This window comes from Aquila chrysaetos, chromosome 3 (genome assembly GCF_900496995.4).
Source record: "Aquila chrysaetos chrysaetos chromosome 3, bAquChr1.4, whole genome shotgun sequence".
NCBI lineage: Eukaryota > Metazoa > Chordata > Aves > Accipitriformes > Accipitridae > Aquila > Aquila chrysaetos.
In genome coordinates, this window is record NC_044006.1 from 44,428,217 (window position 1) to 44,496,588 (window position 68,372).

The 68,372-nt window shown below is 40.4% G+C and overlaps 1 protein-coding gene across 6 annotated transcripts; it reads right to left on the reverse strand.

Annotated features, from left to right (window-relative positions):
* Positions 1 to 2,030: 2,030 nt before the first annotated feature.
* On the reverse strand, positions 2,031 to 60,704 carry ABCB5 (ATP binding cassette subfamily B member 5). 6 transcript variants are annotated; one of them, XM_030007610.2, is made up of 30 exons: positions 60,578 to 60,704; positions 55,642 to 55,701; positions 36,525 to 36,622; positions 35,373 to 35,460; positions 35,207 to 35,255; positions 34,026 to 34,179; positions 33,513 to 33,579; positions 33,088 to 33,279; positions 31,786 to 31,957; positions 30,634 to 30,758; positions 28,032 to 28,206; positions 26,941 to 27,054; positions 25,974 to 26,108; positions 23,478 to 23,603; positions 21,998 to 22,201; positions 20,586 to 20,756; positions 17,856 to 18,017; positions 17,126 to 17,365; positions 14,974 to 15,120; positions 14,447 to 14,551; positions 13,581 to 13,658; positions 12,495 to 12,578; positions 10,338 to 10,541; positions 9,385 to 9,485; positions 7,914 to 8,054; positions 7,274 to 7,430; positions 5,379 to 5,576; positions 4,257 to 4,463; positions 3,096 to 3,242; positions 2,031 to 2,563 (listed from the first exon to the last, which is right to left on the reverse strand). In XM_030007610.2, exons 3-30 carry the CDS (start codon positions 36,589 to 36,591, stop codon positions 2,366 to 2,368), a joined length of 4,008 nt encoding a protein of 1,335 aa, XP_029863470.1. In that variant the 5' UTR covers positions 36,592 to 36,622; positions 55,642 to 55,701; positions 60,578 to 60,704; the 3' UTR covers positions 2,031 to 2,365. The 6 variants fall into 6 exon arrangements, with proteins under 6 accessions (XP_029863470.1, XP_029863472.1, XP_029863471.1 ...); XM_030007612.2 differs by lacking the exon at positions 55,642 to 55,701 and having other exon boundaries at positions 60,584 to 60,704; XM_030007611.2 differs by lacking the exon at positions 55,642 to 55,701.
* Between the last annotated feature and the right edge of the window lie 7,668 nt (positions 60,705 to 68,372).

The following is a 68,372-nucleotide window of genomic DNA, read 5'->3' on the forward strand; positions in this document are numbered from 1 at the left end:
GAGATAAATCAGTAAAATATATTCGTACATTACAAAACATCTCACTTGTGAACTTAAGTAAATCAACACTGTTTACTTCAACTGTGTTTTCCATTTCCCCTTTTTAATCACGTACGAGCAGAGAATGTTCCGGAGGCACAGCTGTCAGGTACCGCTCTTTCCCTGCTTGGCTGCCACAGCCCAGAGCAGAGCACACACGCTGCCACTATCATGACATTGGCACCTGTACCTTCTGGCTGCAAGCAAAACCCACACCTACCTTTCCAAAAGGAACGATCTTTAACATATGTAGCTGGTACTGAGTCTGTCCAGCTATTGCATTATATGAGAATGCTCTGTGTAAGCAAGGGTGAGGAACATGCCAAAAGGGATGCAAGTGTAATCACTTTTCTTTCCATGGTAGGTAATGTTGACCTCTGAAAGGTCAAATAAGGGGAAACACAAGTCACAGAACTTATTTTTCTAGGCTGACCATGCTGCAGCTCTTTCAGCACCTTCCAGGTCAAATAGTGCCTATTTCCTCACTTCACTTGCCCCTACGCTTGTAAATAATTCCAAACTGGTGGGAAGGAAGCATGTTTTGGATTCTTTGTTATCTGCATGGATGTGGCTGCAGTATTTTCCACAAAGATGGTCCATTAATTAGCCCCAGATGTTACATGATTCATTATGTTACAGAGCCTTAGCTTAGTGACTTATCTCTTCTATTTATATATTTAAATTAATTGCCCATTTTTACTTCATCTTACTTAATTATTGCTGCAATAGATCGTAATGGATTGTAATATTACAAAAATTTGTTATTCATCACAATGGTAATGAAAAACACATAGGCATCTAACCCAAAAGTACAAAACAACTTTCTTTCCCCCAAAGATGTCTGGATTAAGAAGGAAGACATTTTATTTTCAAAACTGAGAATCGAACTCTACTGTTTGTAATTTTAACTCCAGTGCAGAAACATAAAACGGAAAAGGGAATTCATTGGAGCCCACATTGGATAATTGGGAATGTAATAAGGGCAGCAGCTCCTGCAGTGTCTGCACATCACGAGAAAGCGAAGAGGTCACACGAGGGGTGCCTGAATGAATGATAACTCCTCTTGTAACAGTCCCTGAGAAAAACTGTGTGAGGGAGAGTGACTGTATTTATTTTGGCAAAGCTGAGACTAGAATTTGTTTTCTTTTGTGTTTTTTATTCCCCTCATGGATCCTGATGCCGGAAAACAATTGAAATGAGCAAAGGAGATAGTCATTACTGTAAGTTTTGTCTGCTGCAATTGAGCAGAGTTATGTGGAAATTATAAAGTACTGCAGGTTGCTCCAGGCCATAAATCCTAACCCAAAGCCACGTGCAAAGCCTTGGAAAATTAAAATGCTGCAATTTAACCAGCCAAAAAAACCCAGCTGCTGAGTCACTCTGACTACACAGTACATATTCTTCAACTGTTGAAGGATGTATTGCAGCACCCTGAGGAATATATCAGAGGAATAAACAATTATTAAAGCACATGTGTAAATGAGTTTTGCCAACACTTCAAACAATGTTTAAAGTTATCCATAGAATCATAGAATCATCTAGTTTGGAAAAGACCCTTAAGGTCATTAAGTCCAACCATTAACCTGACACTACCAAGTCCACCACCAAACCATGTCCCTAAGTATCATGCCTATTCAAAATAATGGATCTCATATTGAACACCACTTTTTAATTTTTTTTTTTTAAAGAGAAGTTATTTACATGGCTGACATGAGTCCACTCCAAAAGAAGCAAGCCTAGCTCCTCTTCAAGACTTTTGAAATTACCCTGATGGATGCAAAGAGTGATTAAACTCTGTTAGGTCAGCAACTGAAAAATACTAAATGAAACAATGGTATCTTTTATGTCAGTTTATCTCTATATGGAAAGCTTGTAACTATTACAATTATTGTCTGAAATAGAATATTGAATCTCCAAGAAATATGTGAAGCACAGTAATAGTAGAAATGTGGCGTAAAGTGGGGAAAAAACCCTGACAAACCCACACATCCAACCTTTTCTCTCTGAATTTAATACAAATGCCTTCATTTGGAATCTCAGCAGTCAGTAAGAATTGATGGTCATCTTTAATTAAGAAGACTTTATAGCTGCATCTGGCTGGTGAAGAAACCCAAGGGGCAAGCAAGCACAGGCACCAGCTTACTGGTGGTAAAGCATCCATGATGCTTAACCACCGTGATACTCTGGTACTGCTACTGGGTACAGCAACCAGGCTGCAACACATGGTCCCTGCTCCACCAGCACAGACGCAGCCAACATTAATTCTCAGTAAGCTTTTCATGACTTCGCAGAGAAAGAAAAAAAAAAAAAATATCTGCAAACAGTACTAATTAGAGACTTGTGCATTTACGAGGGCATAGTAGTGTCCTTCCTTTGCCAGTAACTGGCTGTGGGTGCCCTGCTCAACCACCCTGCCATTCTGGATCACTGCAATGATGTCTGCAGTCTGTACAGTCGTCAGGCGGTGAGCAATGACGATACAGGTTCGACCTTGCCGGGCATTATCCAGAGCTTTCTGGACGATCTGCACACAGATGTGAAAATGCTGTTAGCACCTGGAAAGCCTTCACTTGTCACAGGAACCACATTTGATTTCTTACTCTTTGTTATCACCTGACTGTATCTCACACAGATATACAAGTCACTGCATACATGAGACCCTTACTCAACTCAGGGTTTCTCACCGAGGTCAACGAGACTGATCGAATGAGGATGAGACATTGAGAAGGGGGTTCGTGGGCATCCAGTTTGGTTCAGAACACAAATTCAGTATTTACCATCAAATACAGCTAATAGGAAGACAGCTGAAGAGTATCAGCTCCCCGTGGTGTTTTCCACTTAAAGTTTTGGGGTTTTCTACTTGTTTATTTAGTAGATATGCACAGCTTCCTAGTGTTGTTCAATTCACAGCTTGCAGCTGGAAAAGCTACTGGGATGCACCTGCCCTGTTGTTTCACAGCTAAGCATTTGCAACATGTTTGCATTGATTTTATTCTACAGAAATCAGCTAGCCAGGTACATAGACATATATATTTCACATAATAATCATTACCCACCTTTTCACTTTCTGTGTCAAGAGCAGAGGTAGCTTCATCCAGAAGCAGAATGGCAGGATTACGAACCAGAGCACGGGCAATTGCTATTCTTTGTTTTTGACCCCCGGAAAGTTGTGTTCCTTTCTCACCCACCCGGGTATTATATTTCTGGATGTTAAAAATTAAAAAAGAAGGCCTGTGAATACTCTTAGAGGCAGAAGATTAGAAAAGTAAAGTTTTATGCATGGCTATAAAAATGATTAGGTATTTCCATCTTGAAAGAAAAGAATGGTGCAAGTGTTTTTAATAAAGCTAAGGTTTTATAAAGACCTCTAGTATAAACAGTTATATATACAGCCACACATATTTACACCTGGTCTGAAAATTTACTTCCCAAAGGCTGGAATAGGTCTTGAATGGTACCACCAGTGATACAGCGGTAGGGTGTCCACAGATATCTGCTCATGAGCATATAATCATAAGAGTAACTAGAGATTTAATGCTTACTGACATGCACAAAGAACTTGATCCTGCATTACTTGTGACTGAAGAATCCCAAATGTCATTAGCAGTAATGAAGATGAAATATTTTTCAGCATCATTACATCATTTTCAAGTTACACAGAACTACAGTGAAAAACCATTAAAGCATTTTTCCTTGTTAGAACTAAATTCTTGGCAGGCATGAAGGTCAAATGCCATGTCATTCACTTTTGATTTATTGCCCCTTCGTATTTGTTAAGAAACACTCCCTGTGCATGCCCATCCAATTAGAAATAGAGCATTTAGTTTTACTGAATTATTTTAGGAAAAAAAAAAAAACCCAAACAAAAACCCTCTCACTGAGAGTAACTTGAGAAGTTTCTGCTGTCAAACAAAGAAACTGTCAAAAAAATTATGAGGACTTATTTGTACAGAGTGTCCTCTTATTCCCCCCGCCTCATATTCTGCTTTGTCTACCACTATATTAATTGGAACATTGGGTTTTTTTGAACAAACTAAGAAGGATTTTAAGCTTGAAACACACTGACATTTTTAGACATAAATTCTATACCTTTTCTTATTAAGGCCAACAAAAATGTTTGTTTTTAATTTGATCTGTGTAAGCAAGCATTACCTAGATTTCTCCATATCATTCCAAACATCTAATTTCACTGTGAAGAGAAGATCACTGTCTCTTACCTCTGGCAGTTTTTCAATGAAGGTATGAATATTTGCTGCTTTAGCTGCTTCTTCAATTTCCTCCTGACTAACCACCCTACTGTTGTCTCCATATCGAATATTTTCAGCAATGCTGCAGTCAAACAAAATGGGCTCCTGTGACACCAGGCCCAGTCTGGACCTCAGCCATTGTAAATGCAGAGATCTGGTATCAAATCCATCTGCTAACTAGAAAAGGCAGCAGAAAATGATGTCAGGTTGACTACAGAGCTCATCCACAGATACACACTGCAAACAGGAAATGCGAATTGTAAGAGGAAGCCTGTTACGTGTTAGATTCCCAGCTGAAATCAAGTAAATGTTGCATGCAAAATGGAAAAGAACCAGTAGTATAGATGAAATATTTCCTTTCATTAGTTTTTTATGTTGTGTGTGTTTTTGCTTCCATTTCCCAGCAGACAGAGTGCAGATCACAGGCTGTTCCTGCAATCCTTCCAGCCCTACTGACCACAAGAAGCAGCACCAGGACCCTCACGGGAAAGCCTATCCCTAAGAAACTGAACACAACAACAAATATTCTCAGCCGTAGTCCTCTAACTCAATCTTAAAACCTCCAAGGAGGTTTCTCTGGACTTTCTATACCCATTAACGGGGATGGCATCAAAAAGCCCATTGCCACCTTCTGATGGTGACGCAGTAGCATCCCTGCGGGATTACACTGTATTATCTGAAGCATGTATCTACGTCCCTCACGTGTGAATTTGTATCGGCAAGATGACTAACACACTGACAAGCGACATGAACGTTATGCCCCTGTGTGACCAGGCTGTGAGCGGCTTTGGGGAGGCAACGCAGTCTGACACGGTCATTCTTTTCCCTGGTGACATCTGTGCCCTGAGCCAGCACACTGTGCCAACACGGGTGCCAGCGCTGGTCCGTGTGGGAAATGGACAGGGCAGGCAATGAGAGGGGTCTTGACGTTGTCTACAGCTCCACTGGAACCACAGCCTCAGTAACCCACACTTCTGAAAAAGGCATCTCACCAGAGGTATTGCTAGGATTGTTTAAAGCCGCTGAAACCTTGGAAGATAAAGAGTTCTGTAGACTTAATTGTTATTAATAGCCACACAAGTCTATTTTTACCACTTGTCCTTCCACAGGGTCATAAAATCTCTCCAAGAGCTGAATGGATGTGCTTTTGCCACAGCCGCTGCTTCCTACTAATGCCAGAGTCTGTCCTTTGTTAACCTTCACGTTGAGTCCTTGCAAAACTTGAACTTCTGGCCTTGTTGGATATACAAAATGGACGTTTCTGAATTCAATGCTGCCTTCAAAATCGCTCTAAAAAGTAATAGAGAGTTCACGTGCTCGTATTAGCATTTATTAGGTTTAACTATAATAACACTTGTAAGACTTGGTTATTAAAGTGAGAGAACTGACAAGAAAGTTTGGGAGGGTGTTTTCAAAACTGCTTTTGAAATTCTTCTTTTAAATAACACATTGGATTGAGTGCAGTATCATTATGGGATGACTTGCAGATGTAAGTTACTAGATCCTTCTGGAGAAGGAGTTGTCTGCATCTCTTGTATCTGTTTCTCACTTCACCTTTGAAAAGAATATCTTTAGACAAATAGACAGACTTAATATTTTTCATTTCTGACACATGTAATTGAGGCACTTCTACTCTTGATATAAACTACAGCATTTGCTTTCCTGATCTCACACTGCAGGTAGCACAATTTAAATGAATGTAACACAAGGTCAAGATCAGCTGTTAAGATACCAGAGCTAAATTCTTTGGTAGGTAATTTACAGGCATGGAGGACAAGCTGTGTTTTAAAAAGCAATGATATTTGTTAATTAGCCATTCTAGCCAGGTCAATTTTTAAGCACAAGCGGAAGAAAGGGGGCACACACTAATGCTATTGTCTCTCCTGTTTGGGGTAGGAGCCAGCCCTGCGTACACACTAGCAGCACAACTAGTACAGTGCTCTTGCAGCAGCTGATGATCTAATTTAATGGGCTCAAAGCTTTGCTTTGCTGATGTCACAGGCATCACCGGTATTCAAGTCTAGTCTATACTAGAAATATTTTCATTTAAGTTTTATTTTACTAGGGACCTTCTGCCAAATCTTTCAACGTCTGCACTGGAGGACCTGGTTCAAGAAGATATGTAAGTGTGCTCATAACTTTAAAGGCTGAAAATCCTGTGTATAAGCTTAAAGGTATAGAAACTGGATTATGGCTTCCTGAGTAGGGGCTACCATCTAAAACCTATGCGGGAAGTTCATTTTAAACTTAGATGGATGTGCAAATGTAATCCTTCCAGACCACGTAATCTGAAAGCATTTCATGCAGAAATTTGACAAGTGCTGAGATCAGTTTCCTTAATGACAATTTTGGTTTAGAGGCAAGTTTTTGGGGATTTTTTGAGTGTGGGTTTTTTTTTTTTTTCTTTTTCTTATTGTTGTTTTTTTCCTTGTTGTTCCCTGCCCACCCCCGTCCCTTAGAGCAAAACAGATTATTCATTAAGTTAGTTTTGACCTCACAAGAGCACATTTTTTCTTGTAAGAGTTTCCACAGTTGTAAGAGGATGGCTTTTGGCAAAACTGTTCTGTCTCTGAAAGAACTAGTCTCATCTACAAAAAAAGTAGCAAAATGCATTTGTATTTTAGTTCTCCTGTAAACCCTTACAAAGACAATGCAACTGTTAGTGGAACTGACATCGTCAGTGTTTTCCTGAAATCATTTAAGATGTGGGTCGTAGAATGGAAAGTATTTTTTTTAGCTCATTCAAAGCAAAACTACATTCAAGGCTATACACTTCTGACTGAAAACAAGAAATAATACGGTCCATTAAAAAAAAAATCAATGAGTTAGTACCACTGTTTAATACAATGTCTGTCTTTTGTAACACCCTAAAAAAAAAAAATGAAGCTATGAATACAGTTGCAGACAATAAAACATTACTAATTTAGTTTGTTTCAGTATTTTTCTGCCCCCCCCACCAAACTAAAAAATCCCCCAAACCCCCTTACCAATTTTTCACCTTCTTCACTGTAACTGTCAATTTGAGGTTTTCTGTCCAAAAGCTGAAAGATTCTTTGTGCTGACATTCTAGCTTTGCCAAAATCTGGTGCCAGTGAAGCAGACTGACCAACATTCATAGCTGCAAACATGATGGAAGAGAAGACTCTAAAAATAAAAGACAAAGCATCATTCATTTCAGGTAGAACAATGCCTTGTTTTTCTTGTGTAAAACAAACCTTCAGAATAGAGTTTTTTAGCATCTTTAGATTATGACATTTCTGAAGCGCCTCACCTCCCAAGATGTCACCCAGTATTAGGAAATTCTATTTGTTCCTATAACTACTTTACAGATGAGCAGTGGTGTTACATCACTTCTCTAGGTAATACCCTCTGCCTGGAAGGAACGTCAAACAGCAAAGACTTCTCCAGAGTAGGTGTGCTGAGCATGGCCACCCACTTGCTGCTTCACTGACTGAATATGCACCTTTCCACAAAACAGCCCTTCTGCCCAAACTGCACTCCCAACCAGACTGAATTCCTGAATAGCTCTATACCCCATTACCTCCATAATTTGATGAAATAATGTGCATGCATTGAAAACACTCTCTCGTGTATAATTTTTTTTTCCATTTTATAAAGTATACTCACATAAATACATTTTCAAAGTTGCTCAGACAATGGGCAATGAGCCATGCCCCAAATCTGAAGACTGCCGCATTAATAAAGTAGTTTGCACACTGAGCTACTCCGTAGGTAAATCCATAGAAAGGGGCTTTTGTCAGAGAATCTCTGATAAAGGAAGAGACTTTCCATAAATAACTTGTAAAAGAGAAACACAGCAGATACTGGCTGGGGGATGGCCAGATTTCTGGGTTAAAGTATTCAAGCAATACAGCTCACCCCCTGAAAACAAAACAAATCAGCCCAGAACACATACACACACACAAACAACCCGTGCCAGACCCTAAAAGCACCCCGCATCGTGACATGGAACTGTCCTTAGGACAGAAAGCAATGAGATCCCTCATCCTCAGTTATGCTATCCTGAATCTCTCCCTTTGCTTTTCTATAGCAGGGCAGGCCACTAGAGCAGTTAAAAAAAAAAACAAACCAAAAAAACCTACCACATATGACCCATTTTATTAAGAAAACAAGTAGGCTCCAGCCCAGCCTAAGAGCCGCCTGTGGGCTTCCACCAGGTTTTCCCATCCGAGCAGAGACCTCTCATCCTGATTCGGAGCAGGGACGTATTGCTGGGTATCCCTGCAGGGATTCCGACTAAGCCTCTATTTCTCAATCCGTCCCTCTGAAGAAGTTTCATTTTGTGTAGCTAATTGAATGCACACTGAATCAGAGTCTGGAGGACTCTCTGCCTTCATGGTTTAGGATGCCCTCTGAGGAAATGGAGATCTCCTTTCTAGTCTGAGCTGTAAATCAGAGACCTTTGACAGTCCAGGTGAGCATCCTGCCCATATCTGGGGTATTACCAGTTCACCAGACACTGAATTTTAACACGGTTTTGGCTGAGGACAGATTATACAATACATCATTTTCAATTCCTTCTTTTATATTAGTTACCTTGAAGGAAGAAAGAAACAAATTAGATTTGGGACTATTTTGTTTAAACAAAATGCAGCTAGAAAAATCTGGCATCCCTGATGATGTGAATGCATTTCAGTGGAGGTCAAACAAGAGAAACATATGAAGTTCATTTCAAGGTTTCAAAGTCATATGAGGGGAATAAAACTGGTTTATGTTATAAAGGGTGTGGTATGGGAGTTAACTAGTATCAATGCAATACACTGAAATGGAGTGAACATATATCCTACGTTTTAGGCACACACAGGCAAACACAATATTCTGTAACACATATGCAGAGCATGCAGTTTATAAAGTGTTTGCATAATGAAAAGGGAAATCCTGCAAATGTTTTTTTCACTCTGCGTTTAAGAATGTATATTAAAATCTAGCAAGTGAACAAATTTCAAAACTATGTAAATGGCTATTGATATCCTTCCCAATCTTTTGGGTGTTGGACACGACAGCGAGAAATGTATTTACAATAAATCTGAAAGACTAAAATGTACAAGGAAAGAATTATTAAAGAAAAAAATCCCACCTATATGGACCATTCAAACTAGTAATGTATCTTGCATAAAATGCTTCTTCCCTGGTCAGTGAAGCTACAGTTCTTATGTTTTCAACTGATTCTGTTGAAATCTAAATTGGGAGATAAAACAAATAAGAGGTAATCCCTTACAACTGCAATCTACAACATATCTCCTAAACACTCGATCTCTTCTCTAGCATTTATTATTTTAGATCAGAAAGTGCTTGCTTAAGAGAGGAGATCAAGGTCTATTACCAGGTGATGGAAAGCCCAGAGCAATGAGATTATTCACCCCACGGTCACAAGACAAGGTGGGGCTGAAGCCAACAACATATTTGAGTTCAGAACATTGGGCCAGCACACAGGAAGCGTCAGCAGACCCTGCCCTAACCTGTGTGTTGTGATCCTGATGAATTACACCCTGTTTAATAAAACAGGAACAAACCCCAGTCACCCGGACACAGATTGCGCTTTTGCACAGACTACTTCTGTCTCCTGGAAGAGCGCTATCAGGTGAATGAAGGCAGCATCCTCAAGCTCTTGAGCTCATGAGTGGCTTGCATTTGGGAATGGAATAAAAAAGTAGCAATATCAGGGCTCGGTAGCTCAGCCTTGCGACGCTTCTGGCCACAGCACAGAGCAGTGCAGAGCTACGCAGCTCGCCCTAGGCACAAGGCACACCAGTGCTGGGGCTGCTGCTGTTACAGCTGTCCCTGCCCAGAAATCCGCTATGGAGGCTTTCAAATGCATTTTTATAGTCTAATTTACAGATGTTTTGTGTTATCTATGTTTTGCTTTTCTTGGGGATATATAAACATTCCCTTCATCCCCCACCCTGTCCTGTCCTGTCCTCTCCCCCCTTCATTTATCTTGGATAATTGAGTCAGCTGTAATATAGTTACAGTGTTGTCCTTAAAAGTGATCTCACGCCATAACCCTGTAGTTAAAATTGGAGAACTTACTCTTCCAGCCTCTTCCAAAGCTTTTTGATCTTTTGCGGCATGACCAGACACAGAGCTAACTCTCGCAGCATTTGTAGCAATAACAAAAGGAATGCAGGCCAGGATAAGCAAAGTCAACTGCCAGCCGTACACAAAAGCAATAACGATGGCAGTCAGAAGGGTAAAGACAGTCATAGTCATCAGTCCAAGTCGGCTTCCAGTTGCCTAAGAAAACCCCCAAATATCCATCATTAGATTTTCTTTTTGTTACTTATATCACCACTTCAAATTGCTATATAGTCAAAGCCAGTGGTTCAGCTGGAAAACAAAACCATGCACAGTCACATGCGTAGACGTTATGCACCTACTTAGGTAACTGTTCCTAGGCTTTCCTTGTACCTGCCAGCCTTCAGGCCTTCAAGCGAGGTTAAAGTAGTCTAAACAGTTGGTCACGATAGTTGTTAAATGAAATACGTACCTGGGATGTCCCACACTACCTGAGGCACAGAAGACTGTGGCCTCTGTCACCATAGGGCAGGCTGGCAGTTGGGTGCCCAGCATTAGGCAAGAGGGCCTTCCTTCTAACAACAGCCATCCATTGAACAGTCCCACTAACAGTGGTGGAAACTACTCATCCTCAAGTTCTCACACTGCTGCACCTGGGGCTGGGTTCTCAGAAAAAAATCAGGATTTGGCCACCCTGCAGAAATGCTTTATCTCAGTGGGATAATGAGCAGGAAAGATGAACTCATACTGAAGAACTCCTGTCTCCTCCCAGCCTGTATAACCTTTTCATCGAGAACTTTTAAAATGAGAGATGATTAGCATCCAGCCTCCGGGTGGGCTCTGATCTGCAGAAAAAAGGTTTGAAAACAGCCCTGTGGAAATAGTTCATCTTCCAAAATTTGGCTTGATGGAAAAAACAAAAATCCTTGGGCGGGAAGCAAAAATTCTTCTCTCTTTTGCCAAAGACTTTCCTGCCCTGAAAAGACTTTTCTTGTTCAATAAAATTTAAAATAGTAATAATTAAACCAATGCCAAGGTGAATTGTTGCCATATGTTCTAGGGGCTGCACATAAAGATGGATTTGGAAACTTCAGCCAGCGCAGCATGAGGCACGGTACGTACTTACTGACACTCTGTAGCACTCCAGAGAACACAATAGCTTTGGAGACCAATTCGTGCCCTCAACTGGCTTTTGTAGTTAGGGGACCCTGTGCATGTCTCCTTTCTACTGCCCTGACAGGGTGATATAGTTCAATGCCACTGAAGGAAACTGGAACTTTAAAAGATGAAAATGACTAAGTTTTGTCAAGGACTATTTTCTCACTACAAGCCCATACGGCAGGAGGACAGGAGAGAGAAACAAAAGTCTACAGAGACTGAAAAATGTAGAGATTAAAGGGTTTTTGATGTACAAATTTGAAGGAAACAAAGACATCTTAAAACAAACCAGTAAACTTTTCCTCCACAAGTGCCGCAGTGATTTCTTTTTTTCAAGAAGGGAAGAAACAGAGAGACATCTGGCAGATGGTCAGGGACTGCTGATGAGGTGAGCAGCAGGAGGAATTGTGCAGAATTTGCCATATTCTCCTGCCAGTGTCCAGTGGCCACCTCTCCCATACCCGTGCCTTGAGTCATTCCCTCCCTTGGCCATCGCCCTCCCTGGTGTTCTTTACTGATGCTGGGCCATTTCTTACTGTTTGGTCTGCTTGTGTGTGAAGCACGTTTGGTGGGGATGGGAACAAGAATTCTCTTCATTAAGGTCAGTAAGGGTTTCTATCATCTGCAGATGCAACCTTTTCACAGCACTCAGGTGACATCCCATCATAGGGTGTAAAAACCTGGGGTCCACTGATTCTGGTCCCCAGCATATATGAAGATTTCACTTTGCATGATAAAGTGGTCTACAGTTATATGTTTAGCTTAAAGACTTCTAGGGAGGGAAATGAAAGGTACATGAACATCTTCTGGATTTTTGATAGTTCTCATAAATTATCAGCTGGGAAGCCATTTCCAAGGCATCAACACCATGCTATGTAAATGCATGTGCCAGTCTGTGGGGTAGATTTACTACCTGTGTTCTGAAATAATCTCAGTGTCCATTGCCAATTGCAATTAATATTTGTAAGGAAAAAAAAATAAATTTAAAAAGCACACAAAAAAGAATCAGCATACCCCTTTGACTTGGGAAGCATCTGTAGCAAGCCGAGTTAGCAGAACACCAACAGCATTTTTCTGATCATCGTACCATCCAACCTCCTGCAAGAAAATACACTATTTTTTGTTTCAAAAAATTACATGTTCTTACCATATTTCAGATCTGTCAGGATTACTAGTAAGATGAACAAACATTTCCAGCTCAGGTAGCATATGGGGAAATGAAAATACAAGTCATGATGGCTAACTGCAAAATTCTTCCTCTGTAGTCAGCATCTTCCAAGTAAACTAAAAGAAAAAGCTTAAAAAGTCTTATTCTGTTCTGAACATCTAGTTGTTCACAATCAAAGTGTTATTAGCTGTGATATTCTTCTGAATGTGCCTATTTAGAAACTTTTATTATAAACCCATTTCACTCAGTCCTTCCTTGGGCCTGAAGAGGTTAACTATTCTCTCCTTACAAGTTACCTATTCCATTAACTATAGAAGAGCAATTGCTCATCTATATTTGTACGTACTGAAAGGAAATGATGCCCTTTTACCTCCAAAGGCTATGGCAGTTTTTTTTTTTTAAATCACTAATTTTCCCTCTCCTAGTCCTTTCAGATGTTTCTATAAACACACAGGTTCTTGTCCCCAATGGGCGTGTGGGGTGCCAAATTATGCCTTCTCAAAACTTCTATGCAAGTAACATGAACTCGCAAAAATTAACAGGAAGGGTTTAATATAAGTAACTTTATTCTTCTCATGGGTAATTCTTGATGCAATAGGGCAATTTGAATTTTTTTCAGCAAAAAATTATCAGATTGCTTATTTGCTACAAATAAACAGCTGCAAACTGTATGCATACTAGCATGCCAGAAATATGCACATTTGCAATGACAGTGCTTCAAAATTAAACTATCTGCAGTAGCAGCACTGAGCCAAATTGCACATGGATTAGGAGATTTTCAGAAAAGTTGTACTTTTTCCTAAGCTAGTGGTAGAAGAGACATATTTTTGTTTTCTTTTCTCCAGACCACACAATTAAAACCCAATGTGTGCCTTGTAATGGTCTGCAAAAGCCATCTGGCTCTTGTGATACCCTAGCTGCATAACTCATACCTGCTGAAGTAATGCTCTGAAGGACAAAGAGCGCAGTCTCATTGTTAGTATTTCCCCAGACTTCCCAAACATGAATCCCTGGGGGAGGAAAGAGAGTCATATTTTCTCATCTGATGTTTTAACTCTGTTTACAAAGCTGCACAACAAAAGCAATGACACCAAAAAGTCTCCTACAACCCCCTGTGTATATATAAGTCTCGGGGAAAGTGCTGTTCACATTCGTGGAACCTGAAACTCTATTTTCCCGCAGAAAGGAAGCAACATGGCAAAGAAGGCAGGAGGTTCGTTGTAATGCCTCATTCGTATGCCCCAGCAGCACTAGGAGATAAATCAACTTATCTAGTCCTTGGCCCCCCTACTCTGACTGCTACCAGAGACATTCACTCACAGCAGTCATACCAATGGATTTTATGATATGGACATCAATCTGCAGTAACTGTTTCCTGCAAGCTGTGGAGCAGTTGTAAGAGGACAGCAAACGATGGAGTTTGCTTGATGGTATGAAAAAGACCATCTGCTATGGAAAGAGACTATTTTATACTTACTTTGGCAAAAGCCTATAGACTGTCAATGAGAAATGTCAGTCTTAACTTTGCCTTTTAAGGCCAGACCCTCAACTTTGATTTCAATCATGCTGAATCCACGTTGCCTTCAGTAGCTTATTTAAACCAACAGCAAATACGGATGTATGTCTTTAAGTAAACACATCCATTAAACCCACATATCTCAGGAAGAACCCTGGCACTTCTGCGTGTTTTTGTAAGTTCTGATTGGTGTTTTGCTTCTCAGACTGCATTGATATGAATTATACCTGCAGCCTGCTGGGGAGTTAAGAACTTCTAACATTTCAGTGTAGTGACACTTACTTGGATTATGTATGCTGCTAAGGTAATCACTCCAAGTAAAAGAAACATTAAAGAAAGCACCAAAGTGTTTTTATTCCTCTTTTCTGGATCTGTTTCTTGAAAAGCCTATGCAAGAAAAAACACACAAAAATGAGTACATAGACAATGAGTGCCAGTTACATAAACCAGCCTTCATCTCAAGAAGCTTGTCTACTTCAATTTCTCTTAGCAAGTATCCTGGATCCTGAAATCAGTCTGCAGTCAACTTTCTGTTGAGGGCCCGAAAACAGTCCAGCTTTCCATTTAACCTACATCTCACTAATTTGTTCCCTCAGCTTCAACTATTGCTCCTCCTTTCCTCTGCTAGTCAGATGCAGTTCCACTGGGCTCTGCCTCTAGAGGGTCACTTCACCAACATTTATCCATTTTTCATTGGATCCATTTATAGCACTGAATCCCACCCTGAGTCTTACATAGAGAGAACTGGCTGAGCATGAGGGAGGCTCAGGACTGCAATGTCCATTTGCAAAAAAACCCCCCTAACTTACCCCAATGATTTTTCCAAATATAACAGCAAATGCAGGATGGACCCCACCTGAGACAGCAGCAGCAATCACTCCCAGCAGTACATACAGCCACTCAGGTTTGTTCAGAGCCAGGATTCTTGAGTAAGGCACAACAGGGAGATTTTCTTCCTACAGGAAAGGGAAAGCTGCAGGTTTTCCTTGGAAAGTTGCAGAATATGAAATTCCCCAGACAGTGGGTGTTCATTAGGCTTTGAGAAGTGAATGGTCTTGGTAAACTACTGAAAGCCCTCTCTACGCACTCAGAGTGAGCCAAGACACAGAATATCTGCAGCTTTGCTGTTTCATGTCCTAGAACTTCAACTGCACTGTAAAAGTTTGGAGGCAAAAAAATTTAACAAAAGGCCAAGTCATGAGTGGAGAAGGGCCAGGACAGTTCATTGAAAGTCAGCTAGGACTGGTCACCATGAATGGCAACTAACATTTGAGTCTTTATAAAGAAGTAAAAGTCTCACTGTTCAGAGCACAGAAAAGATCCCTCTGGTCCAGCTAAATGCTAGCGGGCTGGCACTAATATAATTGGGTAGAGAGGTCATCTTTCTCTTTTGCAAATTATAACTTATGCATCATTACCAAAAGCATGAAAGAGGCATATATAACAGTCAGTTAGCCTGCATCTCCTTTGAAAGTACAAAAAGTGCCCTGTTCTGCTTTACTAATTTATTCAAGTTCCTATGCCTCCACAGAGGGAGTTCTGGAAAAGCAAAAAATGAAAACATTGGAAATGAGACAAAATATTAGGCAGGATTATGAGTAATTTGCTCTTGATTCCTGGTTATTTTATCCCATGTTTTGGATGCTGAACGAGGGTGGCTAAGCCTCAACCATAAAAGTGGGCTGAGCTTTCTGAAATAATTACAACTGCTGGATGCTTGATTTCTTAATTTTTTTGTGAATGTGACAAATACTGAAGTCTTGAGTATGAACACCCACTACTTCCTCTGAGGTCTTAAGCAGTATTAAGACACAGACAAAAAGTATCTTTTGAAGTTGCATGGCTTTTTTGTGATAATAGGAATGGATCCAGCTCCTCCATACTATTTGAAATATGTATGAGTTGGAAGCTATATTTTAGTGAGAAGGAATACTGATAAATACAAATTACACTAAGGCTTCCATAAGTATTTTAAATAATCGGATGCTGTATTACAGATGAGGTCCTAACTTCTATAGATTTAAAAGGATCCATGGTTTTACTTCAGAATTTACATTTTATTTCTTCACTTCAAGGGTCCTGAAGTCAGGTAAAAAAAAAAACCAAAAACCACCCAAACCCCAAAACCACCAAACAACTTTTCCAATACATTTCATGCAAAAAAACCAATTTGCTGTGGTTCAAGCTGTACAAAATAGGAAAAAACAAAATCAAGTTTCTATTGAGTTGCCCACCTAAACTCTGATCGAGTCCACTAGAAGTCTGCTCCTATTGATTGCCATGAGCAAGTTTTACTCAACTTTGACAAAACAAAGTTCTTGTTCTAAAACCTGATCTTCTTATATGTTTTTATTTCTATATGACATTTGTCAACTGAAGTGTTTTATCTGATTAAAACCCTCCAGAACTGGATGTTTTAAAGGATATACTAAGATTGAGAGAGACAGAATAATGGTTCATTTATTTACAATACACTTCAAAATGTTAGGGTTTTGATATATTTTTGTTCTTTTGACATAAATGTAATATGATATTCCAAAGTGCTTTAAAACTTGGTATGCACACCCCAGGGATTACATTACCCACCAGTATTTCCAACAGTGAGTACCAGGAAGTAAGGAATCCTGCAAATGAAATCTCTCAACTCATTTTAATTAGATAGAATTAAAACATCAGTAACACTGAAATAATACACGTAATTTTATGAAGCATGACGAATGAACAGCACAAGTTTTTTCCAGCTCCACACTAAGTCAACAGTATTAAAATGAAGTTTTTTGGTAAGATGTACGTGATCGCATATTCCTAAGACAAATACTCAGCCTGGTGAGTATTGATGGTAATAGCACTAGACTAAAGGTTGCATGGCAGCCAACTATCTAAAAGTAATCAAAATTATGGGCTTTGTGTTTATGCTTACGTGTTATTACTAAAATTCTAAACTAAAGTTTTAATACCAACCTCCAGCTCTTTTTTTTTCTTTTTGCCAGAGGACTGTTTCTTAGAAGAGCACCTCTTGCTCTTGTATCTGCTGGATCTTCTTCGAATGCTGCCTCTCCCAGAGATCACCGATTCTTCAAAACGATCTTGAAGAGTCAGCTCCTCCACAAGATCATTTCCATCATTTTCCTCATATTCCTCATCCCCTGTGTCTTCATTTTCTTCTGATGTCCCATCATCTTGAACATTATTACTACAACCCTAGTGAGAATTCAGGATATATAATCACAAGGTATTTTGAGCAGGGAGAAGGAAGAGTAAACTTTTTTTCTCATGAGTACTGTTGTTTCAGTCATGTGATCTCTATTGCCTATAGGCCACATATATTTCAGTCTGTAATGGCAGAGCAGTAGACTATTTGGTCCTGATGTGTTGTTTGTTTCCGCCCCTCCCCCCTTTTCTCTTTTTCTTTAAGCAGTCTATGGAATCCACCTGGAATCTAATAGTTTTGTGGTTATGCCATAATTATGAAGTCTGTGCCTTCAACTCACTTATGTTTTTGACATATTGGATTGTGTAAATGTGAAACACTTTTATGGGTAAAACCCCCAAGAATTCCAAGCCTATGTCTGTGCCCAGACTAGAGTGACTGAGCTGCCAGCTGGACATCATGCAGGAACTACAGAGAGAAAATGGCTCCACATACCAACTTTGTGAAATGGAGAAAGAAAATAAATAAATTTGCCCTTACTTGCTGCATTACAAGAGAATAGTAGACTCCCTTCTGCAACATGAGTTCACTGTGTGTTCCTTGTTCAACCACGATGCCTTTCTCAAATCCAGCAATAGTGTCAGCAGTCCTGATGGTAGACAGTCTGTGAGCAATCACAATGGTGGTACGTCCAGTCCGAGCCTTACAGAAAAACAACAAAAGCAATTTACATTAAAACGTGCAAGAAAACAGCAGAGAAATAAAACAAAGTTATTTTCAGCATTTATAATATAGAAGAAATCCAAACTTCAAAAAGAATTCTTTCTTCTAAAATCAAAGATTTTTTTGCCTGGTTTCATGTCCCTTGTTTAACAGTCTAAGGACACTTTCACTCGCCTAATTCAGGCAGAGGAAACAACATTAACCTTATTAGACAGGCAATGCAGGTATTAAAGGCTATAATTAAGGTTATTTGACTTTTTACCAAACTGGAACTGTTTGAGCTGAAGTTGCCCATAAAGTGTTTTGATGTGTATGCACACATGGGAGGGAAATGCAGTGAGAATAGTTAGATCTTTCTCAAAATAAAGCTAGGACAGCTAGTATATAAAGAAAGGATGTTTTCTTTATATACTGTCCCCGCATATTTTTGGAAGTATAACATTAGCAGGACTTCTGACAAGACTTAGCAGGAAAGCATAGAGAAGTGGAGCACATCTGGGGTCAGAAATGGGGTTTAGCCACTCCCTAAAGCTCTCTCCCAGTCTTTTGAAATAAGCTACACCTCAAATCAGGGACCTGCTGGGATTTGGCAGGGAGAGCTGCTGAAGCCTCAATCTGCTGGTTACATGTTCCATCCCTCTCCAGCTCCCACATGCAGACCAGTGGCGTGCACAGTCCTCGTGCAGCAAATGAGCACAGGCCAGCTTGCAGCTGCTGGAGAGAGCGGCTTCCCTCCTCGCTGACGCCTGCAGCAGACGGTGGCTTGGGGGCAGGAGGAGAAACCCAAGGGGACGTCACACAACAAATACATTCTGCAGTCAAGGAGTCTGCTGGAAGTTACTTGCTACAGAAGTTGTACGTCATGTGGGCACAGGAACAGGAGCGTGGAGAAGATGAGGACAGTTTCAGTAGATGAATGCTTCCATGGAGATTTGGAGTCTTCCCTACACCTCCCACCAAGTTCTCATGGATCTGACCAAGTCACTCAAAGCCTGTCACAGGAGGTCTACCTCTGTGCAGTTTTCATGCCTGTGCCCTAAACCTCAGAGGCGTGGAGCCTTCACCACTGCAGCTGGGAGCTGTGATCAGAACAAGCAATATTCTCTAAAAGATGCAAAGTTATCTGAAAGACAGAAAACTACAAGCATCTGCATATGACTGCTCAGAAACAGTGTGCGTTTGTGAGGTTAATATCTCTGCTCCTCAGCTGGAAAAATAACGAACAATATTAGCACCACTTTTTCCACTCAGGGATGTTCAGAAGAAATTTGTAAATCCCATTTGGGGACTACACTGATGGACTTCAAAAAGCCACGAAAAGATGAGTAAGTTATGATTCAGGGCTCATTTTGGTGTGTTCTGGGAACGTGCTGAGGATGAGGAAGAGTATATAGAACAGTCCCCTTAACTGAGTGATCTCCCTCTATGTTATGCACTAAATGAAGCAATAAGCTTCTGGAAAACATTAGTATTTGATCATTGAATTAAAGAACATGCAGAAGAAAGCTAAATTATGGCTGAAGCTGCAATATTTTAGTGCTTAACTTTGCAACAATAACATAATTTATATACAAATTAGATTAATATTATTTTTGCATCCACATGTTACCTCAATATTGATAATAACAGTATAGTCATGTGAATATAACCAACAGCTACATTTTACCTCAGATTTAAACTGACTGGCAATGAAGGTGGTAAATTCTGGATTTCCCTTGAGCCATACTTGTAAGTCATATCTCTCTGTGCATAATTACTGAAATGAAAGTCAGGACTTTTCACTCAGCTTTTAAAAATACATTAAAATAAATATTAGATAAAAGAAAAAACATTTCAGCCCAACCATGAATTTCGTTTTTAACCAAAGCCTTTAGGCTCCACTACATCTTGGTGGAAACTGTTGATGAAGGAGGACTGCGAGGAAGGGACCCTGAGCTGATGGGACAGAGGCACAGGGTACAAGCTCTGAAAGCTCTGCTCCACAGTAGCACACACCCTAGAGCTGTGGGGTTGATAAAAAACATGAGCGGGGCAGAGACTCAGTATTTGTAACTGGCTCTGTTTTTGTTCTGTGATTTGTATTCAGTCTCTGTGAAGAAAGAAAATGGCTAAATCCCAAGAGCTTTCTGAAAATTATGAAGCAACTGTTCAATGAAGAACAAATACTGGAAATACTATAATATACATTTCTATAATCTACCTGAAAAAGGCCATTCAGTCCTCACACCTTGCCTTGATAAGATGTCATCCATATTTCACCAGCAAATGAACAACCATGATTTGAGGAAGGGAGTGCAGGAGACCTAAGTTACAGTTACACATGACTGTAAGTGTGCTAAAAAACCCCAAATAGACATGATTCCGAAGTAAAATTTTGATTGTATAAACTCCCTGTTAAAAAACTGAAATTGAAACATCTGTCCAAATTCCATTTTCCAGTGTTCTTGATTCCAATGGAAACCTGCACTGAAAACTGTACGTTAATTTTTCTTAAGTGCTGCTGGACATTTTCATGGTGACTGGTAGCTTCAATAACATTACACCTACCTTGTCGAGAGCTGCTTGCACTACTGATTCACTCTGAGTATCTAGTGCGGATGTAGCTTCATCCAGAAGAAGAATCTTGGGATTTCTTGCTAGGGCACGGGCAATAGCTATTCGCTGCTTCTGTCCTCCACTCAGCTGAGCCCCTCTTTCCCCTACCATGGTGTTAAATTTCTGAGAAAGGAGAAAAGAAAACAAAAGTTGTGGGACATCTCAAATGAAATCCTCACTTCTCTGTGCCATCATAGGTACTCAGTTTCTAGACAAGACGTAGCTTTATCTGGCTGACTTGAGCATGGGCAGAGCAGACATGCTACTACATCCATCCATCTAGCCCTTAGCCAAGCCCTCCTACCCCCATCACATACTTTACATGTCTAACTTTGAACTTACGCTTCTTTAAAGTCTTGATATTCACTGCTTGCTCAGAGAGTGCTCCAAACCCCAGGTTTTCTCAAGACAAGTCTGTAAAAGGCATCTCTGTGTTTACTGAGCACTGCCTACCTTTCCAACAGGGCTGGGATCATAAGGACCCACCAGGACCTGTGATGTTGCCTGCTCTGAATCTGAGACACCCCCTTGGAGCCATGGCTTGGTTCCTGCTCACTGTCACTCACTCCAAAGTGGCAAGTCTCAAAGTCCACTGCAGTGTTTTATTATATAGCTGTTTAAGAGTAAATATGATCAAATAACTCTTCCTGAGAAGAAGAAACCTTGGAACAGACTGACATGCTAGAAATGGCACATGCTTGAGAGATGGGGGCCAAGCTCTCTAAGGTAGCAGAAGAATTTTACATCAAATCCCAGGTGGGTACTTTTTCCGCATCTTTTTAACTGCAGTACCAAAAGAAGAACATGTGACCATCCGTTCCTGAGGATGTGTTTTGAATGACTGATCTCACTTCCCACCCCCACCCTGAAAGGAGTAAGGCACCTACTGCTAGGAGAGGGCTCAAAGCTGTGAATCTCAGGCAGAGGGAGAGCTCAAGATCCCAGCTGCTAAAAATGGCCTTGGTTCAAGGCATACTTATTTACTTCTACCCCCCATTTCCTACCGAATGTGCAGACAGCTCCTGACAAAGGGTTTTGGATTTCTGGATCTTCTCTTTAGAAGCCCAGCTCTTCCCATGCCTTGTGAGATGGGTAGGGATGGTAATAGAGCTGCAAAGCTTCCCTTCTCCTGAGTTAAGCCATTGACCTTTTTTCCAGATTTAGGCACAAATCCTTTGATGGCAGCCAAACACAGGCATGATTTCTAGTCTAGAAAGTCCCTGAACTGAAAGCTGCTGGAGGCTGTAAGTATATTTTGGGAAGTTATACTACAACTTGAATTCCCATACTCTCCCTCTCAGAAACAGGACACCGGCCTAAATAGACCTTTCATTCTTACACTCAAAAGAAGTTCATGAACTCACATCAGGCAGTCTAGATATAAAGTCAAAAGCATTGGCTTCCTTGGCTGCTTGCTCAATTTCAGCATCAGAAATATCTTCTCGGCCGTAGCGAATGTTCTCAGCTATAGTTGTTGCAAACAAAACAGGCTCCTGGCTCACAATACCAATATTTTCTCGTAGCCACTTTACATTAAGCGTCCGAATATCCTGACCATCTAGAGTAATCTGAGAGGAAAAGCGTATGTCAAAGTTGTTGAGGAAATGCATTCTGTTCATAATAAATCAATTAATTACTATTACTTGACTTAAGTATCATCTACAAGGACAAAAAAGAAGAAAAATATTGTCTTTAGTAGAAAACTATGTTGGAGGAGAAGTTACAACTGTAGTTTTTCCATCCACTGCACAAGCTAGAAAATGGTGAGGAACAGCATAAACAGAGAAGACATCAGGGTTTTTTTGTTGTTCCTCTGCCCCTGCCCCATAACCAAGCTGTCCAAGCTGGCTTAAGAGTTTTCCAGCTTCCCTACATATTTTTTACCCTTTTCTCATGCCCCTGTGCCAGTTTGCTGCCCTCGCAGTTGCGGCTACACAATTGACTCTGTGGCTGTGCTTTACATCAGATCAAAGAAATAATCCAAGTTGACTAAAAAGGAAGGGAAAGTTATTTTTAACCTAGATCATTTGCAATGTGGTCCTACGAACATTGACATTAGCACAGGGAGGAACAGCAAACTGAGGCATGGGGGCAGGAATGAACAACCACAAAACCACTAAATTTAAGAAACAACTGTGTTGATAATAGATAACTGCTTTGATACATTATGTAATGATAGTTCGGCATTTAATATTTGAAATGCTTACCTAGTTCCAACTAGCAGTAACAACTACTAAGTAGCATTCTTCAAATATTAAGTATAAAAAGAACATTTTCCTTAAAAATATATTGTTTATTTTTATCCTTTTTTCCTTTGGAAGTTTCTTATGAGAAACATTATCATTTACTGACCAGATCTAGTGTTTAGTGGTAGAGCAGACATACAATGTGTAATGATGGAAACTTTTGCTGTGGGTTAGCAGATAGAGAAAAAGAGCCAAGAAAACAACCATTTAAAATAGGAAAAGTCTCTTCAGGTTTTAGTTTACATTCAGTGAAAAGGAAGCAAAATACAGTAGAGCACTGTTTGCTTAAAAAAGTTTACAGAACCTTAAAAGCCAATTGTTTATGAAAATAATTTTAAGTTCAGATCTTGCATCTCTTCAAACATTTGTGGTATTTACTACTTCTGGCATAGTACTGCAAGAAGGAGGAGAATAATGAAGTCAAGCCAACAGTAGAAGATAGTTAATTTGAAATTTAAGTTGTGGAAATGCTGAACTATGCAGAGATATGCTCAAATTTGATTAAAAAAAAAAATAGAAATCAAGGTTCAATCAATATGGGAGACTCGTGCTTATCCCAATAGCTCTCAGTTTTTACAGTTCACTTTCAGGCACTCACTTCTCCCTGGACAGGATCATAGAACCTCTGCAGCAAGTGAACAGTAGTGCTTTTTCCACAGCCACTGGCACCAACTAAAGCAATGGTCTTCCCGGTTTGAACTTTCAAGTTCAGACCTTTGAGGATCTGGGAGGGAAAAAAAAAAAAAATTATATCTTAGTTTTGCAAGTTTGATTAAAGAACAGTCTATCAAGGTAACTGTAGCAATAATCAAGGCAGTAGTAAGAGGTGCAGTCTGTAGGTATGGCAATATTAGTAAGTTAATTGTACCTGGGAATATTCTGGGGCACCGATATGGAAGAGCCTGCATCTATGCTTGTGAAGTGTATTAGCCTTTGAAACAGGATGACTACACGCAACCTGCCTTTTGGGGATGGTCCCTGGATCCTTCTAGCTACCAAACTAAGCCTGGGAATTATTTGAGAAGATTGATAACTGGAACAGGCCAAGTTTATGCCAAGAAACATTTTAAGAGTTCCCTTGCATAGACCATTGCATTCCAGTGCCTGGGAAAATTCCCCAGAACACTCAACTAGCATAGACACAGCCACAGTACTCTAAACTTGGTAGTTCATTTTCTCCAATTTGTGTGATCTGGTAGCAGGCTCAGGGTCTTAGGTTCTCATGCTGTCCTCCATTTTCCAATGCTTAGACAATGGCATAACACTTAGTTATGAATATCACACAAAAATATTTCTAAGGTGCTAAACATTAATGCTGAGAAACAAGCCTGCTTTATTCTATTTTTAGAATATAAATGGTTATTTTGACAAGGTAACTGCTGGAAAGTCCTTAATAAATCCCAATCTTCACTGTTATCAGCCTCAGCAACCTGGGGAGTAGTTACAGATTAATATCTTTGTTGCCGTTTTCACATTTAGGAACATTTTACCTCAAAAGATGTCCATGTCATATATGAGTAATGCTGTGTAGTTGCCAAAATATTTGGCTGCTATGGGAACTCTTCTTGTTTATACCAGGCTGATTTATAATTTTGCCTACACATGTTTTTGCAATGAGAGATTAAAATAGTTGCAATATTGCTCTTCTCTCCCTGTGTTGCATCCAGCACGGTTTGTATCTCCAAGAAGCTGACACCCTGGTGCCTGCATTATCACGCAGGCATTATATTCTGGATACTATACTTTCTCCAGATGCAAGTAGTCACAACCACCTGATAGGCTATTTCTAACTCACTTTCATCAGGTAAGGTGTTGTCAAGATTAAAACTGACAATAACTAGACCCCTTAGATCTTTTTGCTTTGGTTTAGCCTGCACAGGGGAGATTACACAGTGTTGCATCAATTGCTTGAGAGATTGTGGATAACTTCTACACATCTTTGCTGATTCCTTCTGGTTCTATTAAATAACATTGATATTCTTAGTAGGGAGAGCTGCTGACTCAGTAGATTTGGGAAGGATGACAAAATATTTCTTATTTCCCTCCCATTTGTCTTGCAGACCCATAAAGTTGTTCAGCTAAAAAGGGTTTTTAGGAAGGATGAAGAGTCTGCCCTGTCACTTCTGGTTTCTCAGCCGAGAGTGACAGAAGATGCATTGCACTGACTTCAGTTAGGCAGAAAGCCTAGCTCTGGGTCTGTCCTTCAGCAGCCCCACTGTCCTGGAAACAGATTTGATACATGATGGGACAGACCTCAGATGACTGAGGTGAGAAGAACGAGCTGAAGAAATAGCCACAGTGATATGACCTTCCCCATTCTCACCCCTTAAGCGGCATGTCCAGCTTTTAGTTGTTGGCATTTGAAATCTCTATTTCTACCTTTTTCTTCATCAAGTAACAACAGCAGCAAATCCCTTTTCCTTTCACCTTTGTCAATATCTTGAAAAGACTATAAACTGTTGAATATGTTAGAGAGGTCAAACCAACTTTATCACCACAAAAGGAGATCACCATGACATGAAGTACATAGCACTGCACAATACAGAATTACTAAGGGAAGTTCAACTGGCAAAGAATAGGGACATCTGTTTATTGAAGAGCAATTTTAACATCTGCCCAAAATAACATTTGACTTGCAAATGTATATTTAGGATGATATGTTTCAATCCATTTGATGGCATATTGTTGTACAGCCTATCTCACAGGTCATTTTTCACATGGGATATCACAGCAAATCAGAACAAGCAAAGGACTGGAAAGAGCAACTTCCTGGTTTAACTGTGTAAGGTCTGGAAGTTTTAATGACAGATCTTGAAAAATCTTATTTGGTTTAACAGAGCTCTTGTTCACACAGACTAGGAGCAACACATATTCTTCTTAGCTTTGTCCAGCAGAGGAGAATGGTGAGCAGGTAGCCAGTGGCAGTAGATCTAGAGCTTTGTCTTTGAACATTATTTTTTTTTTCCCAGTAGTGCACAATCTCCCAAGATAGGAATGCATTTTGCATTCAACAACAATAACAAGATTATAGAAATAATACTGACATAGGCTTCAGAATTTCAGTACAGTAGATTAATCTAAAATGAATACTTACTTTAACATCAGGTCTGGATGGGTAACTGAAATGGACGTTTCTAAATTCAATTTCTCCTATGAGCTTGTGTGGTTTGTAGCCTTCCTCAGAACTGCTGTCTATGAGCCGTTTCTGGAGAGAGGTTTTTAAAATATACTGCTGGTTATTACATTTTTGGAACTGCTATTTCAGCTGGATACCTTGCTCTCTCCTTTACTTTTTTAGCTGCTGGTTTATACTGCAGTACACCATTTTACTCACAAGATGCTGAATGCAGGGGAACATCTAACTGTGAATTCTGCTTTGACGAACATAGCGTGTTTTCAAATGCAACAAAATCCACAGCAGAAAATCTGTAATCGCAGAACTTAACTGTACTATCTTATGGCCAAAACATGGCCCTCAGTTATCCATATAGGAGGGTTTTATACTCATATCAAGAATGATATAGCCATTCCTGCATGAACTTTGTAGTCTTACTTGTTTAAAATATTTTATATACACAGATATCCAATTGCTGCATAACACAGCAAGACCAAGATAGTAACAATGTGGAAACCCTTTTTCATAGTAACCTCAGCACTGCAGCTTTATGTTATTATATCTTTCAAGAGCACTATTAATCCTCTCCTCACTAACTCCCTCCTCCCCCTCAAAAAACAGCTCAGCTGAAATTGTGCATACGTACATTTTTAAAAAAACAGTATAGTGCCTTACTACTTTCCCTCTGGAGTTGCAACTCTAATTTCAGAGAAAGACCCCATCCATAAATCTTGGACACACACACCAGGTTTCCCAACTTTCATCATAACAAATAAAGAGGCAGTCTTGATATGAATGGAAATATTATGGGTTTCAGTGGTAGGCATCTACTGAGTTTATGGTTTAGGGGCTTTTGAGTGTTTTTGTTACATCTCTCAAGAAAAAAAAAAGAAAAGGGAAAAAATTAAGTCTGGTTGAAAGGCTTATTTTCCACTTAGATACTTACCTTATTGATAATCCGATATACTTCATAGGCAGCCCCACGTGCATTAGCCACACTCTCCAGGTTGGGAGCTGCCTGGCCCAGGGAGAAGGCTCCGATGAGCACAGAGAAGAACACCTGCAGGAGATGGAGGGAAGCATTGCAGTTGACAGCGATTACGGTCTCACCAGTGCTCGGCTGTTAAATGTCCAAGTCTTTCTAGTGCAGCCTTCCCAGGAAAATTAAATACAAAAGTGAAAGGTGCATTTCACAGCTGCTCCTGTCCACTCTCCATTTTCCTGGGGTGAATGGTAACTACTGATGCATGCTTTTGTGGCCTGAATGGCTTTTCTTTTTGATGCTCTTGCATTTCCTATCATCTACAAATAGAACAAATATCTTTCTCTGTTGCTTTCCAGATGTTCCCAAAGTTAAGAGGCTTGCAAAATTTAGTCCAGATTTTCTTAACTGAAATCCCACCTGTGGGACCAACACACAATTAACTTGACATGCTGTGAGGAACCATACTGAGGAATCAGGAGATCGAAGTCACTTGAGTGTGAAAGTTAAACATGTAGCCAAACTTTTGATGGCAAGAAGATAGCTAAATATCCTCAAATGAATACCAACTTGGACATATTGGTAATGTATGGTAAATGTTTGCAAGTAAACAACAACAAAATGCAGAGAAGACATTGTGGCTAAATATGTTGAGGACTTCCCAGTACACATTCAGAACATGGGTGGGATTCATTTAATCCTAGTGTCTAGCTAGAATTTTGTTGGTAGTCCAGGTTACTTGTCTTTGCTCCCTAACCACCAGCTCTAGGTTGGACCCTATTGTAGGGCAGGATGAATAAGATAAGTGAGAAAAGTGCAGATACTTTTGCCTCTACGCTGATTAGAGTGGGAATTCAAGGTCCCCTGTTCAAATTTGTTATATCAAAAGCTAGGTAAGATGAATACCTTCCTTTCAGTTCTTTTATACCAAGCGACTCTCTAACAGCTAATTTAGCAAGCACTTGGCAGAAAATAGAGATAATTATATACACCACTTACATAACTATTCTCTTGAAGTTACAGAACATTTTTCAAAGCTGCATTGCTGTACTTACAATTAACACACGGCCAATGTCATAATTTTCTTCCTCAGCAGTGAGGTTGGTTCCGTACCAAAATGCAAGTGCATAGGATCCAAAGATAAGAAATTGTGAAACACCTAGAGATGTGTTGGTGGTAATGGATTTTTTCACTCCAACACTTCTAGCCATCTCTAAATTAGCATCATATCTGAAAGTGGATAAGGAAACCATTAATTTGATAGGCACCACATGCCATTCTGATTGATATTTCCCAGTGCCCTTTTTTTAATTAAAAGGATTTCTGCCATAAGAGCAATTAAAGTCTCACAAAAAGAACACAGATTTTATTTATTTAATTTTTTTTTACAGGGGACTAGTAGGGATATAATTCCTTTGAATAAATCTGCTCTGACATATGCTGACAACATTGCCATACTGCTATGGAAGACATATTTAGCAAACAATTGAGTAGCATGACTTCTTTATCATGATGGAAGACACGATGCCACTGTTGAGCTGTTTGTTTGCATTAGTCCTGAAAGGAAACCTTGAAAAAGTTTGATCAACTTTACCTATCAAAGGTGAGGTTTAGTCTTCCACATTTAAAAAAAGGCAAAATAAAAAAACCCCATACCCAGGCACTATGGATGAAGGCAGGTAAAGGAATAGAAGCCAGAGCTCCCTCTGATGCCAGAGTTGTTCTCTTACTGGCCATTCTGGGAAGTCAGGAATCTTTGCCTTATGTTAGTTTACTGATTAATATGGCAATATAGCAAACAAGTGGACACAGATGACCAGCATAAAGACTGACAACTTCGATGTGAGAATTATTTCTTCTAAGTACAGTTCATATTTATTCATCTATAGTTTCCAGCTAATAGCTTTCACTTACTCAAGCTCATTATGGAAAGCATAGCCTAGGAATAGTGTATCTTTTTACTTGTCAGTGACGTGCATAGCAGCTTGCACTTTTTTCCTAATACTTGTTTTCTATACAAAACATCCCCATAGTAGGAAGACATGAAATTCAGTCAGCTGGAAAGGAATCTTAAAACAATGTGCATTAATTTTGTTCATGTAAATAGCTCACATGGTACTAATGCTGTATTTGTTACTCACATATATTTAAAAGTTTTGGCTTGGTTGTGTTCTTAAAACCGAGGCCTACCTTGGAGTCAGCAGCATCAGAGGTCCTCCAGGGAAATGAGAACTGGATTTAAGCAATGTGATAAGTACACATGATCACTCAACTACAGAGGAAGAGCCAAGCCACTGCCAGAAAGAGAAGATGACTGAAGGTCCCTCGCAAGTGCAAACATTTGCAGTTAGTGGAGGTACTGTGCAGTAAGAGGTTGCTTTTCCTAACTCGGAGGCCATCGGTTCAAGAGCTGCGTAGAAGTCACAATCCACGGTTTGCAAATGACCTAGTCAGTCCCTGGTAGGAGTTTGTCTGTCCCTAGTAGATGTTCCTCAGAGAGCCACCAGTTCCATGGGTTTTTTTTACACTAAATGGAGGTGGAGCTGTGGAACAGACTGACTGGTCAACCACAGAGGAAAGGAAAGGCCTTACTGGCATGGAGTTATCTGGGTATCAGTTATTTTGTCTCTAGACCTCAAAAAAAAAAAAAGAAAAAAGAAGAAAAAGTAGTTTGAAGCATCTCCTACCATTGGATTTTCAGACACTGGTATTTGCAGGGACCAAGAAGAAGATGGAGAGGAGGGGGACAACTGATCTAGGCCATCTTAGGGCTTTTTTACCTTTACTGTGTAAGCAGAAAGGGTCTTAATATTGTTGCAACTTAAGGACAAATCCCAGTAAGCAGAATACAGTGCTATAAGATAGTCAGAGCTCAACCCTTGGAAGCAGACAAATGCAGGAGCAGGCTGTAGGACCCCGAGCTAGGGCTAACATCACCTTAGAAATTTTGCACAAGACCAGGGCAAACATGAGAGTTGTAAAAGATAGAAGAGATTCATGGATCGTATGGATCAGGTCATCTGCTTTGCCTTTCCCAACTGCATGGGATGATGCCCTGTATTTGTATACTGAATGTTATTGTTTATGCTTGTTGAGTTATCCAATACGTATGTGAATAAATTTGTGCTCAGCCCTATCCACCTCACCTTTTACATGTGACTAGGGCCAACACTGGATTAGGTCAACTACAAGTGTTATCTGCAAATCATTAAAGTAATAAAAGCCAGTGATGCAATTTTACTTCAGGCTGTTATCCAGTGAAACTTAAATATAAGCTCATTAATCAAAATCAGAACAGCAGCGCACATGTTCTAGAAGTTAAGTAATTAATCGCATGCTTTGCTGCATTTGACTACTAGGTAAAGATAACCTTCCCACCACTTTCACTTTAAATTCAACTCCGGATCTCAATCAGAGGAGAAATTTCAGTCTGTGTTACAGTGATAACACCAAGTAGCCTGTATTCACTGACTAGGTCTACTTACACATCTTTATGTTCAGGTGAGCTGTACACTTACAGAAGGATAAAATGACACTAAGGAAAACCTCATTCCCCTGCCCCTCCAAAAAAAACAACCTAACCCACAAACCACATACCCAACCCAGAGCCAAACTCCTTTTCTGTATTTTAAATATAATTATTATTCAAAAACTTACTTTGCTGATGCCTTCTGCTGTCCATTGAAAGCCACAACTGTCCTGATCGCTGTCAAAATTTCTTCTGCCACAGCTCCTGCTTTGGCATAAGCAGACAGCTCTTTAGCTGTTAGGGATGCCAGGAGCTGGAAAGTTGAAAACCAGATGTTACTGCAGCCTCCTGAAAGGGTATGCACGCTGTGTTGGTGAATAAGAACAATCAATGTTCAAGGCACAAGATGAGCTTTTAGGAAAGAGGGGTCAACTCCTCTCTGTGCCCTGAACTTCTCCCAAATCCAGCTCATTCTCTCAGTGTGTCCTTATTACAGTGAAAGACTACACGAGCATCGGATGGGCTTCATGACTGATCCACCTTCCTCCCAAGCCAAGGACGGCCTATGAGCTACACTATGATGCATGTGGGGTCAGGGAGGTGTGTCATAGCTGCTCTAGGGAGTACCCGAGGTGTTCAGAAACTAGAGGACCGGTAGACATTGAAGTAAGCAAGGTAGTCGCATTACAGCTTCTAACGTTCTTCTTCCTGGCTTATTTAAAATGCTTCAAGTAGAAAAAAACCCTAGTATTATATACAAGTAACTACTCAGGAATACAAGCCGTACCCATTAATGTGGCTACAATGGATCACAAGGGGAAAATGTTTTCCTATCTTAAAGGGAGGCCTCTCCAGATATTTCACTAATTCATACCACTCCAGTCTGCAGCAGCTGTTTATATGTCCTAGGGTCTACTCTTTACACAGCATGAAACTTGGTAAATTATTTGCAAGAGATGTGGTATCATATATGTGCAGATGGAAAGAGCTTGAAAGGCATTTGTGTTCAGATGGAAGTGCGAGGGTCACAAGCGTGTGCCTGGGCTTCCCCAGTGCTCTGCACGAGGAAATCTGTGCGAGGAAGGTGCTCTGATGCAGATTACCCTCCTGCCACGTGGCACGGGGACACAGGATGCGGACAGAAGGAATATGACTTACAAGGACACGGTTGAGAACCCAGAGAAAAGCTGCAGGAGGAGTGGAAATCATAAAGTAAGCATGGGGCCAGCCTCCCAACTTAGAAACCACACTAGGTTTCTCCCACTTTCTCCCCCTTTCCTGTGCCTAAGAGTTGTAATGTTTTGCTGGTTCGCTGTGTTTGTTAATCCCCACACACTTACAGTTGACCAAACTGCTGCTGATGCAGCAAGCAGAGGGCTGACTGACAAAATCACCAGTGTCAGCTTCCACCCGTGGATGAATCCTATAATAATCCCTGCCAGAAATGTGGCAAAAAACTGTACAAATATACAGATCTTGTCTCCGATGCCTTCGTGGATGGTGTTGATGTCACTTTAAATAATAATAATAATAAAAAAAAGATTTGTTAGCTTTGAATGCCTTTCATTCTAACTCCCTCCCCCTCCTTTTCATGCTGTGTGGCCTGATGTCAGAAGCTTTGCCATTTCCTAACTGGCACAGTGAAATTTCTAACCACAGCTACTGAACAGTACCGTTAGTCTCCTGTATGGCCAAAACACAGCAGAAACCTCCTATTTTTTAGGACTCATTTTCTGTATTTTCCATCATTCTCTGTTGTTTCTATGTCCTGTCACTAGGTCATAAATGACCTAGTTTCCTTATCCAGCATCCAAATGGAGCAATACAAGCAAACAGCCAAACAGCCTCTTCACCTCCTGTGACCATCTCCAAATTATTCCTTCCACTCAGCGCTCTCAAGCATTTTATGTTCTTAATTTTGGCTACAGACTCAGATCAAGCGTTATCTCCATTCTATCAGGACAACCATTATTTGGAAGAACCTCTCTTTTTCATACAAATTTCCTTCCCCATTTTCTCTTCCCAGCATATACAGATATTAGAGCTGAGAATGGTTTCATTTAAGCTTCTCTTACACCTTTCGGGACACAGCTCTGCCCAAAGTTACCTTAAAATCCAGAAGAAAAAAAAAAAAAAACAAAACTGTGTTCATGCATATAATCCCTTTGCATCTTGGGGCATACAGTCCTCCTCCCTAGGTCTATTTAAGTCTATGGAAAAGCTCCAAAGACTTTGACTGGATGGAGTCCAGCCTGAGATCTGGCTGGATGTAAATGCAAGCTCATTTCCATTCAATAATGTGTCAGAGCTTTCAGTGTTTGTAAACTAGCTGGAGACAGCAGAGCTGTTTATCTAGTACTGTCTGCCACATACTTCATGGACATTAGAAAGCCAGTGTCAGGCATTTCACAGCAAAAACCTTTCCAATGCATATATTGCAGAAACTGCACAAATGATGCTGAAAAGGATAATGAATTTCTTCCTCAGAGCTGTAATATTTCACACTTTAGGTTTGGGTTTGTTTGGGGTGTAGTTTTTTTTTTTTTTTTTTTAACTCTCTATAGGTTATGCCATAGAAGATAAATGGCAGTTTTCTTTTAAATGTCATACTTATGGGGGTAAAAAAAGAACAGAGCCCTCACTCTGTCAGTCTGGTGTTCAGCATTCCTATCTGGGTAGTATCAAACCAAGCCATCTCCTGATGCAGCACTGCAAAAAAGAAATTCTGCCGGATCCTTGCTGTCTGCCTTGTAGCAGCAATCAAAAACGTCCATACTTGGATGGTGCTCAGGATCAACACAGCACAGCCAATTCCCACGTAGTAGTAAGCAAACCTGTGATAAGGGAACAAAAGGCCATATGACGCCCACTGTAACTTGTGAGAAGTTGGACACAGCAAGCAACAATTAGTCTTCATTTATCCCATCAAAGTAAATACTGAGGCCCGTGATATATTACTGGGAAGCCTTTTTGAGAAGGCAAACATTTGGCTTCTGCTCAAAGGGATAACACAGTAAAAGAAAATCCCCCAGTACTCTGTTAACAGAATAACTATAAAGACTCTTACTTTGTCATTTCACCTTCTATATCTATGCCTGGAATTGATGGACAGCTGGAACTATTTACTGAAGTATCTGTGGGGGGGGAAAAAAAGTAGTAATATTTGTGAAAGTATTATATGCAGAAGATAATCATGGCAATCTAGGGTCATTAGGGAATGTTTTGTATTTTGCAAGTGGGGTTTTGGAAAATACAAAATCATTTGGCAAATACACATTTATTTTTAAGGAACTTGTAGTAATTAGTGCCTGATAACTGATGATACAGAAGGTGGTCCTGCTCCTTTCTATCTCACCAAAGTTGAAGTTAATTCATAAAGCCCACATCCAATGCACTGCTTTTGTCCTGGTCTAGCTATTAAAGATTGTTTAAAATGATTGGGTCATTTGCAGCAGGATGAATCTTGCTCATTATATACTTGCCTAGGTGTGCACCAGTCCATAGTCTGAGGGGAAAAAAATCTTAGCTCCTGTAGCAAAACATAACTGGTACGTAGAGAAGTCTGATTTTAACTTTTTACCTTCTGACACATTTGATTTCACGCCGCTTAGCACAAAGCTGTTTGTCATCTCTCCAAAGACGATGATCATAAGTGGCAATCCAGTACCATTTGCAACAGCCGCGATCAAACCAACTACCATCAAAAGGACATCCACCCAATCAGCATAGCAAAACTATGTGAGCATTAAAAAAAAAAAAAAAGTTATGCCTGACTGTTCACATATTTGTTACAGTACAGCACACTGACAGAACATGCTTTGTTTCTACCTACGTATTCTAAGTAGCAGCAACACTCCAACTGAAGGTAAACTCAGAACACAAGAATTTTGTAGTAGGTCCCATACATCTTTAAATCAGTACTCAGTAAGGCTGCTAAGGGAATATTGGCAGGACACATGGTTCTTCCCCAACTCAGCAGGAAAAAAACCCAAAGTGTATGTCCTACATGTTTCTAAGCGATGATCTTCTCTGTACAATATATTGCATTTTGTGTTCCAGTAAGTTACATGTTTACTAAGATAATGCCTTTGAAATGTAAACAAGAGTGAGTTATTGACCAGCACCTGGGTTATATCTACCAGTAGAAAAAGTCTGCAGCAGAGATTGCATCTTAAGGCTTGTCTACCCTTGAATATTTGTTTCATTTAAAGGATGTGAATTTAAACTGCCATAGCTATTCCTGGATGTGGTTAATCTGAAATCAGAACATTTTATTCCTGACTGTCCTAACCCTCTTCCAAAGTGTAAATGGACATGGAATAAACCAGAAAAAATAAAACTTCTCTTGTTTCAGCATAAGCAAGTCCACATGTAAGAGTTATTTGGGAATAGCTGTTGTATGGAAACTGACACAAAACCATACTGCTGGTGCTCTCAGAGAGCAGATCCCTCAGCAAACACAGGATAAATCCTTTATAAGTAGAGCCAAGGCAAGGGCCTGTGCAGTACGTATGTCCTAGATCAGTCTCAGCAGGGGGGAGCTTCATCCTCCAATGGAACTAAGGTTCAACTGCTGTCAGTGCTACCAATATACTGAGGGGGGAATCTGACCTAACAGGCCAAAGTTTAAAGAGGTCTACCATCAATTGGTCTCAGGCTTCTTCTCTGGTTTTTGATTGCGTATTAATTGCAATTCATAAACAACTCAGTGACAAATATAGAAAAGAAAATATAAAGCAGACCATCAAACTGGACACCAACCAATTCAAAAATGTCAACCACTCGTTTCTCTGGCTTCTCGTTTTCCTTCCTAGAGGAAAATAGAAAAAACTAATTAAGATGAGTGTTTTCTAGAAAAGCCATATTAACACCCCCCCCCCCCCCAGCACACCAAGCAGCCAACGTGTTAAGTTCAAAGAACACCTACTTTTTTTTCTTGGGCTTTAACTGGTCACTTTGTTCAAGATTTTCATCATGTTGGAAAGAAGGGCTGTCATATCCCTTGCTTGCAGATTCTGTGAAATAAAAAGCAGACTTTTTTTTTCAACATAACAACCCGTCTTTCGTACCAGTTTCTTGCAACTTTCCCTGCTGATTCTTTTGCATTTAAAGCTTAAAGATTAGTTTTTGGCATGTTCTTGGAACAGCTTGGTGAATTTTTCTTGAAACTTCCTTTCTTTTCAGTTCATCTCCTCTACTCCAACAAAAAGCCTCCAGCTCCATTTCCAAGATGGAAACAAGCTTCATTTTTACAATTAAAATATATTTATACAGAAAGGCTATCAAAGACTAAAAGCAAGAATTATTAATTCTGCAAACACCTACCCAACTGAATGCAAACAAGGAGAAGCCCTACTGAAATAAGTGGAACTGCTTATAGCGAAGGTTATAATTGCAGGTAACACGTAATAGATGCGAGTTAACTAAAGAATCATGTCTTTGCCTGTAATAACCATCTTCATTATTTCTTTGTTTTGCAGTAGTTGCCACATGTCCCACTTCCTTTGTGCTAGGGGCTTTAGAAATCTACACAAAAGAGGAATCCTACCCCAGAAAGCTTACAATTCTAAATGCATAAAATGAGATGTAACAAATGGATAAAGAAACTGATGAGCAACCACACTAGGGAGCCAGCTGTGAATTGCATGGGGAGAAAAGGGCTCCACACACCAGCCAACCCCAATTTACATTTACATTAACTTTAACTGCTGCATCACTATGAATAGAATTTTCCACATACTGTTTTTAATGTCAGTCAGTCTATAAAGACTGGTTTAGACAAGCATTTGAAGGCAATAATGTGCTTCCTCCTTAATGAGCTTATCTTAGGAGCATTTTCATGCCCAGGCTAGGACCCACCTAACTAGTTTTACCCACGTAAATGAATTTTGTTGAACTTGGTGAAATGATTCATGCATAAACGTTTTCTAGGTGGTGGCTTTAGTTCACTGGAAACTCATTGTGTTATCTCCTATAAAGCCACTATGATAATCAGGAAGGACTTATAATGCACCTTTAGATTTGGAGCTGTGGAATATATTCCTCAAACGCACACGTGGATTTCATGCCTGTGGCTTACCAGCATCGGAGAGGTCCTTTTCTGTGGGATTTACAAAACAGTCCTTCATTGTTGTTCTTTGTTGCATGCTTATGAGATAAAGTCACATTAATCAAAACCTGTATTAAATAAGCAACAAAACATTTCAAAATATTAGAAATTTAAGAGCTCACATTAAAATCTTTGTGTTTTTTTTTTTCATGACTCATTACATTTTGGTCTCAACATTGTCCTACTTAAAGATAATGACTAAAAAACCCCCACGTAACAGCATGATAAAGAACTACTTTTAACGAGATATTAAGAACAGCACAAACTATTACAATGGAACCTTACTCAGTAGCCCGTTTCAGTAGTCTTTTATGCTAAATCCCTAGATTATTCATCCACAAATTATTGTGGATGATCTATTATAGAATAGAGGTTTTTCCCTCGTTATCTTATGTTTGATTAAAACTTATTGAACAGTCGTAACATGATCATGATTATAACGATAAAGACTAAATATACGTGGATGCATTATGCCATACCGCAACTACGTGGGATTTAGAGGCGGTGGATGACTGATGCTCCAAGTTTCCCTAGGCTTTTCTTCTTGATGCGTCACACACACAGGTTTAAAAAACAAAACCAAACAAAACCCACCACACATGAATGTGATGAAAGCTAAAACAATAATGACAGCAAAACGCATAATCAACCTGACGTTAAAAAAATTTTTTTTTTTTTAAACATCCTGTTCGATAATTTCTGGCTGTGTTTTTTTCCCTCGCGTTACTTCAGCTCACCTTTACAACCCACGCCGTGCCCGTACGTTTGGGTGACTGCCGTGCCTTTCGGCCGCCGCGGTGCTGGTGCGGTGCGGTGGGGCGCGGAGCCCTGAAGCCCCCACCGCCCCGGTCGGGTCGGGTCCCTGCGGGGCGGGCCGCCCGCGGCCCGGCCGTGGGCTTTATAGCGGCCGGCGCCGCCCCGCCGCCTTCGGCTCGGGTTTCAGGTGAAGGTCGGTGCCGCCGGCGGGCGGGAGACGCCGGGGAAGGCGGGGGGGTCCGCAGAGAGAGCTCGGCCGGCGGGCGCCTGCCCTCAGCAGCCCCCTCGGCCGCCTTGCCAGGGTGTCTCTTCCCACCTGGAGTCTCGGCGTTACTAAACCGAGAAGGATTTTGCTCTGGGAAACTCTGCTGAGGAGCAGAGGTGAGGGGGTAGTGGGAGAGGAGTCGCTCGGCCAGCGAAAAATTCAGGCTTGTGATCTCTAAGGTCACACCGCATTTGGGGAATCGCAACTAAGAGTAGAGGTATGCTGGTGAATTTGAACTAAGAAATGGTATTAAAAGAGGTGTTTTCATTTCCCACTTCTAAATGACATGAAGATCAAAGCTAGCTAAATTCCTTATTGTTTTTAGAGAAGCTAAGCATTACATTTTGCTCATTTAGTTCCCACCTCTTCTCCACAATTTGTCTGGGGTTTTGCTTTGGCAAAAGTAAGGTTCTTTCTTGTTTTGGGTTAGCTCAGAGTGTTTTCGGGTTGGGGTTTTTTTGTTTTGTTTTGGGTTTTTTTCCCCTCTCTGAAGAGAACAGGTAAACAAATTAGATTTTCTGCACAATCCCGAAAGTAACAGGTCTTCAGCTTCCCCTCCTGCATGCATTGGAATCTGTATCTTTTGCTTCCAGTAACACCTTTAGTATTTATGAAAAATAAACTCTTCCTTATTTTCCTATCCTCTCAGATGCCACTATCCCAAAGCTGGGTCCCAGATAATTAAAATAGTTACTCTGCTGAAGTTATTCTCAAGTAACAAGTTCAGGATTCAGCCCCATTTAAGCTTCCCTTTTCTGCCTTCCCCACAGGATTCAGATTGCGTTTTACATGGTGGCTACTACGATGCCCCCAAAGAACTTCAGAAGACAAAGCATTAGTAGGCATCACCATCTCCTGCCCGCTGGGACCCTGTCTGTTCAGTTAGATTCAAACTCCTACATGTCAGACCTATTACTTTTTTAGTACTTTCTTATCTCTTTAGCATTACCCAGGGTTTATATTACCGACTCAGCGTTAAGCCTGCCTAACACACATCCACAGCTGTGTTCTCTGTTCCAGAAAATTAGTGAAAAGCTTTGGCTTCTGCTGCCATGAAGAATCTGAATGTACAGATTTTTAGGAGAAGAGACAGAACAGCAAGCTGAAGTACTTCACTGTCCCCACCCCAAGGTTCACAGCTCTGTGCAGTACTTCCTTCACCAAAGGCAACAGGTTTTTTCTTATTCATCTCAATGGGAGCAAGAACAACTCCTCACCATGTCTCAGTTGTTGTTAAAACAGGTGATTAACTGTTATTTTTAGAAGAAACTATCATCGCATTTAAAATTTTAGACATAGGGACATCCAACCTAGAAAGCAAATGCCTGGATTTGATGCTAGGTGTGGGGCTGACAGAGCACATAGACAGCAAATTAGAAGAACGGAGGTGGTAGGAACCCCCAAAACTCCCTTGGACCAGTTTTCAGAGCTGCTAAGTATCCACACATCTTACTCGGGATTACTGGCAGTTGGGGAGTGTTTGGTACCTCTGAAACACAGACACTTTCACTTTTCAAAGCTTCATTATCAGTTATTCATGCAGAGTACCAACAAAGAGTCAATTACAACTCAGATCCATTGCTCTACACGCTGCATGCCTGGTAAGAAAAAGCCTCAGAGTTCCCCTGCATAGAAAAGTTAGTCAAAAAGGGTACGCGAGATGAGCAGGGCAAGCAACTGTTAGTGCAGGAAAGAGAAACATGGGCTGTTGAGAAGAAAGTTGTTTCCTTTTCTCCCTGCCCTTCCCCATTTCTTTCTTTGGGAGTGATGTTATACTCTATGCAGGTTAATGAGCATCTCCAAAGGGGGGGGATAAAACTCAAACCATAAACAAACAGATTAAAAAAGAAAATGAATGAAAGGAGGAGTAAGAAATAGTCTCCTGCAAAAAGATTCCTGATCTAACCTACTGAGAAACGTGGACTCATAGTCTAATTACAGCTAACTACTCTGTGCTTACATAAAAAATAAATTAGCACAATCTGACTTTTTTGCAGAAGCAAAAGTTCTGACTAAAACACACACGTTTCAAGCAGAGAAGACTCCATCAATAAAAGAAGGCAGAGAAGCAACACAAGAAATGGTAGTTTACAGTAGTGTAATTTTTTTGTTTTTCAGGGGGGGTGCAGGACTTTAAGATAAAATATCACAATGTGATTTAGAGGGGAAATACTATTTCTCCTTTTATCCAAAAATATTTGTGTAACTTTGGAAAATACTCACTGCATCTGAAAAGTATTCCATTCCAAACAGACAATATACACCCATGCCTCCATGTGTTTGGTTCATCTGTCCAAAAGCGGTCAGTGACAGGAAAAGCAAAATTAAACACAGTCAAGTATCATTTATTAACACCAGCCATAACTGACTGAACTAGAAAAGATATGTACTTTAAAGAACCATTAACCATAAACACAACATTATTAAAAACAAACAAACAAAAAACCCCACCAAAAAAACCCCAAAACACAAGCTGGAAATAAGAACTCATTTCCTCAGCAAAGCATTAACACTGAAAAGAATACAACGTATGTTACGCAAAAGTAGCAGACACCCAACTTTACTGGAATATTTCCTTAAAATAACAATCAAATACAAAGAAGGTGTATTGTATTTTACAAGCGTCATAGCTGCTTACTGCTTTTTGACTTCGGCAACAGACCAGAAGAGCACCAGCGAGACACCTAGCCTGCACCCACAAGGCACATGTGGGGAGTCAGGGCTAGTATTTGACCCCTTACTTTAGTCACAGCTGATCCCCTACTTTTTCCATGCAGCTGGGTTGTAGTTAACAGGATGGAGCTATAAAAGACCTTTATCTTTCCTTACTGCTCTTTGGTGTCAGTTGCTTTGTGACTTTTGCATCTGTGTTGCACCTGTGATTCAGTCAGAAAAGCCTTGCCAGACTAACTTACAAAAATAAAAAGAACAAGTCCTGTTTTCTTATTTATTTGTCAGAAATAAGACCAAAATGGAACAAGGAAACTGTAGGTCTTGTAGGCTTTGTGGGCTAGTCACTGTTAGTTGTAATCAACTCCCACATATCTACAGTAGTACAGGCAAGTATGTATTGTAGTCAAGCTCAACAGTGATATTATTAATAAACACTGGTAGTAGCTGTAGTCATGGCACAGTACTTGAAGCCTTATTCTGAGATAGGGTCATATTTTGGTGGGCATAAAAGGAGAGGCTCATTATCACCCAAAGTTCTTCACTGAATTTACTAATAGATTATGGATGTTGGCCATTTGGGTTATGAATATGGGACTTACGAATATATCCTACATAGATAACATTTGTAAATATAAAAATGAATAGAAAGATTGTGCCTAAGCTTAATTAATTTCTGGGGGGTGGGGGAGAGGTAGGGTTTTCTCCATCACTGCCTACCTGATCCAAGTAGGGCTATATAAACTGGCAGCACTGAGTACCCACAGGGAATGAAAAGGTCTCTCTTGTGGAGCAGCTGTGGGCTTCTGTGTCTTTCAGAGGAGATAGTTTTTTTCTCCGTTCTCTGTCACAGCAATCCATGCTAAAACTAGCTGGGGTAGTACAAAATAGAAAGCCCACAGTTTCAGAATACCAGCTAGGGCAACGGGAGTGGGGTAAATTCCGATGACTAAGGTAAGCTTAATTAGACCATTGGTTAAGCTAGTCAAAAAATTCGGGGATATTAAGCACATTTGCAAACTAGAAGTTAAGAAGTTTTCTGGTTTCTTTACAGGGAGCAGCTAACTAAAATGTTGTAATTCTCCAAACCAAAACCAAGTTATGTGTATACTACTATAGCATTGGCAACTGCAGAGCTATCAGGGATTTGGTGCAATGGGTGGAGAAAGTCTGGTGAGTGCTGGAAGAATTAAAAATCAGGTAGAGTAAAGAAATACGTCACAACACTTCTTGAACTTTCTGAGAAAGACTGAGCTATGTTGTCCTAATGCTGTAACCAAGCAAAACAATTATTTGTGTTTTTCCGGAAACTGGGGAGCGGGAACATATCTGATTCTTTTAACTAAACAGAGTTACATCAAAGATAGCTATTTAATCATAATTGTTTCTAACCAGAACAACTTGCAAGAATTTGTTGAGGCTGAAATGGTTTTACAAGTTCTCCATAGTACACATTTTCTCAAAGACCAAAACCAAAGAAATGCCTTTTATTCTCTCCTATGAAGTTTGCACATCTGTTTTAGGAGAGACTTAACTGGTAGGTGTGAAGAATTTGCAGATTTCTCAAGTAATTACTATAAATAAAGGCAAGTAGGCCTTTAAAAAAAAGGTCAAGTCAATGTGGTGCATTGCTTTCTATAAAAGAAGGGAAAATACCATTTTTTTTCTTCTAAGTACTAGAGTGATATAAGTAGATCATAGGAAGCACAGAAGGCAGTCATTCTGCTGAACACTTTGTATACCTTAAACGGGAAAGCTTCATATATTATCAAAATGGTGATTTAAGATTATAAAGACCTATAGAGATAATTCACAGGGCTGAATGTCAAGTTATACACCTATTTCAGAAAGACAGGGAGGAAAGAAAGGGAAGGGGAGGAGGACCTGCCTTTTGTAAGCAAGTTACTTATTCTAAGGCCTTCCCTGTATCAGGAGAAAGACAAAGCAAGGGGTTTTGGTCCATCAGACCAGGAGTATTAGCAAGATGATATTTCATTAGTCTAGCTAAAGGAAAAGACTAAAGAGACCATTATATGCCTGGACATCTGTTGGGCAGAAATAAAAAATGCCTCTTAAATTCTTGGAAAGTGCCGGGAACAAAATTATCTTTCAAGAAGTGAGAGAAGTAACTGGAGGTGGACTTTTCTACATTGCACCCTGAGAAGTAGAATGTGATCAAGGAAGAAAATTTGCATGAAAGGGATGGTGAAGGGATTATGAAGTTCATGATTCTTTAGAAAAAAGAGAGGGACGACAACTGAATAAAGACAGTAAGTTTGAGTATAGGATTATTGTTATTCATGGAAAGGCAGTCTAAGGGCAAAGGGGATAAAAAGAGTTGGCAATTAATATAAACTGGTTATGGACTTGAAACACAAATAAGAGGCCATTCTTTCATGCAGAAGCACAAGATCCTTGTGTAGGAATAATCTGTCAATAAGTAGAGGTTGAGAATGACTGTGTAGGCAGCTTTTCTGTAGAATAGCATCTAGGAGATATACTGGATGGAAAACTGAACACAAGCCAACAATGTCAAACTGCTGTGAAAAAAGCAAAATTCACAAAAGCACAAAAGAGTCATATGCGAAACACATGGAGTAGTGTTTTCTCTGCATAGCACTGTTAAGTCCTCAGCTGGAGTGCTGTGTCTAATTTTGGTTATTTCAAGAAAGATGTGGGTGATAGGAATTATGGAAGAAAGCGAAATTGAAGGGGTATAAAAGACATGACCTCTGAGGAAAGACAGATGGAATTGGATTTGGTGTAGCGGAAAACATGCAAATCATTTTAGAAAAATATGACAGACTGTTGCAAAAACAATGTAATCCAGTGTCTTCCATATCTACTGTGGCACTGAATTACAGTAAGACAAAAAGTAGATATTAGGAAAATGGCATTAACTCTATGAATAGTTAAGCACTGGGCCAGGTTACTGATGGAGCTGTTGGCATCTAGATTGTTGATTTTCTTTTTTCTTTTCTTTTCTTTTCTTTTCTTTTCTTTTCTTTTCTTTTCTTTTCTTTTCTTTTCTTTTCTTTTCTTCTCTTCTCTTCTCTTCTCTTCTCTTTTTTCCTTTTTTTTTTCAGGTCAAGTCAAGCAATTGTCTACAAGGTAAAATTTGGTATAGAGGATTTGGCCTTGAGAATTGCAGAAAGATGAAATTGTTTTCCGAGATCCTCATCGGCTCTATTTTCTCTGTTGTGCTGATAAACTTAACGAAGGCCAAAAGGGAACAAAGGTGGTACATCTTGTATTTTGATTAAAGGCATGAGGTTAGGTATAAACTGAGTCTGTGGAACAGCTGGTGACAGTTTTGGTGAAGGTTTCTGCCGGTGAGAGATGGGAAATTGGACAAATGGCAGAGTGACTTCACTACTTAGTCTGTATCCTGGGGTGGGTCATTTTGGTGGTGTACATATTAACTTCCAGGCTTCTTTCTGGAATGAACCAATTAGTTCACTTACAGGTGAAAGTGGGGTTTGGTTTTGAGGATAGTTGATTCCTGAGTTTGCTCCCAAGAACTAATTTCTATAAGAGAGTTTATGTTCTTTCCGTCTTCTGCAATCCTGGAACATGGTCCTTGTGCTCTCATTTCTGCACACTGTCATGATATATCCTGGAGCACGCAATACATATCCTTCACTTTGGACTATAAAAATATCTCTCCGTGTTTTTGCTTTCTGTGTAACATCACGGTGGCACAGCTCAGCACTCATACACAGCACTATGGACTGTTAAAAGACAAGAAGTTATCAGTATGTCTTAGAGTTTTGGGTGCACCACATGAGATGCAAGGAAATTCAGATTAAGTGGTAGTCTGTAGAAATGTGGCCAGTCCACTCCAGAGGGGCTATTTCTGAGCAGAGTGGATAGAAGCTGTTGAAACCGTGAAGGCCATGGACCTCTTCAGGAGTTAGATATTTTTAGCAGGGTAAATATAACTACTGATATGGTTTGTTCACTGGCAGGATTTCATAGTGTTTTACTAACATAAACCTGGGATGAATGAAGTTGTGTGGGTAGAAACTGCATATCCTGTTTCTGAAAGGTCTTACTCAAGGACTCAGTCCCATCTCACATCAAAAAGTTAGGTGATGGTGAATTATCAACTGTTCACATACGAAAATGTGAAGAAAATATGAGATGTCTTTACTACAAGGGTAGCACCAGCTAAGCCCCTTCCTTTCACCTGAACAATATTTTGACTGTGTTGCGCAGTGCCAGACAGGGTGTGGGCAGCAGAAAGAATTTCAGTTCATTTATTCTTTAGTCTCAGACTCTTGGGGGGAATTACCAAGTGACAATTACTTTCCTTTAAATATTTGTATTTCTCAACACAATGCCAAATCTTGAGGGCAAGGACCTCTCTCTCTTTTGCTGTAGCCTCTCCCCTTCCAATAATCTAGCATTTTGTACATATATATAATTTAAATAACATGACTGAATCAAACAAGTGTTATTGATACAGGTAGCATGTGTTTACTACCAAATGATGTTCTGATTAAATGTTTATATGCTCCCAAGGGTCAGCGAATGTGGTTCTTTTCATCTAAAGGAATCACTGTAAACATCCGGGCTCATCGAGCATGTACTTCATGACTCTTAGGAGCACATCACTGAGTGTTTCCCTTGCCAGGACAGACCATGGTTAAAATAGAGGTTGGTTTTTTTTTTTTTTTGCAAAGATGTGCATAGACAGTGACCTTCCACTGATACTATTTAATCTAGAAAAAGGAAAGTTTAAAGATCAGAGGCAGAAGGTAAGTGTTTGAAGATACATGTAAGGCATTTAACCCTAACTAAAATAACACTCTTAAGAAGATGAATAAAAATGGGCTTCCTATTTAAATAACATATATGGACACCTCCTGACTGATGGAGAGGGTGGCTGTATCAGGACTGGGCTGGAGCTGATACTGTGCGGTTCAGGAGCACAGTTTGTCCTAAGTCACCTGCTCCCCCCACCAGCTCCACACTGTTGTTGTCCGCTCTTCTGAGAGCTGCAGCACCTGCTTGTGCAGCTGGTCTCACCACCTCCCTCATTCCAAACCCATATTTTTCCTTTGTTTAGAAGTTCCCAATCCTTCTTCCATGCCTTGGTTGTCGACAATCCTAGCTATCATGTAACATTACACCTCATAGTCACGTCCAAGTTACGTGGTCCCTGAGAGCACGAATGGGAAAAGGGGTCCTAGGATTAATGAGGAATTATCTTGGAACACAGGAGATGGGGCAAATTTCCGAAGCCAGCTGCCTTGTACTACTTGTGCACAAACTCCAACTGATAGCCAGAATAAATTACCCTAATTATAAACCTGGCTTAAATCTCCTGGGTTAGAGAAGATGTTACTTTTGCTCATAAAGTTGCATTATGTGGTCACAATATTGTTTTCCCTTGGGGTAGTTGTTTTTTTTCCATGACAGCCTATTCATGTGTACTTGGCCATATTCTCTTCTGAGGAAAAATATTTTGGCACTTCAAACAAAAGCAGTAGGATTTCTGCCAGCCGGTGGTTCCTGCATTTCAGGCTTCCATGTCCATGGTGGCTAGTCCTGATGGTGGCTACCATGGCACTCAGTTCTGGTTCAGAGGGAACAAGACTGAATGACAGGGCTGAGGGGAGGAACAAAGCATTACTCCTGTCTGTCGCATCGATAGCTTGTGATGAGAGGCAGAGCAAGAACTCCAAAGCTGTCTTAGTCAAACCCCAGTACTTAAAAGGAAGATGCTGGCATCTTCTAAATATCCTCCCCTTTTAAGTACCATGTGGTAAACTCTCAGTTATCACTACAATTTCCTTTTTTTTACTTCTTCCTCCTTCCACTTGAGAAGTAACAGTATTCACTGACCTTACTTATGTGCATACTCTGCAGATTGGGATCTAAAACTGCCTCCTTCTCCCATAAATTCCCAATCCAGTCCTTCAGCTGATAGGTGAGCAGAGCTTAGGAGCATGTTTTGCCCAGTATAATCTTTAACAATTTACACTCACAAGAGTGAAGGAAATCCTTCACATGGATCGGGGAGTTGCTCAGGCAACTAAGGGGACTAGTGAGGTACAGATCCTGGATTTTGTCCTGTTGATGTAAGCTCTAGATCAGGACTGTCTGTACTGTTTTCATGCAGTGCTGAACTTTTAGCTCTAACTGTGTTTGCAATATTAAACTAGTTATGTAAGTTTACATTTCTCTATGCGTCACTGCACAGTCATGCTTAGGCTTTCACCGAACTGTCCTTCTGTTGTACTACTTTCTAAACAGATTACAAGAACTCTAATGAACTTCTGGTTGGACCTAAATTAGCATGGGCATCAAAAAGGTCTGATGAAGGATATTTCCTTTCAAGGAGGAGCTGGTGCTTCCAAGGAATGTACAAGAACATACCTGAATAACTCTTAAAGATTCAGGAAATGATTAGGCTTTTCTAGTTAGCAACAGACTGCCAGAAAAGATTAGACTATCAGAGACTAGCTTTTGAAATATATTGATCTTACTTTATGTGCCTGTGATTGTGAGAGAAAAATAACTGTAACTGCTGCCATGTATTTTCTAATTCTTCTTTATTCTTCTCAAAAGGATGTCAAATTACCTCTGCTATAGTACCAAAATCTGTTTGAAGCTTCTGAATGGTCTCATAATTGTCTAAGGAATGACTTAGTATAGGAATAAATTCAGGTAGCACATCAGTTAATTAACTGGCCCGTAAAATAACTTAAGTTCAAAGAAGCAATACTTCTTTTTAAAGGATCTTTAGCTGCATTGCAGAATGATAGTAAAGTAGACATTCTAAAAAGTAACTATTTGGGATCAGTTTCACCAAAAGTAAACTCAAAGAAAAAGAAGAAATTCAGTTTTAAAATGGTTGTTCCTCAAATGTTACTTTGATTTATTAGTGGATACAGGTTTATTTAGGTCAATGAAAAAGGAAAAAAAGGTTTTTTTCCTCTTGTTCCTCCTTATAACAGTCTATGTCATTCACTAGGACCAAGTTGCACTATTCTGATGAACTGATACTTATGGAAATAATTAGAAGATCCCAGCTGCACTACTCATTACTAAATATCCTTGAAGTCAATATGCACTGTGTGTTTCCCTTTTTGATGTAATTCAAAAAAGCTTTTAATGAATTACAAGTAAATTCATACCATATGTCCAATACAGCAATCAGGAGGAGCTTTCAGACAGTATCACTGTGAATGCATTGGAGATTTTTTTTTACTCTGTTTATATCAGATGCTATCCTATAAGCAACAAGAAGACACAATCTGAACATTTATCATTCACTTTTACACCTCCAAGCCGTTTGCATTGTAATGCTGTGGAATATCAACATTCTGCAACGTTCCCCTACCTCTAAACCTGGTAAAAATGAATCTAGGCTCAGAACCTGATTATTTCTCCTGAGAGCTTGGAGGTTTATTTATTTTTTAATCAAGAAAGCTACTATTGTCTCTTTTCCAACCCCAGAAGCCAGCATGAGTTTATGATAGCTTTAACCAGAGTCCAACAGGGAATAATGCCTCCCATGCCAAAAGCACATAAAAGTCCTGCCATGGAACAGGACAAAGCCAAGATTTACTGAAGTCCTAATAACGATGAAGAGGGAGGGTGAGAAGCCCTTCTCCACCAGCAACTCAGAACACTGTGGGACACACACCATTTAAATTCCTGCTCTGTTGGACGTGGGTCACAGGTCTGGCTCTGAGTGTCCCAGAGCAAAAGGGTGCCCCAGTGCCAGGACCCAAGCCCCGCTGCAGCAGGAGGGAGGACATGCAGTCATGCTGGTGGGACATCCAATAGCTGGCAGGGTACTTTGAGTCCTGCTTTTGGTCCAATTAATGCCGAGTTATGTACACAGCATGAAGCAGTTTTACAGGCGAGATTAGACACCTGGTGATTAGCAAATTCTCCTTGCTAGTGAGGGAGGATTAAAATTCTCTTTGGAAAATTATGGGTCTGCACTTGGCGCTTCTACGACCTACACTGGGAACGGGATTCAGCTGACAGACTCAGATGTCTACATGTCAATGCCTGCATATGAACTGTATGTCTAAATTCCCATTATAGTCAACAGGAGTCTGGGTAATAATGTAGGTATCTACTTTAAGGTGAGCTGACCAGTTTTCTGCACTCTGGATATCTTACTTACTCTATAGACTAGATCTTCATTGACAATAATGGGAGCTGGACACCTTCTTTACAAGCAGACATCTAAAATGATGTGTCTGAATGTGGGAACTATATCCCACCTTGAATGTAAGGGGTACATCATAGCATTTTTGCAAATGCCAACCCATTTTTTCCCAGGTGAAAGCCTGTCAAGAAGATGGTTCAGGACAGTCAAAACTTTCAGTAAGCATGCCATTTGTTTAAATAAACCAAATCCAGAATCCACTCAGCTTTAGCACCCCTTTGAAATGTTGCACTGGAGGAATCACCATAGTCTTAGTTGACATTCTCAGGGAGACCAAAAAATTAGGTTGAGTTTAGGATAACTGTGCTCCTTGCTGTCTGAGACTGATTACACAAGGCTCACTCTTTCAAAAAAGAACATCTGACTTGGTTAAACCCTGCATTATAAAAAGCTGTGCTTGTGGTTGTTTCCTTCTGATGATTTTCATTTCACATGCCAACATGTGTTTTGAAAATATTATGAGTTTAAAGTAACCAACAACACTGAAGAAGAGCGGTGACTCTGGTAAATATTATGGACTTGCATTTAGTCATTTGAGTATTTACATGCAGAAAAGTCATGTGGCTTGTTGTGTCAATGGTCACAGACACAAAAAAAGACTAGCTGAAATCCACGTTTTTTAAACCATATATATTAATTTCTCCCGCTTTGATGGTCTATTTTATATAAAGCCAGGAATGTTACTGTGTTGCATAAAATTTGCTGTTACTGATGTCTTCATTAAAATGTTTTCATTGAAGAAGAAAGACTGCAGTATCACAGGCAAGACTTATCCTACCCAGTAAGGTAGTTTTAATACAAGAGAAAGAAATAATGAAATTTATCTACACCAATATAGTGTAATATTGCCACCGTAACAGGCAAGAAAGAGTTACAAGATAAGTAGAGAGTCAAGAAGAGAGGTATATCTTGTTTTCCTTTGCTTTGTTTCTAAGTATCACAGTGACAATGTAAAGCATATGTTATAACTTTATAATTCTGTATAGATGAATAGTAGGAGCGAGAAACCATGAAGTATTTCTAAAACACTACTGTCATGACAGTCCCAATATTTCTATGGCATTGAATAGGGTTCAGGTTATTTCCTGATGGTTGTCACCTTGTGAAGAAGGAATCTCTTCCCATGGATTTCAGTAGGAAGAGCACCTTGCACTAAATGCAGCATTCAGGGAAGTTTTCAAAATGTTTTAAAAATTATTTTGTGGGCAAATTAATTTTTATACAGCTACAAGAAGGCAATGCCTTTTTATATATAGTTTTATTAAATAATATTCTCCAAATAGCTAGATTATTTCTATAGTCTTCAAAATACTACACTCCAAAAGCTTTCCTAAAAATATTGCAAAATGAAGGTTCAAAGTAGCTTCCTTAAGACAGTATTTGGAACTTCAGAGTACAGAGGAGACATGAACATGGAAATTAAGGAGTATTACTGTATTGCCAGCAGGTGCTTTTATGTGCATATCCGGAATGAAACTAAATAGAAGTTCTTTCACCAGAAGCTGGAGGGTTCATAAGACAGGCAAATCAGACACTGAAGTGGTTGATTCAACCCTGATTCAAGGGAGTGAATGTGGGGAATTAAACTGATACTCCACACAGAACTTCCCCTAGGTTATACCCCTTATTCCTGTAATTATATCACTCCCCTGGGCTTATAACAATAGCAACTTTGCTGTAAATCTTTTAGAAAGCAATTATTAGAGATGAGATGGTCTAGAAAGTTATGATTTGTTTGCTTTTTCAGCTCTTCTACCACTAACTTGTGTGATCTTGGGCAGATAATTTTCTCCTCCCATTTATAGGAAAAAAAAAGAGAATTTTACTGAAGTTATTAAATATTTATCTATTTATGAAATGGAATTTATGGAATACAGCTTTTCTGATCCACACAAGTGCTGTGAGAATGCAAACAAAGGGTGAAATGCCCAGGTTCTACAGACAGAAGTGTCAGATATGTACCTGATACTAAACATCAGGTGGTAAATGCAAAAAAAAAAAAAAAAAAAAAAAAAAAAAAAAAAAAAAAAAAAAATTTCCAATAAAATTTTCTTTTTTTCTGAGAGGGCAAAATGTGTGGGTTAAAGCTCTGATATACAAATTTTTAATTGGGAATGGCAGTTGCCCACCAGAGATAATCTAGCATTTCTGCTGAGTGTTATGGTGTATGAAAGAAGCTGCTGACCTTTCTCAAGAAAGCACAGAACCGTACCAGGCAGGTCAGGAAAACCTTGGCAAATCTGGAATGCTACAGCAGGACATACCTTCTGCTTAAAGCTCAGACATTTTGTAAAGCACTGTGTATACTGTAGACTGCGGAAGAGCTACTATTGCGTTTTATTAAAAAGTCACCTTCCATCCTTCATTTGCGCTCCCATATGTTGAATAATTTATTTAAAAGAGAGGAAAAAGTTCTCAGTAGTTGAAGCCGGCACTGTTTCTTAGCTGAGTAACAACCCTGCCATGACAGTAAAAGAGTAAGGGTACACCAGCGGGAACATTGTAAGAAAAAGCTGAACAAGTTGGTGAATTATCAGTATGCAGGGACACGCGCCTGTACCAACACGCTCAGCCTGACTGCAGTGGCCAGCATTTGCAGCCTGGGCTCTAGCTGAAACATGTGATAAAAATGTGAAGGGCAATCTAATTAAAAAACTTAAAACACTGCGCTGAGGTCATTCCTGTTTACCTCCCACTAAAAAAGACGTGCCCTCTTTTGCATGCTATATAGTAATAAACAACCCCATAGAAAGGCACTGTGGCAACCAGGATACCTCCTGCTCTAACTCCCGGGGCTGTTCTTTCTCCCCTCTGTCCTCAACCTCAAATAACTCCTCCTTTCTGCCACCACCTGCCTTGCCAGCCTTCTTAGGCAGCTGCGGGCAAGGCTCAGCTGTGCTCGTCCCTGCCTCGTGCCTCTCCCCGCTCACGGAGGACAGGTGCCCTTGGCACCGCTCTGCGTGCCACCGGCGAGAAAAGGCAGTCAGAGCCCCAGTCTGGGCTCTGTAAGAACTTGCAGAACAACCCCAAAAAATCCCTGGGCATCAAAGGAAAAATCAGATGTTTCCCTCCCCTCTCTGATCACACTTGGTATTCACCCATTACCCCCTCACAGCGGGAACAATTTTATTCTTGGAGCTGTCATTACTTAACACCCCTAAATTAGTAATATCTTGAGTTTTGATAATGACTGTCATCTGAGACTAAAGATGTTTTGCAAGCATTACATTATTGACTGGGTTTCAACTTCCTAGTGAAGCAGCAAGACCTTTTATCTCCCTTAATTTGTATCAAGAAACTGGGGAACAGTATCTGAGTAGACAATCAGTACAAATCAATCACAGTAAAGTAAGGCTAGCCAAGACATGCTGAGCCCTAGCATTGAGCTCCAGCTACCAAATCAGGCATTAAAATCTGGAAAGTTGTGGTAAAAATATAATTTGAGATAGAAAAGTGAAATTTTGGGATATGGTGTCCCTCTCACTGCAAGGCCCTTGAGGGTTATGGGCTGGTGCGGGATGTGCAGATGAGATATATTTGGTGACTGGTTTGACCAATGTTTAGTCTGAACTTTGCTACTAAATCTCATCTCTATTTAATGTGATGGTTATCAGAATCTAATTACACTTAAAACTTTTGATAACAAATTACTAGCAAATAGACTGGAAGTTTATACGGTGGCAGGCAGATAACTGGATATAACCACTAAGGGAGAGAGAGATAAAATGCCTTCCTCCACCAAAGGGGCCATAAATAGACAGGGGAGCACTACTGATTTGTTGGAGGAGTCAGAAAATACTAAAATAAAGACACAGTTCCTGTTTCTTCTCACTTAGAATTTGCAACTATTATGCAGGAGACATAGTACCCTCACACCTTCATTTGATTACTGCTATTCTCTCCCCTGTAGACTGATTTTGTATGCACGGAGCAGGAGCTTCCCTCGAGCTAGAGAGAAAACTTCAAGTCAGGTTTCTTAACTGCCTTATCTGTTTTACAACCCCTTACAAAATGCACTATCGCTGCTTATCAGAGGCTGCCTTATGTTTAATATTTTCAAGAGATAAAAGGTTATGAACCAGGAACCTGCCCCTGACATTCATACAAGGTGACAGAAACAGGGAGTGGGGTTAATTTCAGTTTACCTTTCAGTATAGAAAAGCCACCTTTTGCCATGCATGTCATACCATAATGAACAGTCATAGGAAGACATTGTGATGAGTAGGACACAGCCCTTTCTAATGTTAACTAATTAATCTGAACAAACATCATTGGTGGAGGGGCTGGGCAAGCTGCACAGCTGCTTAGCTGTGCAGAAGATAGAAGAGTTGCCCTGGTGCACAAGACCAATATTTAGAAGCCAGTCATTACTGGGTGCAGCTCAGCAGATCTTGTAAGCAGGCAGAGAACTCAAAGAACAATCTTCATATTGCATTGGCTTTTGCTGTATTGCAAGTCAGCCCAGGGGAAGTACACTTACAGCATTGCAAGCAGAACAGAGTCTGAAACATCACAACAAGGCAATGTAAGGATATAAAAGGTGACAAAAGGATGTAAAAAATTTAGAGTTATAAGTTTGTCTATTGTATCAGTTATTTTCTTCTAAAAAGACATTTTACACAGTTTTCGAAATTTGTGACTGTCATAGGCCACAATTTTAGCTGACACAGGCATGTGCTTTGGGAGGTGGGGAGATGAACATTTCAGTTTTAAATTTTGGAAATTGGTATAATTTCTCAAAAATAAAACAAAAACTCCACAGCTACCTGTGAAAAATGAAGTTTCTCTTCTTACTAAAATCATATTGTTTTCAGGGAGTTCATACATAATATTGGTAAGTTGCCATCCATTTTATACCAAAAAATTAATTTTCCATACAATATGGAGCATTTCCAGCCTTAGTGATAGTGTGTGAATGTTTTTTGTGTAGAAATGTCATGAAAATTAGAAACTACTTTCTGATAAAATGATCTGCCACAAAAGTTAAGTCTTTTTCATATAATTTAATATCTGTAAGGATAAGGATTATTATTTACTTCTTCACGATCAAATCTTCTACATATTCTGACATGTCTGTGCTTAAGAAATGGGAGTCTGAAATACACAGTAAAGATGAATTTTCTATCATTTCCTCCAGCACCTGGGAAAACCACGCCCAGGAAAGTTGGAATTGTTTCATGTTTCCCTAGAAGGGATCCACAAAGCTGTGTCTTCCCCTCCTCAAAAAAAGTATCAATTCCCAGTTGCCTTTCTGACCAACCTTCAGTGAACCAGATTCCAGCCAAATCTGACATCTGCTGTATAACACTTTGTGTTGGTTTTGGCTGGGATAGAGTTAATTTTCTTCATAGTAGCTGGTATGGGGCTATGTTTTGGATTTGTGCTGGAAACAGTGTTGATAACACAGGGATGTTTTCGTTACTGCTGAGCAGTGCTTACACAGAGCCAAGGCCTTTTCTGCTCCTCACCCCATCCCACCAGCGAGGAGGCTGGGGGGGCACAAGAAGTTGGGAGGGGACACAGCTGTTCCCCAAAACTATTATCCTGCCCTAAACCTGGCTGGATTGCAAGTTGACTTTATGAAAAGTTGACTTCACGTGATGCAAAGTTTGGGTGAATGTTTCCCTGCTGGTCAGAAACTTTCTCATGCTGCAAGATCCTTTTCCAGGTGGATCTTTAGGCTCCAAAGCAAAGTCCTTATGGATGACTGTGGCCTTAGCTATAGCTTGTAGCTGTAGTTATTGGAGGCACTGTGACAGATCTAAACACAAGTGCTACTTATTTCTAAGTGCTACTTAGAAATTCAATCACCTCCCGATCCAGTTTACTGGATTAATGGAGGTGGCCTTAATATGTAAATGAAAGAGAATGGTCTGGCTTTTTAGCTAAGCTTGAAACTCATGTATTCGACCTCAAGCAGAGCAGGACTGTATGCCTTTTTCTCTCCCACACATGCAGTTTACTTAATTTTTGTCCATAGGCTGTTATCAGTAATTGGCATTAGTGTATTTATCAGTTTTAGTATATCAACCAAAAATAATATTCATTTACCCTTGGGAAAACAAAGCAGAACCATTCATATAAAGCATTAAAACATGGTTTGCTCCATTTGCTGTGTGCAGTTCCTGTCTCGTGGAACATTTGTTTCTTAGCATTTCATGCCCTACTCGGCAGGTTAATCACATGAGACCTCGCTGGCACTGCAAAAATCATAGGGCTTTCTAACTTTGTATTTATTATATGTTCAATACCTGAAAGAAGATAAAAAACATTGAAAACAGACTTCATTATGTAAGTCATGTGAAGGGGAGTTGGCCAATTCAGAGAACTTGCAGACATACTGCACACTTTCAGGAAACTAATAAAAACCCTTCAAAACCAAGGGAGGGAAAAAAAACCCAACCCCAAACAAATCAAAACCAATGGCCCAGAAATGTTAAAGCAGATAGTGCTTTTCCTGAAAGTTAACTATTTACTGCTGATACCTTCACTGAAATGCTGGTTTTGTTCTGATGCCCCATTCAAATATTAGGTAATGGAACTGGATGACATAAAAGAATCTATTTGAGTTTATCCCAAACTCAGTATCCAGCATTTTTTAAGGTTTGCTCAAGTTGGCTCTCTTCTAAGCAAAGTTTATTTTTCATATCTGCTTATCTAAAAATTGAAGGACCCAGCTGGGACTGCAAGTAGAAAAGCCAAAATGCTGCCAGAAAAAATTATGCTTATAGTATTTCTAAATCACAGAGCGCAATTAAATCTCTAAAGGAAGATTGCTTTGCAAAAGTATAGCCTCCACTTGCAACCTGAAGATGTCCAGTTAGAGTGCTTTCCAGCTTGCACCACAGTTCACAGTTCAGTTCCATAATTACATTATTTAGGAAGGATTTTTCTTTAAGCTGACATTAGTTGAAGGGGAACAGAAAAATATAGAATATTCTTAAAAAAAAAAAAGTCTTCCTTCATAATTTAAATGATGCAGTCCTATATAGTCACAGTTGACCTTCTACTTATGTATTTCTGAGAGGAAGAGAAAGCCAACCCTGCAAAGGCTGGTCTGGGAATCACCTCACTAAAAGCACCTGGGTAGCTCAGTTTCGCAATCCTGCCACTGAAGTTGAATCTGAAGAGACATGGCATAGTACATTTCAGGCAAATACCAATGTCTCCTACATTACTGGAGAAAAAATTGTTGAACCTACTTGCACCTGCAGACTGGTCCAGCTGACAGCAGTAGGGTATTAAAGGATACTGTGGTCTACCTGATTAATGAAAGAGGCTGAGGTTATTAATACTGTGGAAAATATTCTGTTAGGTAATGAGCTTATATAAAAATTTCTTAAGTACTTTGTCATATCCAGACTGATGCTTCTGTAAATGATTTTGGGGGCTTTTTTTTTAAAGGGAGACCACATAATCCAACAAGCATGCAGGGAGCTAATACCAGGAAGAGGTGGGCATTACAGCTGAAGGGAAGAGGAGACGAGCATTGCTGCTCTGCAGAGAGGAGAGCTGCGTAGCTTCAAGGGCGGTGGCAGCTCCTCGATGTGGCAACTGTGTTGAGGCTGCCTTTTGATACAAGTAGTCTTGTCAGGTTATGCATTTCCCATTGCAGGCAGAGGATGCTTCAGATGCTTTACCTGGGTTTGTGTAGCTTAAGTCATTCCAAATACACACTTCATAGATTTTTCATTACATTTTTGAAAGCTCATTAAATTGACCAAAAAATATTAGAAAATACTACGATCTGATGGCTTTCATATCTTGCTCGGCTTGAGGTAATATTTACTCCATGCTATCTGATCTGATACAGCACTTAATGAGGAAACAAAAGTACAGGCTGCTTTGAATTAGCCATTAAAGTATGGACATATTTAAAGAAAGAAGCTATCATTTGGTCAAATCAATTTGTCGAGTACCAGTTGGAAGGTGTCTGAGGGATCCCCAGAAGTAAAGGGGAGAAGAAAAAGGTTTGCCATAATAGAAGGCCTATCTTTTCATGTTAAGAACTCCAGATGTGCAGATAAAGTATTTTGTAAAAGTAGAATGAAGTCGTTTTTCACATTGACTGGATTTTGGGCTGTAAAAATTGATCAAGTAATTCACTGAAAAAGTGTACAGAGTGTATGCAGAAATAGCTAGGCTGCCTAGCTTTTGTTTGATGAGTAAAATGGAAAAAAAAGTGGAAGCTCTGAGTGGGGAAAATTTTCCAGCCCACGTATTGGGGAAAGTTTAGAAAACAAACACACCTTCAGTCAGAATTTCTAGTGCTGTATGAATAAGCCCACTGCAACAACTAGAAACTGTGACCTGAAAATATGCATGGGACTACATTTGAAAAGGAACAAGACAAAATCAAATTAAACTTTTCACCCGTTCTGGTCATTTGTACTTTTGTAGTGAACAAGTATCCGTGGCATTTGAAGCCTGGAGTTTTCCCAAAGCCTTCCAGTGCCTCCAAACCATGACAGGACTTGTTCTGTCTGATGAAGCTGGTTGGAAAGCAAATTGTGCAGCCGAGCAGTGAGAGGACCAAGCCTTGCGCTGTCTCTCTGGGGTTTGGACCCTTGCTGGGTGGCACTGAGGTCCTGGAGCCCCATCACTGCTCTGAACTCTTCATCTGCTGATTGAACTTAAAATACAAATGCAGAAGCTGGAGGCAAAGGATAACCTCTAGGACTCTGCCTTCCTGTACTGATAGCCTGGGGGTACAGCTGGAGATACCAGTACTGGAGAGGAGCAGCCAGCCATAGTTCACATGTTCCCCTTACCAGGAGGGCTGGCTGGGGCAGCTCCTGCAACTGAGAGTGGATCCAAATTGAAAACAACCCTTCTCTTCCATGGAAAAACACAGCTTCCTGCTGGCTAAAACAGTTTGTAAGCTTTTACCAAATCCTACACATACTTCTGGCCAAAAAAAAAAAAAAAAGGAAAAAATCAAACCTGGGGTTTCAAAGGTAGGATATTTTGATTTTCTTCAGTTCTGAATTATGACTTCTTATGTTTTTTCCTCTGACTTTTCAGAAATAGATTTCTCCTTTCCTTTTTCTCCTCAAATATATCACTCTAACCCTTTGTTCTGTGGAAAAAAGTCCAAACTTTTCTTCTCCCCTGAAAATATATTTTTCATGTTCTGGGTTGTTTTGATGAGAGAATATAAATTTGTTTTGGCCCTAAACTCCAATTATTTCCCCAAACCTGTTATTGTACTTTATCCAAATGTAAAGAAGGAAAAAAAAAAATCCATCACTGGGGTTCTTTCCAAAATAACTTATCAACAACTTATTCACTACTTGTGAAGACCAAGGAGGGGAGTCGATTAGCTGTTGAATAAGGCACTCGGTGAGGAAGAAGAACTCTTACTGAAAACAGGTTTATTTTTCAAGTGCCCATTGACTAACAGCTTCTGGGTGGTGAACATTTGAAAACGTCACCTTATACTTGGGAGCAGACACATTTGTCAACATCGTCACTGGTACCTGCAAGTATGTTTTGTACGGGCACAGCAGACTGTACTATCCAGTATGAATGGCTGTATTTTTCTTTAGAGCTCATAAATTCAGTGTCAGCGGAGGAGGAGAGGATGGCTTCTTGCATGGCAGTTCTTCCAGTCCTACAAAACAAACTACCTTCAACTCTGGAAATATTTGCAATAAGAAGCAGCAATGATGTGGGAATAAGCCCCACATCTGCTTGCACTCAGCATTTAATCCACCCTGAGGCAGGCAGGAGCATATCTACTCACTGCCGGCAAAGGCACGTCCCTGCAGCTGACCTTAGTCAAGTGCTTGTTCTTGGGTATGCCCTGTCACAACTTCAGTGCTGTCCTGCCCTAATTTCCTTATTTTCTCTCCCTAAAATTAAGCACTTCCTTTTCCTATCCTGTGTTAACAGATTTAGTTAAGTCATACAGCTCTGTGTATTACATCTGACATGAAAAGGCTGGATGTTGGTTAGGGTGTCTTTGTGCCACTTTAACAGAAGTAAAGAAAATACAGTAATGAAATTCTATTGTCCTCAGCAAAAAGCAACTGGATTGCTAAGCAGCAGCGTTCGATCTGGTGCTGCCAGTTCCCAGATCCTGCCAGCAAACACTCAGCAAAAGCCTTTGTTCTAGTTTTTAGAAAGAAATTAAGGCAGCCTGTTAAAAAATAATAAAAAAGTAAATGAATAACCGATTAAGTCACCACAAGTTCCTAAGTTTCTGATTTTATCTCAGAAAAAGCTGGCAACGGTTCTGTGCCCATTTTATTTTGCAAAAGGAATTTGGAATTAAAAACTCCCTTAGGACTTGCACAGTTGATTTTTGCAGGGAGCAAACTTTCAACCAAATTTTGTTCAACCTGTTTCTGCACATGCAATTTATGTTAGTGACATGACAGCAGCTCCAAGAGATCATAGTAATGTAATGCTACTCTGCCCGTAAGCTTTGCTCTCCCATCCCAATGCTGGCCTGATGGTAAGGTCTAGCAAATTGACTGTGACCAATTTTAATTTACAGGATCAAGGTGAAATGTCTATCTGGGCAGAGGAGCTCCCAATGATTTGGAAGGGAATTGCAAGAGAGAGGACTCCATATCTGTGTAATTGCAGGAGATGTCTGCCTCGCATTCAATACTTAATTACTTTTATCTTAAAAAAAATTTGTATTAACCTTGCTCCTTTGTGCCCAGTTTCTCTTTTTACTCTGCTGACCTCATCTCAGAAAAACTTTATCTTTTTGACCGTCATCTTCACATTGTGTCATTCATAGTGATGAATTTTCTCCATGCTGGTACTCTCAGTGTTTTGAACCAACCCAAATTAAAGCACCTTGGTGACTTAAAGTGTACCTACAGAAAAAGGCCTGGTTTCCACATTGGTCTGCCCCTGCCCTGACGCAGCCTTAGCCCCGTGATGTTTCTGTAGGTGGTGTGACAGTGGGGTGCGGTGCCTCTCTTCCTGGCTGGTGATCCATCTCGCACAGCTGCCACTTGGCTCTGCGCATGGCGGCATGTGCTAGAGCACATCTGCCCCACAGCTGGGCTCTTCCTGGACGACCACAGAAGCCCTGCTTGCACTTTGCTCATCTGAGCATGGGGAACTCATGGTGAGTCATCCCCAAATGGGACAAAGGTAGTTCCATAAAGCTCTCCCATAAAAGCTGTATGAAACGGTATCAAACTCCCTAAGAACAAAAGAAAAGTCAAACCCATCAAAAACAATAGCTATTCAGCAAATCAATGGAAATCAGACAGAAATGAAGCCCGGGAGCTTTCAACAGAAGACATTTTTTTAGAAGCCATGAAAGCTACAGCAGTGCTGGAGCTACTTTGATCTGTAAGTTACACCATGTGCGGTTGTTATTAACATTGACCGAGGATCATCTCTTTCAATTAGAGTTTATGCCTCTTGTAACCATTTATAACCGTTCACCTTATTAATAACTCCACTGTAACCAGACAATGTGCGTTTATGACCCATCATGGTTAGGTATGTATAAAACCCAGACCTTGAACCAACACTTACACACCAGAGGTTGTCAGGGGCAGAGGAATAGTTTTGAGGAAACCACTTCAAAATCTCCTTCCCTTGTCATAAGAAGGCCAACACCAGATGTGGTGGGCAAAAGCCTGTACCTTTCAACACTATCAATGTTTTAATAGTCCACAGGTTGTCTACTTAATCGTTCTGCTTCCTCTCCAAAAGGTTAGTGATTCTGCAGATGTGGAAGAAGACGACGAGTGAATGTGAAGTTCTGGAAGGAGCTTCATGAAAGATTAAGGTCAGGTAGCCTCTTACAAATTAGGACTATCCTGCAGGTAGTCTGCTTCTCTTCACAGTTATATTATATAAATCAGCAATCACAGCAACAGAAATACTTCTAGGAGAACAGGAATGTTAGGAAGAATTTGGAGAATGGTTGCATCTCTGAGACACCGTACCAGTACTGAAAGCAGGCAGTAACTGCTGCCTGGGTCCTGAGCTTTCAATGCAACATATTACTGAAGACTTTTAAAGTAAACCCATAATTTCTCTAAAAGTGACCATGAATTCCTAAGACAAAAGAATCTTAGACATGAAAAGTCCACTGGAAAACACAGCAGGAAAATTATATGTGGGACGACAGTACTACAAATGAGGAAAAAGTCTGTTTACCGTAACCTTAGATGGTGAGAAAAGTTGAGTGAACGCAGGTTACCAAGTAGCTGTAGATCTGGATATGAACACAAAACAGCGCAGCCAAAAGCAAACTTGTTGCTGAGTTCTGGTAGTTTATTCCTCATGCTGCCTCCCTGTCTGAAGTTTTTGGAATCGGAGTTGCAATTTGTACACATAGCTCATTACTTGTGACTAATGAGAGAGCGCAAAAAGAGGTTTGGCATCCTCCCCTGGGTGGTGACCACTGTGAGAGAAATTAATTATTCAGAGCAATTTGTGTCAGTGTAGCTCACAAATACTACTGCTGCAGAAGAATTCATAGCTGGAAGAAGACAGAGAATCATCTCTAATGATTGCCTTTGACAAAGTTTCCTTACAAACTTGATATCATGGCAATTGCTTTTTACGATAAATGAAAATGACTATTTTGCACTGTGCTAATAAATGTGTCCTAAGAAGAGGTCAGGCTTGGCTGTTATCTTCTGCTATAGATAAACCTTAGATGGGACAAATACACAGTCCTAAACGCATGAGCCTGACTCATCATTGTGTTTGTGCTTTTACGGAGCAGCCCCTGGAAGATGGCCTGAGCATATCAAAACTATCAGAGATTAGCTTTAACTTCAACAGGAGTTCATGCCTGCAGGACCAAGAGCTCCCTGAGAAGGGACATGGGCAGCCAGGCTTAGGAAGGCAAAAATTGATGGAAAAGGAGCGGAGGGACTTAATTAGGGAACCATGAAAACCCAGTACTCAGGAATCTGAAAGCAGTGGGATAACTGAAGCCAGACATACCCCAGTGGGCTGAAAGCTCAGCCCAGTGACCGCCGTCTTCTTTGCAGGTCCAGCCTACCTCTAACTTTGCATCAACAGGGCAGGTTTATGAGGTGGAGGGCGTTTAGCGTGCCTCCTTCCCCTTCCACCTCCTCGTCACCAGGCATACGATTCATCTGCTAATAATGCACAGCCACGAGTGATCACGCCAGCTCAGGGCCGCAGCTCCAGCTCAGAGCCCATGTCCTCACTGCCAGCCACCCCTCAATGCTCACACTGGTGCCAGCCTGCAGTGGAGGGCTCTCTCGGCTTAGGAAGCTGAGACACTGCCAGGAGCAGAGAGGATGCATGTTTTTCATCTGAACTGACAGCTACTGTGGATGCAGTCAGCTCAAGCCTCCTCAAAGGCTGCAGTGTGGCAGGGGTCTTGTGGTGAAAAGTGCTGGGTTTCTGGGGTGTGACTGGCATGTTCCTGTGAAATATAGCAAAAGTCTCACCACAGCTGCTTTGAAATCACTGGGGTTTCACCACAGTTAAGGAACTTAGATGAATGAGCTGCTCTGGGATGGAGGAGTGAGGTTTTGAAAACCAGCAAGTATCACTGGGGATCAGCTTTGCATTTCTTCTGGTTAATAGATACCATGGGTAAGTTTCAAAAACTCCAAAACCCCTTATATGCTTTTGAAAAAATCTCCCCCACCAAGTCTAATGCTCAGGAGTTCATGCAAATTAGAAAGCTACTGTAACAGCCTCTGTGAGGGAGACATGCTCTAGCTAATCGTCATGGCCTTATGTCCTCCCTACTCAGATTTGACTCAAAAAGCTGTGCCAACACTTCTAGCAATATGGTGAGAACGGAAAAATATCCCTACCAGCACTTATCTACATTTGGCTCATTATTAAATACATGGCCAGGGTATTAGCCATGTTAAAGCACTAATACCGCTTCCTTCTCTTGGTGCTAAATGTAAGGACTGCAGTTTACTATAAACCCATAAAATACTCATTTAGGCTGTTAGAAAGAGTTAAGCTTTCCCAGACTACATTAGGTCATCTGTCCAGTAAAAATTATTCAGTAAAAATTCAATAATGTTTCTTCAAGAGGGCTCAAACTGATTTTTTTCTTCTTCGATCTGAACCATGGTCAACACAGCAATGCTGATCTCAGCCACAAATCTGTATCCACACCTGGCCCCAACTTCAGCTGGATTTGATCAATGGGATCCATGCAGGAGGGGTGGCAGAGGTCTGCCCGGCAGACACATGCGTGGTGGGAGTGAAATAGTGATGACTGTCAGCACTTTCCTTCTTCAAAGGGCTCCAGAACAGTGAATTCTTCATCTGCCTTGGGAGGCTGGGGCTTGCTCTTGGGTAGGATTTTTTGGCTTTTTTTTCCCCACAAATATTCAAAATTGTCATTTGGTCTCCTTAGAGTTTCGCAACTGAGGAGGTGAGAAGAATTTGGTTTGGGAAGCTTTTGCTTCTCCATCCCTCCTGACCTCTCGATCCTGGGCTTTGTTTTTTGTTGTTTCGTTTTAAAAATACATTAGTTTTTTATAATGATTTAGAAAAGGAAAAAAACAACTAGCAGTGAACTTCTGCATTTAGCTGTTATTCATCTCTTTTCTGAGAATAGATTTGTATATATTATGATTAATATAATAAAATATAATATATATTATACAACATAACGTAACATAAATAATCTATATATAATATATTTTATGTAATCTCTCTCTCATATGAAGAAATGGTGATATCTAAAATAAAAGCAATAGTATGAATGTTCTTTCCAGGTGTGGAGCTACGGTGTGAACAAACACTGTTTTGTAAATGTGAGCTGTGTGCATCAGGGACAAAGTATCTCAAACACCATTTTCAAAAGTGACCAGTGGTTTTGCTGCCTCATTTTTAAGAAGCCTTGAAAATGCTGTACTCTTGCCAGGAGAAAAGTTGTTTTAAGTCCCTCTTAGATTGGCCCTCTAGAAATCAAGACACTCTCTAAATCTGTAGCCACCTTCTAAACTCCAGGCCAAGGTAGAATTTTGTTTAGATGAAAGAGTTTCCTTGTTGGAGAGCCTTCCTGTGTCTCTGTAGCAAAAGCATTATCAGCGCGTTAACTAGTCTCTCATATCACAGTGTGGTGGAGTACATAAGGCACCGATGTGCACTAATTCATGGTCCTGAAAGGCAGGACAGCATTACACAGAGATTTCCCTGGAAGTCCTTCTTGGCATAGGGAAAGTTGCTGCTTGTGTTCAAGAAAATATGTCGGGAAATACTTAATCCTTGAGGAATCACTTTAAGATATGGTGAGTCACACCTATGCTGGGAATGCAGTGGGGAAGGGAGATGGGGAGGACACACCAGAATGGGGGCTGGATTGGCTGCTGTACCTGAGTAGGATGCTTTGCATGAGGTCACGATGCATGTTTATGCTGCTCCTGGAAGGACTGCACAGCTGGACTGCGTGCAGAGTTCAAGAAGCTGAAAAGCTACAATTAAACCCAAGTAAAAATAAACGGACAGCCTATCTGTTAAGAGAGAGGCAGCTGGGCATTCCCCTCCCCTCCACTGCCAGGGTCATGAGAGTGCAGGGCTCTTGTAAAAGAACCAAGCTGTAACTGTATGCTGGGACCATGAGATTTCCCTTCATGAGCGGTACCCACAGCGTGAGGCCCCCACTCTATTTTAATGATGCACTTTTTCTCCAGGTGACAGTCCGTGGGATGTGCAACTTCGTCTGCACAAGGTTATTGTTTCAGGGCAATGGAAGGTCTCAAAACACAGGAGTAGGAAAAGGAGCCAGAATCCATTTCCCGCCTTCAACACTGTGGCAGCTGTGTACCATTATACGTGTCTGAGCCTCTTCCCTTGCATTTTCCCTCCACCGAGCACCTTCTGCTTGTTTTTTTTCTTTCCTATGTGTTGCTTTTGTCCAAATTGGAGCCTTCACATGGATGCCAGAAAGCTAATTTGCGCAATGAGGCTTTCCCCCAAAACAGGCTTGCGGTTCACCAACAAAATGTTGCAATCAGGAAGGTCCTTCTTCCTCAGAATTGATCACAGTAGACTTTGGTTTGGAAATGAGGAGACCTTTTCAAGTCATGACTCACAGCCATATTTCCCATTCTACTCAGTACAGACTCAGGCAACAAAGACCAGATCTCACCTTGTGCTCCAGAGAATTGTTTTAGAAATTATGGAGGTGAAATGAGTGAGACTGATCATTTAAGAATGTAATCATACTGTGGGATTATTTTGTCATATTGTCTGCCTCTGCTGACTCTTTCTTTCAAACAGTCACAGAGGTGTTTCACAAACCAATTTATAAACTCAATTATGGTTGTTATTACAAAAAGTTATATTTGGAAAACTTCATCAAAGGTTCTGCCATGGTCCATGGGCACAGCTGACAAGCTGAGTCAAGACTTATGTTTTTCCTGGCTCACTCTTGTCAGTGGTCCATGACATTTGATGACAGGATGTGTAGTAACCTGTAACTTATCTCTAATTGATCCAGAAGGATACATGGCACACCTTTCTTCTCTTTTGGGCCTTCAGTTTGAGTAGGATATTAGGAAAAAAGTGTGATTAGAATTAACATTTTTATTACATATATTAATGTTATGCAGGAATGGAATGATCATTGTACATGTAATAGTTAGATATTTTTTGAATAAGAAAGAAGAAATACCAAATGATCATGTGGAAGGAGAAGAAATGAGTTAACCTAGCTAGCCACTGGATGGCACAATTGCTCTATTTAACTATTGCAAAACTGGGTTGGTTTTTTTTTCAGCTGCAAGTGAATAAACAAATCAACCCAGATGCAAGGTAGTTATTTACAGTGTAATAAACCAAACTAGAAAACCAAAGTCATACACCAAGTTGGAAGTACAGTTTGTCATTGCACAATTTATGATGTCATGCAAACACTACTACTTTAATAGATTAGTCAACCAAAACAACTATTTGATGTATTGTCACAACACTAAACTTTGCTTTCCCTCCTGTTTATAGAGCTCCACTGTCTTCAGATTTGTGAAAAAAAGAAAAAAAGTAAAATGGCTGAAAATGTAGAAGTATAAAGGTCTAACAAAATGAAATTTCCTGATGAAATACCGTTTTAAAAGTAAATTACAATTAATAAGTCTAAACATTGAAATAACGGAAGTGTCCCTAATTTCCCAGTTGAGTTTTTTGGAATCTCATTGCCTATTTTGTTTCAAGGCCTCTGTTTCATGGTGTTGAGTGTACTGTTATTACTTGATTTTTTTTTTTCTTGCTGACATTCTTTGGATCCACACCTTTTTTCCTCCCTTGAGGAAAAGTGGGGAAGATTTCTATAAGTCATAGCGTGGAAAGCTATGACATATGATGTTTGCCTCCAGTAAGATATGATACTAGTTACCTAAGTAGTATTTAAAGAAAAAAGCAGTCATATAAAGCTGATACTCAACCTTGGTAGTACAATAATAATACAAAGCAACAGCAGCAGCGTCCTTTCAATAGGCTTTACTGGCAGCCTATTGCTCATGTGGGACATCTCCTCCCCAACTCCATTTTCAGCTGTGATTTTTACCGTTTTTTCATCAGGGATATAAACCCAGTGACAACTGCGAAGTGGGTGGGCACCATTTTTTGCCCAAATCAACCACAGAAAAAAGCTTAAGAACTGCTGATTTAACTTTTATTGTGGTTTTCTAAAAAATAACAATAAAAAAAAAGCAGGAGAAAGAGAGATTTGCACCATCACTTTGTTTTTCAGGTGGTCACTTGCCTTTAATAACTTCTGAAAGATGACAGCAGTCTACAGTTCTTAAGGGCAGAAATTTCTCCCAGTTTGGGGTGGAATAAAATGGTACCTGGGGACACAAGACATGGAAACAGCAGTGTCCCCTTACCCTTTCTGAAAGCTAGTTGTTGCCGGCCTGTCAGCACACCAGCCTGCAGGTCGGCACGTGCATTGCTTCAAACTCTGTTCTGCCAACCAAATAAACAGGGACATGAGAGAGGGTGCTGGGGTTATCGGGGAAAGGTGGGGAGGCTTCTGGTGGATGGAGAGCAGCCAGCCTTCATCAGATCCATGACTCATGCTTTTTTAACTTGTTTTAAAGTCTGAAAGGCACAATCAGATGCCTAGTTTCAGATGCACATCAAAAAAAGAGAAAATAAATAAGTAACGATACCCGTGAAGGCTGTAGAAGCACAAAGCCATGATGGAAAAGCTGAGAGTAGCTCCAAGGATTTGCATGTGGAAACGGTGGCACATAGCCAGTTCCAAATCCCAGGGACGCCGCTCTTGCAGCAAAGCCAATTCTTTAACAGGCATAATTCAAAACCAGAAAAATAAACAGTATTTGTATGAATAGCTGACCAGTTCATGTGTGGAGGAGGGATCCCCTTGACGGGGAGAAGGAGGAGTACCCCTGAGACCTAAAACCACTGGACGAAACTGAAAAGAAGCCTGTACTTAACATTACCAAAGACTCCTACACAAACCCGAGGCATGAGCAGAAAGGGAGAGCTCGCTTTTCTGTAAGGAGAAGTCCTGACACACCACCAGTCTCCAGTGCACAAGCTGGCTCTCCTATAGAAGGCATATGAGTTAGGGATCCTAATTCTTTCTCCTCAGAGCATTTAAAATGCAGGAAAAGAGGCGAAGAGGAGTATGATACACTAATAGAGAGGGCAGCGGCTGACTTGTGTGGGCACTGCTGCTGCTGAGCAGAGGGGCCGTGATGATGGGGCGCTGGTCACAGTGCCCAAATCCTGAGCTGGGGCTGGGATTCCCCGGCGGGGCTCCTCCTGAGCTGGCCCGAGCTGGCCCCGGCCCCCCAGCACCACTATGCTGCTCTCATCCCCCTCCTGGTTTATAAACCAGCTGCTACAGAAAGTGGGGAGGAAAGCATGAGAGGTCCAACGGGGGGTGGGGTTGGCTGGGTGGGTCCTACCCAGCCCTCTACCCTCCTCCCACCCCGCTGCTCCACACGAATCTGTACCCATCTGTGTGGCCCTCCCCAGATGACGGAGAGCAGGTTCCCACCCTGTCACTCTGGGGCACCCACCAAATTCCCCCAAACCAATGCTCCTTCTGTCCACAGCATCCCTAACGGATCATCCTGACTTTGATGGACACCTGAGGCGGGGCCTGTCTTTTTGTCTGGGGCTTGTGTTGCCCACGGCACAGCAGGTGAGTAACCACGATCTCGGCTGCTCCTGCAAGTATAACTAATAAGCCCACTGTGAAGGGAATTAAAGGTACACGCAGAGTTATTTGGACCTACTGAATCCACAGGCAAAATCAGCTGGTTTTGGTGTCTCTGAAATTAAAGCTTTGTGGATAAAAGCCTTCCATTCTGTACATTCAGTGCTTATTTCTCATAAAGAATTTAAAGCAATTGTCAAGAAAATAGAGCCCATAGAATAAATATACTGTAGGCCCCTAATTTGTTCTCAGAGCTTTACTGATGCCACAACCCACAAACAGCAACAGATCCCTTCATGTGGATTAAAGCTCATATTCAGTTACAGCCATCTATTTACAGTGCACAGCTTTGAGGCCTGATTATTATTATGGCATAACTCCAGTTTTATAAATGGCATTTAGAGTAACCTTAGAATGATGCTTGGATGAATCTGGCTTTTTAAGATTTTAATAGTTTGTTTTTCCTTAACTATCAGTGTTATTACCTATTGAAAAAGTAACAGTTAAATGTAACTTTCATGGCCATATGTCCACTAGAAGAAATGCACCGCAGGTGTACTACTGCTGCCTAAGTAAAGGACTGTGACTATGGACTAAGAATTGGAATATGTTATAAAACGGAAGTGTTGGGCAATATATTTAGGATAGTTAATATTTTTCGTGGTGTGCTAATCTGGCACGTGAAGACTTAAATGTGTGATAGCTTTGTGGGATGTAAATATGGCATCCATAGGAAGTTTATGAGTGTACCTCTACTGGCAAGCTGGTGTCTTTCATGTTTTGCTCTGAAGCCATGTTCTCCTGGTC

Coding starts and splice junctions, on each gene's coding strand:
- ABCB5 (XM_030007612.2), bottom strand. CDS start 36,591: ATGCAACAAAGAACAACAATGAAGGACTGTTTTGTAAATCCCACAGAA. Junction 26,109..26,940: donor TATATCGGATTATCAATAAG/GTAAGTATCTAA, acceptor AATAACCAGCAG/TATATTTTAAAAACCTCTCT. Junction 20,757..21,997: donor TTATATCTAGACTGCCTGAT/GTGAGTTCATGA, acceptor CTCCTTTCTCAG/AAATTTAACACCATGGTAGG.